At 42.3% G+C, this 72089-nt stretch overlaps 1 protein-coding gene across 1 annotated transcript; it reads right to left on the reverse strand.

Moving 5' to 3' along the window:
* Nucleotides 1-2800: 2800 nt before the first annotated feature.
* cdh2 (cadherin 2, type 1, N-cadherin (neuronal)) lies at nt 2801-58963 on the reverse strand. The gene is made up of 16 exons (XM_052087821.1): nt 58559-58963; nt 56858-56966; nt 24263-24474; nt 20717-20884; nt 19018-19173; nt 18315-18459; nt 18048-18220; nt 16573-16710; nt 16094-16279; nt 14861-15114; nt 14391-14533; nt 13383-13616; nt 12009-12242; nt 11649-11788; nt 8536-8700; nt 2801-4319 (listed from the first exon to the last, which is right to left on the reverse strand). The coding sequence occupies exons 1-16, from the start codon at nt 58619-58621 to the stop codon at nt 4113-4115; spliced, it is 2727 nt and encodes a 908-aa protein (XP_051943781.1). The 5' UTR covers nt 58622-58963; the 3' UTR covers nt 2801-4112.
* Between the last annotated feature and the right edge of the window lie 13126 nt (nt 58964-72089).

Consider the following 72089-nt stretch of genomic DNA (forward strand, 5'->3'; position numbering starts at 1 on the left):
CTCATTTTTGCATATTTTTAAGATTCACATATTTCATAAACTATCTGCATATCTTGCTTAGTCTTGGTGCATATTTATCATTTAACATTTGTATTTTTGTACAATATTTTCAGATCTTACTTGAGTATTTTCTTTTCAAATATTTTTTATCTACACACACTTGGCATATTTTGAAGCTATTTCTACATTTTTGATCGAATGAATTGCATTTTTCATTATCCACTGAAAAAAAAGTGTTGCATTTACTGAATTTTCACGACTAAAAGGCGCACTTAAAGTCTTAAATCAGGGGTGTCAAACTAATTTTTGTTGTGGCCCACATTTTAGTTACCGTTTCCCTTTGTTAAAACTGAAACCATATAAAAAACTCAATAATAATGATTTATTCAATTATTGTTTAAGTTACTGTAATGAGGGGTTTGGTCACAAGAAAATATATACAATGTGTCTCTACTTTATGAAATATGAGAATTTTGGTAAAATATTTGGTGGAGATTTTAGCAAGCATCATAGAAGTTGACATGTTTGATTTTGCTTTCGTGGGCCACATAAAATGATGTGGCGGGCCAGATGTGGCCTTGAAATTGACACCTGTCTTAAATTGTAACCAAAATGGCTGCCTAATAATGCAAGGTGCCTTGTTGATGCACCGAGTTCCAAAATCTGTGACTACTAACACTGTGCCCGTGAAACCCGAGGAGAAGCAGATTACAAAATGGATTGATGAATAGCTTTATTTTAGTTTGGTTCACTATTCATTCCAGTATTATTCATTGATTTGTGTGTTTGTTTGTTTGTTTACTTGTTTGGTCATGTGATTCCCAGCCTTTACTGATTTTAAGGTTCGATAAAAATGTCCGGAAGGACATCTGGCATAAAAACTGTGCCAACCAAATCATGTGAGCGACTCGCGATGGCAACCCCTTACAAGGGGAAGCCAAAAGAAAATCCTTTAATTGATCATGAAGTATTTGCACTTTTTCTCATTTAATATATTCGTAAGTTTTCGTCTATTATTTGCATAGTTTTGTCTACTGCATGTCATTTTTTTCGAATATTTGTGCAAGTCATTATGTCTACATGGACAATTCTCAATGTCAACGATGGTAATCCTCCTCATGTTTTGTCCTTCTAATCTCGAATAGAATACAAATGCGGCGTCCGCTCCACTTTCTCAATGTTAACCGAGTGCGCGCGATAGTGGATGTGGAGGTTTGTGCGCCTTTATGTTGTCTCGCACGCTCTCTCCTCTTCCTCCTCCTCGGGGAGGATAATCCGTACTGTGAAATTGAAGTGCGGTACAGGGATGTAAGTTATTTTCCTCACCTGCGTGTGTTTCAAAGAGGCGACCGCTCGGTGCGGCTGACCTCCTTCAAGCAATCTTGACATCCACATGATGAGAGAGCTTCATGTGGGTTATTTGTGTCTTAAAATACCTGCTGCTGCATTATCGCGATGGTACATGGCTCTTATTTTAGAGAATAGAAGCCAGGACAGTGTAGTGTTAGCATAGGTGGTCACTTTTTCAGACACGCAAAGGCCCAAACGTGTGATTTTGATCATTTCACACGGGGACGCGAACATGTAGTCCTTGCAGCCATTGCTACACGGACACACATCACCCCCGCGCCTTCCCGGGGGCCTTCATGCACATGTGCCTTACGGGCAAACCCCCGTAAGGCACCCCCACCACCACCCCCCAGCTCCAAGCCCCGTCTCCTATTTTTCTTCATTTTGAAGTCAAGTATAATCTGACCTACTGTTCTTTAAAGGGGTCACATCGATTTCACCTTGACTCAATATGGCCACAAGAACATTGTTTTGATCCTGCGGTCGGAAACAAAAAAGGGCCTTGAACATTTTTTTTTGACACAGTGAAGGAAAAGTAGCATGTTAAAAGAAGAACTATGGAGATAAAAAGAAATGGTGATAAAGCCACACTGATGGTCATCTCCAACTGCAGAGGCAGATAAAGCACTCACACTCCGTACTTGGTAGCAAGACAGATGCATGCGTCAAAAAAGATTGGACAAATTAGTACAACTGTTCATTCCTTCTGTAAGGTAAATACAGTACAAAAACTCCAAATGAATTTGTCGTGTAAATGATAGTGTCCTACTCTCGGACAAAGACAGCCGCACCACGGCCTTCAGTAGAAAAAGACACTCCAGCAAAGCGCGGTCAGGATGAAGAGGCAAAGTCAGAGAACCTGTGAATTACGCGTGAGTCACAATGTGGCCAACCTCGTATTGACAATTAAAATGATTATTTTTACAATATTTCTAAAAACTATCATAGTAAGAAATATATGTGTGTGTATATATATATATATATATATATATATATATATATATATACACACACACACACACACACACACACACAGTCAAACCTCGGTTTTCGGCCGTAATCCGTTCCAGAAGGCTGTTCGAAAACCGAATTGTTTTAATCGCTACTTTATGCACAAAGTATCTTTTATGCTAATTACGTTTGCTTTTTGTACACCAATTCATAGTAGTAGTAGTATTTGGTAGTGTCTGTGTGCATGTACTACTCTTCTACTTAGAAATGGAAATGATCTATCGTCTCTCTCACTTATTCTTTGTAGTGGATTTAATTTAAATGACAAACACAATCAACCACAAGCTGCTTGTAGCAGTCACCACAGGTCACCACGTTCACAAGCGCCAAACATATACTACAGAGAAGAAAGTATGTACTTGCGTGCAAATTCAGGTTTCTCTGTGGTGAACCGAAGCCGCTGTGTATTTGACTTGAATACAAATGAATGAGGAGGACATTTTTGAGCTCCAAAACTGGACTTTTATTTGGATAGTTTGGGTAAGAGAGAGATAATTAGTTGAGCAGAACAAAACGCTTTTCCACACAGCTCAAGTCCAAAATGTTTTCACTATTAAAGCTCAGCTTTAATAATCAGTGCCTTGCATCTCACACCCCCTCGCCCACGCCTTTTTTTTTTTGGTACAAATTCAACAGTTGTGCTGACGAGACGACAATTCTTCAAACATTTTTTTTTTTACTTTCAAATTATCTTGTCATACAAAATCTCTCAGCTTTTACACATAGACTGGCACCCTGATTTTTTCCCCTCCATCTTGGAAATAAATTTGGGGAGCACCATTTTTTTTCTTAGTACGTTTCGTCGTCATTAAAAGATAAAAACATGCACAAAAAAACAAAGGTTAATTTTTGATGTCCAAATGAATCATTTACAGTTTTTGGAACTTTTTGCACTTGTTCATATCCTACACCCAAAGAAAAGATAAAAAGAAAACAAAACATTATGTACACACATCTTTTTACAGTGAAGTAAAAGTCCAAAATATCAGATGATGACTAAGGCAAATGAAGTTGATCAGTGAACATTGATCAAAACAGTTTTTTTTGTTGTTTTTGTCTAACACTGTACTACATCACTCCAGACAAAATAAAAGAAAATAATCTGCTACAAAAGGGTGATTCATAACTCCCTTCGCTGCGACTACGCTGCATATTTTAGACAAGTCTCGCAAACTCTACAGTGCTGCTCTTCATTGTTCTTTCCATCCGGGCCGAAAGATGATCCTTCATTAAATAAGCCTTCACAAACAAATGGAAAGAAAGAAAGAAAGAAAGAAAAAGAAAGAACAAACGGGGTGATCGAAGCGTACCAGAGTGTCACATACTTAGCTTTGAATTCACTGCAAAAAAAAAAGTCAGTACCATTAAAGCCTTGAACATAAAACTAATCATTTCCATCCCAAAAGAAATGTACAAAAAGGCACATTATATCCCAGTGCTTCTGTACTGTGAAGTTCAAGTGTAACTGAGCGCAGTCAATACCCAACAACAGTCTTGAATGGTGTGCGCGTCCACCGGCCCACAAGCATTATGTACGCGGAAACTACAACAATAAGCCGGGTTGGTTGGTTGTGGTTGGGTTTTTTTTTTGTTTAGTTTTGTTTTTTTGTTTTTTGAAAAAAAAATCTCTGCATCCTTTTTTCCTTTCTTTTCTCTCACAGTCCAGTTGCAACAATTCCAAGTCCATCCACAGGGAATCTTTCCTTCATTTCGTCGTCGTGGTCTTCTTCTTTCGTGTCCTCCCTCGGGTCTTAGTCATCACTCCCGCCGTACATGTCCGCCAGTTTTCGGAAGCGAGGGCCCCAGTCGTTCAGGTAATCGTAATCCTGATCGCCCCCGCTGCTGGATGAGTTGAGTGAGCTCAGGGAACCGGCGGTGGAGCCGCTGCCCTCGTAGTCAAACACCAGCAGAGAATCGTAGGGGGGAGCGGTGGGATCGTTGTCTGCTGCCTTCAGGCCCTGCAAGAGAGGGAAACCAACGGCGCAGTTAAAACCAATCCGGATAAAGGTTGCTAAATGATGGAAATTTTGCATGGGAATGATCAGAAATCAATGGGAATAAACCAGCAAATTCCCAACACTGCTGGGTGGCGGCTCTTTACTCTTCGAATGGCAGCCATAAAAGTAGAGAGAACCTTTTGAGTGCCAGCCAATAAAGAGCATGCTGACTCCTGTTTTCAAGGCTACTGGATTGTTGCGCTACCACGGCACGCACACACGCAAAGTTTGAACTTCACCCTCTCCCTCACCCTCTCCCTCACCCCATTTATTTATATCTATCAATTTATCTATTTATTTGTTTTTTTTGGGGGGGGTGATCAGTAGAATATGGGTAAGATTTAATCCAAATCAACTATTGTGGACCTAAAAAAACAGAAAACAAATTGTCAGTAAAAAGATCTATTAGTAACTTTCACGCTCATAATATTTTATAACATTTTTTTTTATTATTAATATTTTTGCGGGTGATACCTCAAACATCTGACCAGTCCTTTACCTCTAACACCCACAATGAAAATGTACTTTAATGGCAAAACAATGTATTTGCGAATATAACAGCAGTGTAAGAAATTTACATTTGACAAACTACACAGTATTTGCGCATTATTAGGTAGTAGTATTTAGTAGCGTGCGTTTTAAATGTAAATAATTTCTGTCATCTTTCTTTTCGACATTGTTGAAGGTAGATTTAAGGTGGCGTGAACTTGGATCACTCACAAGTTGCTCGTAACGGTTGAATTTCCAGAGGTCCGCCATGTTCACAAGTGTTAGAAGGGTCAACATAAAGACTCGTATTCCTGGAACAAGATTTTGCACTTCATCCTCTGCTTGTTGGGCGGGAGATCAGGTTGCCGTCAAATTCAAGTCGTCATAAATATTGAATCAAATGTGTGGTTTGCTTTGTTTATTGGATGCTTCTGAGGTTGTTGTCTGCATCCTTCGGTCACAGCTGAGATAGGATGACAACCAAGCAAGCATCATGAATCAGCGGTTCTTCCTTTTTTGGTTCGGTTCGAGTCACACTTGAGTATTAATGAGTTTATTCTACGTTATCGTTGCGATTCTGGATTACTGTGTGCCAGAGGTCTGTTGCTGTCATTCCCTTTGCATAATAAAGGGTCAAGGTTTAGGCCCGTTGAGCCGAAAACTGACATTCAGTCATTCTTCTTTTATTATGGGGCGAGGGAGATCAGATTCTAGTCAGGCTTGAGTAGTCGTCGGGCTTCATTTTGCTATGGTCGGGATTCTGGATGAATGTGTGCTTGGGTCTGTCTGCTGCCAACTTTTAAGAGTGGTCAAGATGAAGTCGCGTTAAGCCGAGAGCCAAGAATCAGTGGCGTTCCAGTCCTCCCGAGTAGATTTATAGTTGGCATTTTCCCCAAACACACGATCGTGTCGCTTCCTTTCAACTAGTCACACTCGGGTAAATTCCAGTCTTGAGAGACCTGGAAGGTGAACTTTATCCTACAGTGAGCGCAGAGCTTAGCCGCACCCTCTTTGCTGTTCAGAAGATTTGAGAGCACATGGCAGCGATACCTTGTCATCTTTAATCTCGATAGCAATCTGGCGCTCATGAATAAATACTCACGAAAAGCACTGAGCACATCTGTGGCTTGGGCAAAAGGGAGAATGCGTTTGTCACGCACGTGCGCCTTTATCTTGCGGCAAGCATTGAAAGATGGCCCTCCACATTCCCAGAAATCATTGCGCCGTGAGAGCTCCTCACTATTGATTTTTTGAGACTCGTCCCCTCACCGAGGGTGCGCCAAAGACCTGAAGGATCAGTCACATAGGCGTTGACGTGCGCTTTGGCCACCGAGCACTTCGGATAGAAGCCAACTCCCGAATAATAAACGGATGAAAGAGTCGGACGGATGAGACGGCGCAGCCCTCACGTGACTGGGAAGGCATTGGCATTGCTTTTTCCAGAAAAGAGACAGATTGATTTAAAGTGTCGAGACAAGAAGCAATTACTTCCCACTTGTTAGACACTGTCGAGTGTTTGCTGCCGGCCTGATAATCTGGAGGGGAATATTACACCGGGATCGTTCATTACAATTACAAGCGTAATTGCTCCGCTGGTTATAGCCCATCGCTCGGTCTGCAGCCAAAAAACGCCACGGGCAGCTTTATAAGGTTAAACAATCACGCAATGCAATTTGATCCCTGCACGATCGTCCACTTGTCCTGCTCATTCGGGGGAAGATTCGATTGTGTTCATGCTCGAATAGTCAGTTTAAATTCTGCGTTATTAGAAACTTGGCATTGGCATTTATGACACTGATGTCATAAATCACCCTTCGAGGATTCTTACCTACTGGCCAATTTAGAATCAGCGGTTGTCCCTTTGGGTATAAGGTTCGAGTCAAAATTGAGTGGTCGTTGGGGTTACGTCAGATTTATGGTTCGGATTCTGGATTACTGGGTCCTTGGAATTGTTATCTGATGCCTTATTCTCTTTGAAAAACGTGTGAGGTAAAGGACTCCTCTCTGGAGAATCAGCACAACTTTAATCACGCCCATGTCATAGGTTTCATTTCGGATTAACGGATGGAATTGGGTATAATTGGGGACACAGTTTGTGGTTGTCAGTGACTTCAATGCTGTATTTTTCCTTTTAGTGACAGTACGAGCTATGGATAGCCAGACACCAGAATGCTTATCTAAAAACATAGTTGGCATCCAAAAGGCAGACACATATTCTGTTTATAATGCTGTGAATGACACGTCTTTTGGAGCCGGTGACTGTTCTTTTCATTTGACATTCTCCCTTCAAGCTCGAGTCAATGGCAGCCTCAGGCACTCTCAGTACGTATTTCATTCTCACTTCTCTTCTGACGCGTCGACTTGTGTAGGAGGAAAAAAAATAATTATGATATCTAAGTGTGTTAGCATCACGTTCGGAAGCTTTATACATGTCCGAGTGGATGTGCAAGACTCCAAAAATTTCTTCTTTTGTCTTGGAGAACAATCAGCAGAATATTCATTGATTCTGTTTGAGGTCAATTTTCCCCCGAGTCGGCATAATGCAGAGTTCTATAAACCAAATTGTTTATGATCGGAAATTTCATAAAAAATTCAGCCTTTCATTCTTTTCATTATGCACCTTGGGATTGCATATGCTGCTGCAGCAAAACAACCCATCTTGTCACGAACTGTGTGTAGTTTTTTGCTTCTTTACAAACCCACACTCAGTATGTAGGCCTACATTATTTTATTCGCTGATGCTTTTTACGCAGAGCCCAGACAAGGCAGAATACATGATACGTGCGATCAAGAGTGTCGTGTGTTAAACTTCACACCGCTCTCGGGCCATCATGAGCCATGTTGTGGTGGCCCTGCCAGAACTTGCACTATCCCTGATTTAAAACAATACTGCATGAAAGTCATCATTATATATGTAGGCTTTCCCTATGTATGAAATAGTGAATTGTGTGTGAATTTTGTCGTCCCAGTGGCCAATATTGTCCACAAGTAAGGGGCTGTGGGGAGGGGGGGGGGAATCAAAGCAGCTGATTAAAAAATTAGCCACACTCCCCATTCCCCAGCATGTAGATAATGTCATTTAAAACAATACTTACCAAAATCCATAATTACATATGTCGCCTACCCATGAATGAAGAAGAGAAGCATGTAGTCTTACTGCATGCAAATACATGAAGATAAGAATAAGAAAACCTTTATTCGTCTCACAACGGAGAAATTCCCCATTTAAAACAATACAGAACTAAATAAACCTTTCATATGAAACATTGAACTGTGTATATTAAAAAAAAAGCGGATGACAGTATATGTCGGCCATGGATAAAATAATGATGTGGATAGACTCGGTGGCCCAAATGCATGCGAGTAAATAGCAAATAATGTGTCAGTGAAAGGGGGCGATGGAAAGAGCACAGATGATTGATCAATTTAGGTGGATAGAACTCAAAATATGAAATAGTTGCAAGCAATTATTGATGTAATCACATTTATTAAGAAATTGTGCATTAGTGAACTTCGGGTGGCCCAGTGTAGTCAGTCACATGTGGCCCGGGCCAATGTTGGACCCTGATTTAAATCCTTGGCGAGCAGGATTAAATAACAGAGCAAGCGGGTCATACATTGCCCACCCCTGCGAGGCAATGGCCTCCGGGTTTTTGCAGGCACTATCTAACCTTTATTTATTTATTACCTCATTGATGAAGTCTCCGATGTCTCCGGGGTGTGGGGCGGCTGACCTCATCGGGTACTGTGGCTCGGGGTGGAGCGGTCTCTCATCGAGACGTCTGATCCCCACAGGCTTGATTACATCGGGTTCCAAAGTGTCCGGTTGCTGGAGCTGACTCAGGTCGTAGTCCTGCAGAGAAAGGAAGGACGTGTGTGATAAGACCACTGACCATCAAGCCTTGTGCAACTGTTACTAGAAAGCCGTGAAAACATCAGACATGTCATACGAATGGCGCTGCAGCCACTGGAAGTGCAGACTCTAATCAATGGCCAGACGTGACATGGTGGCTCTGCATAAGGCAAGGCTAATCCTATTAACATTACCAAGGCAACGCTAAATCATGGCCTGGGAGAGGGTGAATCGTCGGATGGTATCAGCGCAGCAGAAGATACGGCGCGCCTAATAAGCATGCGGGATGGACAGTCCCTAATCCGTCTATCTCTAATATCCCCTTTCAATATACAGGTGTCGTTTCTCAGTTCCTACACACGTACGTACTTACAGCTCCTTGCCCGCAGTGTGATGTATAAATGAAAAGTACACCTACTCTACTCCGCACACATCAGTCTCATCTCCTGTCTAACTGGATTATTCATGTGTACACTCATGCCAGTGAGCCCCGAGGCAGTGTTGGATCCAAACAGTGGTCATCATACAGGAATGTCATCCATCATCTTTGGTTCGTTCCAGGCTGACTCCAGCCACTGTACTGTTGTGTGTGTTTTTTAAGTCATACCAGAAAGGGTCACTGGAATCGAAACAAAGCAAGAAGGCCTTCATAGGAAAAGATTCATTCGCACACACAGCCACCAGTGCTAATGACCCACATTTAACATTGCATACTTTTTCGAAACTCATTTTTAGAAAAACCACGTTATTTGGGGATTTGGATTAAAAAGGAACAATTTGGAGATGCAGAGTGTGCTCTTTTTTATGACAGAATTCTATTCCAGTGACAGTGATGTAACCTAAATTTGTACAAACTTAACAGTGATAATATGTGGTAATCAAGATAAGAATCAAGGTAATTAAGATATACTAAGTGGTAAAGTCATAATTATAGTAAAATACTAATGAAAAGCCATAAATATCAAACCAACAAGTGTAACCCCAAATGTATTGTGTTTTGTGTGAATAACTCAACATTCATCCTCGTGTCGCACGTATCATAAACAGGACAGCCCTGTGTTGCATCCGATTTTTTTATTGCGGGGGCAGCCGCCAAGTACTTCTTTTTACCAACCCCATAAATCTCTGTAAAAAAAAAATCCTAGTAGGAGTTACATATCCACCTAATCAGACAATCAGTATGTATTTGTATGAAAAACACATCGAGTCGCAAAATTTAAAAAAATAAAATAAAATAAAAAAAGGAACTTTTCATTCAGAAACTTCAAAACCTCCTCATTCGGGAACACCGTTTCGTGTATCGATTCCTACGTTTTCATTCATGCATGGGGACGACAGCAACTAAGTCACGCTTTCTCTGAGTTAATACGTAGGCGACTGATCTGCTTGTTTACTCCAACAGCGTGCTGGTGTGCAACTATATAATCGGCCGTTTTCTCTGAGCTCAACCTGATCATCTGTCTGCCTGCGATAGTGACTGCATCACAGTGCGGCAGCGGCTAAAATCGTACACTGTGAGAGCACCAAATGGACTGACACTTCAATTTCCTCCCTGGTGGGAGATAGGGCGAACAGAGGTGGGTATTATACAGACCACAGCACCAGGAAAGTCGGACCCCCCCCCCCTTTTTTTTAAGACAGTATTGACTCCCTGGACAGCGCAGATGAGGCCATTTTATCCTGCTGTCCTTTGTGCCATTTTGAAGAGAAATTTGTTCGCTCTCAATAAACGACAGCTTGGACTTAATTTGCTTTTGAGCAGCATTACTTCTTTTTTTGGACACGTACTGCTCTACAAAGTGTGTGTTTTTATGTGTGGACATAAATACACGTAAGAACCTCTCTCTGTCGCTCTCTCTCTCTGCCTGCAGATGTTTTGACAGGCTTGTCGTCATATTGTTACCTTACACAGAGCTTCATTATTGGCGCACAGCAGATGCCTGTCTCCAAATGACATCAGCGCACCAATTACAAGTCTCCCAGGCTATTTTGCCATTGTGCCAAGTCAGAGCGGGGTCTCCCGCTTATTTGTGCAATATGCGAACCACTGCCGCACTTCAGCCGGTGAGAGAATAGCCTATGTGGAATAACGCCGCCTTTCCCTCACCCCCCCAAGAACTGATTCCGTTGTGCTAACAAGGGGTCATTAGGACAATTGAATTTGTGTCGCTACATGCCTGATCAGCGCGACAAGATGCAGAGACGGGACTTTATTCATGCCTCTGGCGTGTTCAGGATGCGGTGTGGGGGTGCGAGTGTTTGGGTTATAAAGTGAAAAGCAGTAACGCTGGAGAACACATCATTATTTTCAGAACCAACTAGACCGTAGTGTGTTTGTATCATTGATTCTAACTGTTCTGCCCATATGCAGAACCTTCACAGTTGAATTCTCAAATTCTCCATTTAGCGACAGACGGAAAGAGTTGTTCGTCCACCAACACGGCTTCACCTTCACCAGTGGGTCGCAATAGATGGGTTGGAGGGAGTCCCAGACTAAACCATGGGAATATTAAAATCATCTATAATTTTATTTTCAACCTGTGCCCGTTTTCTGGTCCTTTTGGGGGGAAAAATGCATTGTAATTTCCCTAATGTGGCAAGACTACCAATCAAATGGTGGAGGCAGGTGAGCAGCCAATCAAAGTACTGAGAACAAATGTGCTTCCCAACTAATAAAAAAAATAGCTGTTTATTTGAGTGACAGACTCACAATATTTGGGACAGTATTATGATGAATGGATACATAGGATGTTTTAGACCTTGGCTTGGAGACATTTTCCAGGACCCCAAAGCAGTCTCTCAGTCATCCTTTGGAGTGCGAATTTTCCATTGAAATAACTGATTGCTTGGCAAAAACAAGTGCTTTCAGGGCTTTTCAAATAATCCACAGTGTTATTGAAGGTTTTTACTTTGTGCACGTGGGTGTGTGTGAGTGGCATCATTCCTACCTGATCCTCTTCTCCACCGCCTTCCTCATCATACTTGAGAATGTTGTCTCGCACGTCATCCTCAGGATCAATGAGGAGTTGCTTAGCCTGTCGTTCTTTATCGCGGCGCTTCATCCAAACCACAAAAAGTAGCACCAGAACTGCAAAGTGCGCACACACACACAAGTAGCGTCGTATTACAAAACGGAACCGTGCTTATACTGTATTTTCATTCACGTGTAATCGGATCCTGTGTCTTAGCATTTCAGGCCGGATGTAAACTATATATTTGTTTGATAATCCTGTGCTCATCTAATCGTCATTGGGATCAGGTTTAGCTGCTCTGCTAATCTACGATGGCAGTGTTTAGGTGACACTCACTGAGGAGGATGATGATGCACAGCAGGATGGCGATGATGGCGCCCGTGCCCAGGCCGGCGGCCATGATGTGCTGCTGGTCCGTGCAGTCGCCGTTGATGTCGCACTGGCACACTTTGACCCTCAGGTGGGAGGTGTTGAACAAGGGCAGGTTTCCAGAGTCCGTGATGATGATGGGCAGGTCGTAAATGCCACTCTCGAGGAAACCGATCTTGAGGCGCAACTGAGCGTAGTCACCTGCAGAGCAACAAAGAGAAGGTAGGGCTGCTTAAAAGTGAGCTTGTTTGGGTCATGTTCATTGTTGCACACTTGTCAAACCACTACAAAAACCACATTTCCTCAAATAGTGGTTGGCCTCAAATAACCGCTTTGCCCCAATTAGTTTGGTGAGTGTGTCATCCCTCAAATTGCTTCGAGGCCACAATTGTTCAAACACTGACATTAAAGAGTTAACTGCTGAGCCCATTTTAACTGTGTTCCTTGACAAAAGGTGGAAGCTTACTGGGATCTTATTTGTTGTGCCCATTCTGCCTTGCTTCTTGTCACTAAATTTCTCCATGGGAGTCCTTTTTAAATTACACTTTAAAATATACTGGAAATAAATTGTAATACAGGACTGGAATGCTAGTGGTGTTTATTATTCCCAAATTGTGTTAAAATAGATGCCCGGCCTTCCTTCCAGCTGAGTAAGAAAAACACCCCGGCTGCTATTTGCAGATACATGCACGTATATGCTATGTATGACAAATTCCAACTTGCATTAGTATATAAAATCCAAAACAAGGATTTTCGATTTCTGGCTCACAAATCTACTGAATGACATTGGATAATGCTGCTTAAGCTTAAAACTCCTCGTTGCGATTATCCAAATGGTATTATCCAAAAAAGATACATTGTATTTCAGTACAGGCGTCTCTAGCTAAAAAGTTTTGGGGTGGTTTCTAGCAGAATGTGCTCAACATTTCATTAAGAGCCACATTCCAATCGCAGGTTGTTAATATTACCAACATTAGCAGCAATCCTCGCCTGGTACAGAATAGTCAATACTCGACAAGATAGATGCTGACATGAGACGCAGACTTTTTTTTTTCCTGAAGAGACTGAGGGCTGCAAGAAAATGGGCAGCTGCTACAAATTGATACTGTCTTGTTTAAAACATGAGTTGAGCAGGTACTGGAGATTGCTTATGACAGTCCCAATGTATGAAGTTGCAAGGTTATAAATGGCGCGCAATGAATTTGGTTACTCAGCGGCGGACTGGGCTGGACAGATTGTTTTTCATGTTGTCTCATATTTATGGTCTAAAGGAGATTTTTCATATGATTTGTTGACTGTCAAATTATGACTTCACTACTGCATTAGCATAGTCATTCCTACCACTGATCCTGGTGATGGTCCAGTTCCTCTTAACATCGACGGGCATGTTTGCCAACTCGAAGGCAAAGGGCCCAGCGTTGGGCATTAAGTCACCGTCGATCGCCGTTATGTTGATGGCGTTGGGCTCGGGTTTCTCGCATATTTCCACTTCCTGGGGGAACACCCTCGGGGCGTTGTCGTTGATGTCCGTCAGGTAGATCTGCAGCGTGCCAGTGCCAGTGGCGAAAGGCTTGCCTGCATTGCCACGAAACACACGTGCATAGACATTTATGCAAATCTTGAAAGTTGATTGCGGAAATATGCGGTGGGCAGAAAAGAAGAGGCGATTGTTGTGTTTCCAAACAGTTATCGACTCCAGTGGGATTGGCCCCATCCAAACGGCATACTGATTTAAGAAAGTAATCTCAAGTGAGGTGGCAGACAGAAAGAGTGCGGTACTAGAACATTTGGATAGTGCGAGTGTGTGCGTGCGGAGGAGGGAAGAACGCCTTCCTGACCAAGGACACAGGATGGGAATACTAAAGCAGCAAAACAGAGGCCACTGTCGCTCCTCTCAGGCTTCCTCTATGTATTCACTGTGCTAAGATGCTTCTTTACCATTCAGGCCACGCTCAAAGGAGCTAGTCATCCAGTCCTGACCCATTAATACTGAGAAACCTATTTGCTGGCAAAGTTTTAAGCCTGTTGGCCTTCGCTATGCTCTGCAGAACAGGGTACACTCGAACCGAGGTAAATCCTCTTCAGGGAAAAGTCGACTTTATCCATGCAGCTGGATGCGTTTCAGATTCTTAACACATTAGCCTTAAGGTGAATAGTGGTCAGTGTTTGTCTTTCGGGCATGCTGGACGTGTGTTGTTGTCCCACAAGTGGCTCAATTAGACATCGATCCTTGTACACGGCATCACCTTCTGACAATAGTCACTTTGAAGCATCCCGACGGAAGCAGCTAAACCATGAGAGCAGCGCATTGAAAGGAGCTGAACAATACAAATGTGCATGGTTACCTACCGTTGTCAGTGGCCAGGAATGTGGCATTGTACATGCTGTTCTTCACAAAAGGCGATTCTCGGTCCAAAACGGCCATTGTTGTGATTCTACCATTGTTTGGATCAATCCTCAGCCAGTTGGCGGGATCGGAGAGTCTTGTGTAGCTGATGAAAGACGCTCACATTCATAATCACCTCACTGAACTTCTATCAATGTTGAATAAGGCTGTTTTGTTTCGCACGTGGCGACATCCAGTCATTCGTTTTGTGGAAAAATACAAACGTGTGGAGCAACCAAGAGCCTACAGATACAAAGGTACTCCGATGAGTGAACTGAAAGGAGCTGTCAAGCTAACATCGTGTCCCTATCAATTTCACACATAGCGTAATGAATATTCACAGATGGGAGTCAAAAAGTATCACAACTGTTGCTCATCATCGGCTGCGATTTAACCAGAATACAGTAGGCGCTGCTTGTTTTTAACCTCCTACCGGATAATTTGCTGCATGAAGCGATCAGGGTCCTGCGCTGTGAAGGTGGTCAGCATGGACTCCGCCGGCTTTCCCTCTTCCAGTTTAATGAGTTTGGGGTTGGGATCAAAGTAAGGGCTCTCGTTGACGTCCAGCACTCGTATGGTGACGGTGGCGGTGGATTGACGGGGAGAGTGGATGCCTCTGGCTAGGGGCTCCTCATTTCTGGCCTCTACTGTCAGCACGTATACCCTGTGCATTTCATAGTCAATCGGCTGGGAAAACAGAGGACAGAGATAGCGAGGCATACGTCATCACATGAAATAGGTTGAGGGGGGAAGGAGGAATTAGTATTAAATGGCAGAACATGATGTGAGAGTAACAAGGCAAATTAAAGCATTTCCATTTCCCCTCCCTGAAACTCCTCCTGTGAAAGACCCACAATAGACTCAGATATTCATTCGGTGCCTTGGTGAATTAATGGAGAGCAGCAAGCCCGCCAGCTTCTTATTAATTACCTTCTTCTGTTTGAAATACAAATGAGAAGACACGACTCAAATTAATCTGGCTGATCAACAACTATTATCCGTTAGACTTGCTCCTAAATGCCACTGCGTGTTTGTATTGTTGATGGCTGCATTCATGTCTAAATAGCTACAGTACATAACAACAATAAGACATCTTGCTCTCTTCTAAAGCGGGAATTTTCAACTGGTGGCCCACGCGGTCAGCAGGACACGACTATTTTTAAACCGCTTCAAGTACATCTGATTTATTACTGTGATTGCTTTCAATTAAGCGGAGGTTCAGAGGGGATTGAGCCTTTTCCGTTGCTCTCGCTGAAAGCAAGCCCCCTCGCTGCCCATCTTAAATATTACTCCTAAAACTCTTTTTCATTCTTTGGCTTTTGGACTCACCATGAGACTTGATTTTTAGTTTGACTGTTTTTGTGTTTTCTACTGTCTTTGATTCATTTATTGTTTGTTGTATTTTTGCTCCATGGACAGCACTTGGCATACAGCGGTGCTTGTTTTAATAAAAATAAAAAAAAAGCTCTAGAAATATAGCTGAGTTGAGTTTTTGTAAAAGTGTCTTGGCTGTGAACATTTGATTCGGTACTGTCCGGCCATGTCTGCAATGTGCTTGTGTACTTGCTTTGACCAAAACGCAAAAGTCTGTCACACCATGAAACATGGGAACTATACAGCGTTTCTCTACGAATGTAATTGGTAAGGTTCGAAAAGGTAACCTTACCTTGACAACCGTCACCAGGCCCTCGTTATTGGTGGGATCAGTGGGCACAGAGAACCTGCCGGTGGGGTCGCCCCCAGTGATTTTGTAGACGGCGTTCCAGGCCTGAGTGTTGGGCTGGTCTTTGTCAGTCACCGTCAGGTTGGCCACAATCACATTCACGCGGTTTTCTTGCACCTCGCCGAAAAACTGCAGGAACAAGCGTACCATTAGTCATCAGACAAATGTTGGGTTCTTATCTTTTCGTGGTCATTTCGGTGCCCGTTGTAATCGAACAGCACAATAACATCACGTCTCACTCAAAGGACTTTTTGCGCTCGCCCATTGTTGCATGTGTGCGGGCGGGAGCGCCTCCACGCCTGACTGACTGCTTGTGCAGCTGAACATAAACTAAATAAGAGAGCGCAGTTGCCGCCGGAGCGCATCCATATCGAAACTGGGCAGAGTTGCGAATCCAGGGTAGCTGTTCACTCACTGCTTACCATGTCAGCTGTGAACTCTGGCGGATTGTCATTGATGTCGGTGACTCTGATCACGGCGGTGGCTGTGTTGGAGAGGCCGTAAATGGGGCTGCCCTCCATGTCAGTGGCCTGGACGATCAGCATGTACTGAGGCACTTTCTGCAGTGGAAAAGCATGAATGGTTTGAGAGTAGTAAAACCTATTTCCACAGGCTTAAAAATTGTAATGTACAGTCCAACATGATGCCCCTCACGTATACCCTTTTCAAAGATTTTCTGATGTTGACAGTTTAGTCAATAAGGTGACTCCTAAATTAACCCCCCCACACACCCACAAAATTCCAGCATTCCAAGATTATGTCTGGCGAGTCTCAATTTGGTGGTACCACTCAAATCAAATTAACAGTCAATTCATAATACAAATTGTGGAGGATATTTCCTGGTGCCCTTAGCAGACTAATGTGGCAGCACACATAAAAATAAAAATGCGCACAACCAAACTGTAACGCAGTTAAAATGACTTTCTTATTCCTTAGACTAATATTGATTAATTCTCCAAGGAGGTAGGGAGGGAGTTGCACCACTGCTTCACTTTACTGTACACCAGCATGAAGTTGACAGATGACTACTTCCACATTAACAGTTACTCAGGTGATGGACTAGTCACTTGGTAATGAGAATAGGGCAAATTACTTTCATGGTGGCGACTGTCGCACATAAAACGGCGGCCCCAAGGCTGAAGTGATTGAGCAGGCAAGCAAGCCGGATTGCCCTCACTAGGATTACATCAACCGACATGCGCTTTATATTTCATTTTATTTATTTTGTTCCCACAGCTCTGTGAGCCAATTAGGGGGAAAGGTGGTTGTTTACAGCATAGAGGAAGGATAAGTAAAAGACGTGTGCTTTGGAAATGAGGACAGAGAATGTGAGAGGAGGGGATTATTAAAATGATCGGTGAGGCGTGCAACATTCTTCTCGGATTAAATGGAAAAAGCCAAGGCCAGCTCGGCTTGTAATTTACATGGTAATCAGCAAATGTACTTTGGCTCATTGGCTCTATTAACAAACATGCCCAAGTTGTGATTGTCATCATACTTAACAAATACGTGGCTCATTTATGTAAAAACTGTACATTTAGAATTGAGCAAACAACGGATGGAGACTTTGGAAATAAATAACCACAACATATTTCAGCACGGATCTTGCCACGACTACGCACGCGCTCTTATGGGCTCCCACATTCTCCAATGTTGGGATACTACACCCAAAGGCAGAAAAAGTGAAATGTGGACTTTATTTAACAGTATTCTGTCAAAGTAGAAGGAGCTAATGTAATGTAATGTCAGATTGTTGTCAAGTCAGATTTTCATTACAACTGAATGTTTGGCGCGCCTTTACGATTTATCATATTATGTGCTACCATCTAGTTTTGACATTTATAACGCAACTCGTTAGTCGAAGGGAATAAAAAAGACAACAAAATAAGCAACCGACCTCTCTGTCCAAGCCTGCTGCCACAGTAATGATGCCTCCCGTTTTATTATTGATGGTGAACATATTGGAGGTGGGACTGTCTGGAGTCTGAGACAAGATCTTGTAGCGGATCATGCCATTAGAAGTTTTGGGATCGTCTTTATCGACTGCTGTTACCGTCATGACAACTGTGCCTTTTGGAGAGGAAGACAACGGTATATTTTTATGTCAAATGAAATACAGCGTGTGATTGCGATCGGCTATTTCTTTAGCTACTGTTGACGTTACCTGGCTTGGAGCCCTCAGGGACGGTGCCGTTCCAGATGGGGTGGTTGAATTCGGGCCTGTTGTCGTTCATGTCAATCACATTGATCACAATGTCAATGGGATTTTCTACTTGGTTTCCATTCAGGTCCACCGCATGAGCTCTCAGCTGAAGGAAGACAAAGTCACACTTTGAAGGGTGGTTCCCCCCCCAAAAAATCGATATCAAAATACCCCCAAAAATATCACCACGTCATTCTTCTCTTACTTTCGCTGAAATCTATTTTATTGATTTCTTGACAAACCGCTTTTTTTAGTCAATGACCATCATTCATATTTGATGAGCAGTCTGTATCAATGCAATGCAAAGTGTTGGCTATGTCGCTTATCCAATGATCTTCTCGCTAATCATACAGCCATCATTCCTTCTAATGCACATGCAAAATCACAGAATAGCCACTGCAGTCGAGAGCACTGCTTGAGAGCTCAAGATTATCTCTTAACATATTGAACACACACGGACAAAGTCTTTAAATTCTCAGACGGATAAATCCAGTTCTCTGAGCGCCACATCATGGCACAAAAGTCTTTACTGAGTCTGTCTGAGTAGACTGTTTCGGCTACACATGACCCTGGAGCATATACCAACCAGGAGGGAAAATACAACATTGCCATCGAGAGTGTACTAACAGGCAGATCATAAGGAAATCATTAGGGCTTGACTTACATGGAAATTGGGAATATGCTCTCTATCCAGCGGCTTGTTCAGCGAGAGTTCGCCAGAGATCGGATCGATGAGGAAGATGCCAGTGGGAGGTTGGTCAGCGCCAGGGCCTGTCACGCTGTATCGCAGAGATCGGTTCTTGTCGTGGTCCGAGCGGATCTGCGGGTAGAATGATTTGTTACAACAAAGGTGAAAAAATCGACTACCGTATTTTCCACACTAAAAGGCGCACTGGATTATGAGGCGCACCTTCAATGAATAGCCTATTTTGTAATTTTTTTCATATATTGGACGCACCACATTATAAGAAGCAATCTACAATGCATCCATTATTTGGAGCTATGCTCAAGGAAATGCCAACAGAACACTACACTACACCCTGATTTATATAGTGCCAATCAGATGTCAGTAAAACTTATTTAATATAAGAACCAACAGCAAGTTGTAACATTGACTCATTAACGTTGAACTCTCTTGCTGCTGCTCTATTTCCGTGTTCAACTGCGAATCTGATCGCCTTAAGTTTGAACTATGCGTTGTAAGCATGTATCTAGCAAGGAGCCATTCTGGGTTTGACATATTACCGTAATGACCACACACAAGGCGCACTGTGAGCTTTTAAGAAAATGGAAGGCTTTTAGTGTGCCTTTTAGTGCGGGAAATACGGTAATAATGTAACCAATACCTGTGGGTTTTTAAACTGATGCAAACAGCATAAAAAATCAGCTAGAAAAGTTGACTTGAAATCTCTGAATAAAAAAAATAAATAATAAAAAGGGTCGACCATTGTTGTCGATTGTGAAACTGCTCTTTTGTAATGAACGTTGACAAAACATTATAGTCCTTTTTAGCATACTCAGTCCTTGATTGTTTACTGGTTATTTCGATCTGTAAGACATTTGAATGGAAATGATCATTTTCCCTTACAATTGGTAAGTCAATCCCTCATGTCAAAAGCTGTACCCAACAACTCAATTATATATGCCAATAATGTCTGGTAGCTTTAGTGTCTTATTGACATATCATTTAAATAGGAGGAATAACATTGATTGATGGGTGGTATTGCCGATCTGTCTGGATGAGAATGGTTGCCACTTCGTTGTAAATTGAAGACCTCTGTACCGTCTTCCTGGTTCTTGCTGAGCATCTCATTTCCTCCTGACAATCCTATCCACTAAGCTCAGAAATATCTCATTTAATGTGGCTTGCGTCAATATCCCGTAATACGTAAGAAATGTGCGTAGAGGATACTCAGAAGGATCTCCTTAACTGTCCTGAGGAGTGCTTGTCCTTTGTCAGCCACCCACACCGAGCCTCAACTGCAAGACTGTTGTCAATAAAAGGCGGTTGAATGTGTCCTTCAGCCATGATAAAGGCACAAAAATATCTAAGGAACGACTGCGCTGGTGAGCACTTATAATTTCTCTCTGGCATCATACGACGGCAGTTGTACTGTGTGGCCCTTAAAACAAAATGAGGGAAGGGCGGCGGGGGTGGTGACCTTCAGCAAAGAGCCGTAAATACGAAATATTTTCTTCCAAGTCTCATGGCCATGACCTTCTGAGTGGAAGCTCTCGGCTATGGGGGGAGCTACAAGGTTGTCATATAAAGCAAAAAAGGCTTTTCACTCAAGATATGAGCGGAGTATGATTGTGTGTGTGTATGTGTGTGTGTGTGTGTGGGGGGAGGGGGTAATAGTTACCCGAACAAGCTCTTGTGGGAAAGGAGCTCGCAAGTTCTCCGCGACATTGATTGGGGGAATAACCCAGTCTCTCTTCATGCGTTTCAGCTGGCTGTCCAAGTTCCGTGATGGAAATGTTATTTCCTTCAAATCGGTGGACACGGCCGGATCCGAAGCGAGTTCCATGACCTGGAAAAAAACATTACATGATTTGCTGCATCAACTGAATTTATGTGGAAGATACAATTAGCCATTCGTATAAAACAGTAAGGATGCCGAGAACTGGTCTTATTGAGTTGCACAACAACATACAGTAGTATTTGATCAAGATTGTAACTCGGTTTATTTTAATATCAGCAACTACCCACTGAATCCGTTTCAGCATCCAAAACCCACCAATTCGTTGTAATGTCTTATCAACGCCACTCTTATGTCTAAAAACAAATAAAAGAAAATGAAGCGAGTCACAGCACCAACTGTGCGCCTGGAGCAGCATGCCTTTTAAGAAGGCGTGGCCAGGTGACTGGCATCAGGGCCATAACTGGTTAGCCTCTAGACGTGAGGTGTGGCTATGGACAGTCAAGCTATGTCCGTATGCTAACATAACTAACGTTATTTTGCCCAATACAACCCTAGCATTGAAAGAGCAGTTCAGAACATTCAGTGATAAATTAATAGACCTTAAATTTTCCTCAAAATTAAGTCTGACACAACTCCCTTGTCTCGACAATCAACATTACAACACAACTCTCCTTGACATGCTCTGGTGTCTGCATTTAATGCAGCAGCAGGATTACAACTGCAGCACAGCTTGGCTTTAAATGGCAAATCTCAGCTCATGTCCTGATAAAATGCACCCACACAGACACAACCGGCTCCCATAATAGATCTGCCATCCTCCCTCAGCTGTAATGAATGAGATTTGAAACAAAGGAGGATGGTACCTGCAAGCCAGACACTAAACACACAGATGGCTCAAATTGCCTATGCCGCTCCAGAGACATGAAGAAGGGACTGAAGTAGTGCCATGGAAAGTTACAATAACCTTGAACACAAGGCGGGAAAGAAAAACGACAACAACAAAAAAAGAAAAACCCCTTGAACTCATTATACCAAACCAAGGTAGGGGACCCTCCAGATTGTGGGCCATATATGGCCCGTGAGAGACCTTGATCCAGCCCACTGTGCAATTGTAAAAACAAATAAAACCAAAGAGAAACTCCTTAGAAATATTTACACACGACAGTATGTGGTTAAAAAAAAAAAGTTGAGCATTGTTTCCCCATCCCTGTGCTATGCGCTGCCCTGCTTTGAATGTCCAAACAGAAATGATTTACCACTTTGCCACCCTACAACGAGCCGTACCTCTTTCCGCACTCACAATAGCGCACGCTGACCACTGTCAGACAGCTTCCACTAATCATGTTTGAAATTTGATTATAGTGCTTGTGCACGCTGCATAAGTAACAATGCAAGCAGACACACAGAGAGCTGTCGTGCTTTAGAAATATCTGTTACCTTATTAAAATCGGCATGAGTGAGAGTAGCAATTATTTGCAACCTGCGTTGGGAATGATGAATGGCGTATTGGGATTGTTCACACCGGCGTCTATCTTATCTACGAAGCCCCAAACCGCACGCACGCGCACACACACAAACACACATAAACACACACAGTTCTGACAGCTTCAGAGCCTCAACAGTGAATTGTGATTTACCCTTTAAGAAAACTCCCTTGTTTCCGCTTCTGAGTGTAGCTGTGCTGTGCTGCAGAGTTCGATTGGAGGTAGACACGTTCTCATCCTAATGACGTTATTGTTAAGTTTGTCAGTGATTAAAATGTCTCTCTCAACAAATACTTACCGTGATAATAATCATAAAAAAATATATAAAAATTACATAATCACTGATATGATGAAGAAATCATTCTGCACAGGATGCAGAGGTGTAGTCTGATTTATGATGGTTAAAATGAATAAAATAATAAAAAAGCTGACAGTTTACCTGTTTGGGGAAAAGTATTTATCTTACCAACAGCAGTGACTAATAGTGTCATTAAAACCTATACCCGCAGTTGCATTTGTGTGTGGCTAATGATAGTGCTTGGAGAGGCTGGGAAATCATTACCGGCTAAAACTTAATTTAGTTAGTGACTAAGAGATGTGCCTGCTGGCCCCAAGAATAACAGAACAATTTGTTTTTATCTGCGACCACGGAAAATGAATATGCCCCTTTCCTGACATTGTCCTTGGTACACACTTTTAGTCATGACTTTGTTTACGTACCGGTACATTGGATGGATTATTGCATTGAGTGTTGTCCATTGATCGGAAAACAAATCTTTTGGGTAAAATAATCTTTTGGGATTATAAGTGTTAAAATGTCCAAACGTAAACGTCTCAAAACAATATTAAGATGCTCACCCATTGCTGTATGACTAAGCAGACACATTGTTTGTGCTAATTGATGTTTGTTGCCATTAATACTTTCAATTTCAGCTTAAATTTACCACTTTTTTTGGGGGGGGCAGACTGTGTTTTGGATGCCTCTGACTGTTGTGCATTTGAGTCAGTCTGCTTGTGCCGTTGAAGAGAAACAACTTTGAGTGAAGGTCGGCGGCGGCTACGCCAGCTTCTCACGCTATCTGCTAAAACGCTTGTCGTCACTTATGACCCAAGTTGGTGTTTTATGTTGTACATGTCATTCGTGGTTGATTTCAGATGACTTGATAAATTTCACTTAAACACAGAGATAGGCATGTCCTGGATGCAAGAACAAATGACCCCCAAATAGATTCAGCAGAATTGTATTAGAATTGATATGGTTATGAAATCCAAACAAATCTGAACTTAGCCAGCTGTTTTTCCCTTTGGCAGTTCAACACAAGAGGCCTGGGCTTTGGTTTATCGATGGTCTCGAGCATGTAGAACTGAAAGAAAACATGTCTTGTCTGTGTAGAGTCTTGCCGAGCAAGATCACATAATTCCCTGGTATTCAAGTGAAAACCTACAATCCTAGGAAGCCTTTAGAAGTTTCTTTCATTTCCTGACTACAAGAAAGACCGATATGGCATGCGCACTTCTTCAATGTGAACTTTCTCTTATCCTCGGCCAAAGACAATGTTGACATATGAGCGCTTGGACGACGTAATTAATCGCAGACGACTGCTCGTCGTGTCCAGGAGAGCTCAAACAGATGCTTGCCGTCTCGCAGAGATGGCGCAGAGGCAATAAGCTCACGATCACAAGACGCGCTCACTGAAATCTTTTTTATGAGCAGTCGTTGCGCATCTGCTCTCGCTAGACATTGACCGTGTTAAGTATATGTTTGTGCTCCAACTAAATTGACACATTAACTTTTAATTAGCAGGCATCCATCTTGTCTCATGGAACACCTGCTACAATTTGGGAAACTACAGTGCGGGTAATCAGCGCAAGTTGATTGACGCGAATTGATCAGACTGGCTTTCTAATTTTCGGGATTCACTTTTGATCACTTAAAAGAAACTTGAAAATATTTTCTTGATAAACTATGATTGAAGTTTAGTTTGAAGTTTTGCTGACTCACCTGCTGGGTGGAGGGTGTCAGTCTGGCAAGGGTTATCCACTGTTGCTGAGTCGTGTCATCAATGGCCTTGATCAGCAGCGCTGACGTCTGGGGTCCAGAGAGCTGCAGATCCCGGGCAGCGTAGACCACCCCGTTGGCTTCTATCCTGAAGTCCTCTGGGTTATTGCATTCGAAACGCACAAGACCCCCTCGGCTGCAGTCGACAAACCTCACTGCAAGGGAGAGATAAAGTTAAGAATGGGCCCAGTGGTGAAAAACAATCCTTAAAAAAGGACAAAGACAAAGGAGGTGGAAGACAGACAGCTAGACAAACACACAGAGCAACGGAAGGTCCACAAAGATTTTGTGATTCCCTCCCCCATGCTCATAAATTATTCACTTCAAGCTGCGCCCCAAAGGTATCGCTCCAAACAGGTGCGGAGGAATATCGAGTTTGAAGAGGAGGCGACTGAAATTGAACTTAAAGAGCCATTGCCGTCGGGGGTGATCCAAAAGACGAAATAGTATCACCACAATTAGGTGTGCAGATTTCATGCGGCCAACGTATGTGCTGTATAATCAGCCTTCACATGCTAGCTTTGTTGCATTCTGGAATGCCTTGGATGAATGAATCCTCCAAGGGCGCAAGTGAAGGCTTGTGATGTTTATTTCATCACAACATACACACAGATGTACAGAGGCACCAAAGACAGGTGTCTCATGGGGGCTCCAGTCCAAGCGAGGGCCTCGGTGGCGGTGTTACAACCCTGTGTTACAAGTGAGCCGCAGTACAGAATAGCAGCGTGGAAATGGATGGACAGTCTTTACTACTATATGACCCTTTTATCTCGACCGTCATCCCCAGCTAGCAACTCCCATCTTTACGGCGCACAAAATGACACAAGGGCAAAGATGGAAAATCATTCTCCAGGTTTATAGTTTGTGCAGAAGCTCTGGCTGTTGCTGCTTTGAATTATTCAAGCAGATACGGGCCTTATTTAACAAAAGCCTGCAAGGGGGCACCTCATCTTTCTTTCTGCTGGTACCTCGGGGGCCCAACAACCTCTCCAGAGAATCATTTGCACTTGGATGAAGTTCCTCTGGGCTTGAGCAGAGGATGTAGTAGATCGACTTGGGATCATAAGTTTAACCTAGAGGCCTAATTAATAGCCAGAATGTTCCACGCCCTGTTCGGAAAATAAAACCGTGATGACAGAGATGAATGTTTTCTTTATTACTGTGAGTAGCGGTATACATATTATAGTTCCCTATGACTTCAACTCCATTGATTCTGCAACTTTGGTGTACCATAGCCATAATAGTAGATTGGCAGATATGCTGCATAGCAACATCGTTTGATGATGTCAGCGGTAGTGTACAGTGTGACATAAATTACTTGTCATTTGTACTGCAACACAACAGGGCAGGAGAAAGTGGGTGTTTAACTTCACAGCCCCCGTCTTGGCATTGTAGAATTCCTTCATACGCAGTCGTCATCCTACCTCTGTCACAGCCCTGATGTTACCTCTGAAGGGGTAATGCTGATTTGAATTTGTCCCCCAATTTGTGATGTTTGTAGAGAACAGCTACATGGGAAGAAAATTGCTGGAAAAACTAGATTTTTTTTGTCCTGAAAAGAGTTCCTCTGTCCCACCTTTTGTCAAATGTATGCAGCGAATGTTTTGAGCAGCAATGTAAAAGTCTCTGCAGTGCCCCCCCCCCCCCCTGAGTTCTTTATCTGAGCTCAGCTTAAACTCCTGAACATAGTCTGAAAATTTGAACATCACATCGCAGAGAGGCTCCACATTCCAGACTCACATCACAAATTCCCAGCAAGCACAACCACTTCCAATGATAATAAATGGCAATGTCCCTTGCGTTTGTATTCATTTATCAAAGCTGAAAAATCCAATGTGTTGGCGTAGCTATTGCAATCTCTATCTGGGCACATTGGCTCCCCACACGACAAGGCCGAATGAGAGCTTGGCTGCCACGCCCCATCAGACATGTCGTCATGGGTACAACGATAAAGGATTCAGTGCGCAAAGAAATGCCGATGCAGCAGGGAGGGGACTAGGGGTTAAAAAAGGAGGGGGGTGGGTGGGACAAACGAGCCCGTCAGCAGAATGGCCTGTCCAACTAATGCCCTGCACCGGGGTCCGGAATTACCTCCGACTCAATGATCCTATTCAACGTTTGTATGACCCCCACCATCACTGAAAACCAACACAAAAACCCTGGCTAACCCCAACTACCATCGCGCCTCTCTATTGTTTGCTCCATCACGTGAAAATAAATACTCAGACCAACATAAATTGTTACAGAGCAATGCCGAGAAAATGCATTTAATTTAGTTTGTAATATGGAATGTGGACTGTGACTGCACTTTTTTTTTTTTTTGCAATCTCCCAAGTTTATGCCTGCTTGACTTTTGCAGTCCCTCTAATGTGCTGTTATTGGGACAAGCTGGAACAATCTCACGTGAGATCATGCGCTATCATTCGCTTCCAAGAAGTGAGGTCACCAACAGTTGACAATTACTCTTTGCAGACACGTATCGATCCAGGAACGAGACCCATTCCCCTCCCTAGCAAAAGTACAAAGACAAAACATACCCTAGCTGACGATCCTACTCAGTGTGTGGTGTAAAACCACCAAATTATTTACCGACGCCATACTTCAAACCAGTGTAATCTGCAATTGTTACTGTATTAAACCCTTTCACGCACCCTGTAACCTGATAAAATGATAAGATTTCCACGGTTAACCACTGTCCCTGAAAGGGTTTAGCACTTTATAACAATATTTTTGCCGAAAATGTAAATGTTTGTTATTCTTTCCAGTTGCACTTTGATAATCTCCTCAACCAACCTTTACATAATCGTCTCTGCTTTAGTGCTAACTCAACAAAATGCTTCTCTAGGACATAACACCTCAAGACCGAGATGACCTATCAGGGCGACTCGACTCAAACGGTGTTGCTGTGCTCTGCTCCAGAAAGAATCAAAACTACTTTGCGAACATTTTATGATGTATCCCCTTTTATCCAGCCAACTCAGTTCTCCACACAGTCAACTGCTTGAAGCTAAGCTTGGATCTGTAAATAAGGACATTTGCCTTTTGTCAGGCTGAAGTCCTTGAAGCCATTCTAGTAATTCACTTCAAACGTGCAAAGCATTCCATGCATTAATAGTTATGCACTGTGTTTTTTCCCCACAAAAACATTACATTAAGTGTTTATGCGCAATTCAAGTGTAACCCGTTAACAGTTCATAAAAGTTCAAAGCGACTCTACTCGGCTTTGTGTGGTTATGAGAATGGTTTTTCATGTTCAATCTGATGAGGACACCTGCTAAGAATACATCATGAAGATGTCCCCCAAAAAATGCATCCTGATACGACTTTCTCTTATCATACTCATCCACATTGCAATGCACAGCGATAAGCACCATGGCAGAATGAGTGGCTGAAAGATTTGGATGCTTCACTGATTCAGGGAAATGACCCAAAAGGATGTCATTTTCACATTGCTGTTTGGTTAGTGTTAGCAAGACTACTTTACAGCTGGATTAAAAAGACAATTGCCAAATACCGTGTTGCCTTCTTTGAGAATGCTGCTGTATATTGGTATTTGCATAGGGTACAAAGGGTGTGTGCTTTGACCAGGTGGGAAATACCACTGACGCTCTCCATTGGTCGTCTAATCCCACATAAAGTGCTAAGTACTCCAGCTAAGCAAAAGATAGCTTAACGAAACCATCCACTGTGAGCTTCTTACAGTGACATTTAGCGATAGCCCTTTATTCCCCAGGCAAAACCAGTTTATCTGCAAAAAGAGTATTCAAGTTGACAGTTTTTTTGAAACTTGGGATGACTGTGGGTCAAGCTGCAAATAACAAGCACTGGGGGGTGGTTATTTACAGATGTATGTAAAGCAAATAAAATCATTTTACAATACAGTGCAATCACAGCCAGGCATTGTGTGGATTATTGTGTCACCGGAGCCGAGAGCTGATAAGGTTAAGCTTCAACTATCAGCATATAGCAGGAAATAGCTGTGCTGAATTGAGTCTTGAGTGCATAAAACAGTTACTCGCAAGTCCGACAGGCCCTTCGCAAAGCTAGCCACAAATGCGGTAATGTAACCGCTCGACCCATGATGCCAATATGTTTAAAAAAAAAAAGCTTACCATCAACAAAACAACTCTTTTTGATGATCTTATAAGACTTTGTGATGACAGTCGTTGGAAAGTTCCTGTCTCACCTTTGCCGGGAGAGGAAAAGCAGAAACAAGACGACAGTAAGTGTGCCAAAGGGCTCCCCAGAGGTGGACCATCAGCGTGCTGAGTTTTTCTTTCTTTCTTTTTTTTTAATGGAAAACAGATTAGGTGACTTCTGCTATGATGTCAGTGGCCTCGGTTCTGCTTTTCAGCACGTGGGAAACTTGTAACCATGTTCTCTACACCCGCAATAAATACCATCTGTCATGTGCTGCTTCTCAATACAATGGCTGGGAAACCCTCGTCTTGGATAAGAAATGAGACAACTTGACAAATCAAATAAAGGTTGTGTGCTACAGATTCCTTGCTTTAGCGCTTATTTGGGTTAGGATGTAAATCACTGCGGTCCAAGAATTCCGCCCAGTTTGTCTGCACGAAGCGGTGGAGACATATTGTTTCCATTAAATTCCTGACAGAATGCATATTTGTCATCTGTGCAGTGAGCGTGCTACAACCGGCAAAGAAAAGTTCTAGAAGTGGTTTGAAAAAAATGCATTTGAAAATTTTCATCATTTAAAACCACAAATAGTTTCCTTTTTTTGCCATTGGCTATGGACATGGGGAACAGAACAATTGGTTTGAAGATTCAATGACGTTCAAAATGAACGTGATACTGGTTTTCATTCACTGATGAATCAGATTAAACTGGGAGTGTTAGAGGGAGAAAACAAAGCGCACAGTTCATTACATCTTTGATTTCCACAGACCAAAGGTTGTGCAAATGAATGTGCGGGAAGACAAGGCCATTATCCACAGAGACTGACCGCAGAGCGAAGCGCATGTTATCAATTTTGATGAAATTGTTGCATCCTACATTAGAATGTGATTAAATTCTGACAAACTGTCAAATTGCCCGCGTGAGCACTCAGCTCACCGTTCACTTAGTAGTGCAAGAAGCAGACCAGTCAGTGACTATTATAATGATTCATCCCGGTGTATCCCAAGGAGCCTTCCCGTGTGATGTGCTTCACAAATAGTAGCGCAGGGGTAATGCTAATCCTCATGTCTCGAAGCGATGTCATATGTAACCATCTTGGGGCCTCATTGATTATGCGTGTACAGTAAATGAGTTAGCGGGGTCTTATGAGATATGCACTGTAAAGTCATACCGACACGATACGAGTTAACAAATGTGACCAAATTATATACATATAAAAAGTCAATCCCGCTAAAGTGGCGCGCACAAGGAAAACACTCCATTGCTTGCACTTACCCACACAAACTCGCGTGTCCACACACAGAGAAGAACTAGCGTTGAGTATTTGAACGTAATTTTGTCATGTATATCTTTTGTCACAAGTTGATGCTGGATTTTGGAGAACAGAGCCAATGGAATTCTGCCTTTTATTTTTTCCCCCAATTTGGATACGCTAGTGCACAAACAGGAGGCATGTGCATCCTCTTGGCCCAGAAACAAAGCAGGAGACAAAAGGAGATGAGGCTGGCGGCCGTTTCAAACCGCTATTATACTGTGTGATGGCATCTGAGACTCTCAGGCATCAGACGCAATGCATTTTCTGAAATTTCCTGATTTGCACACTCTCAAATGTAGAACCACAAAATGCAAGGATCACTTATAAAATTCCTAAAAGGACAGAGCGAAACAAAGCTAATGAGTCAGGTGGTGTGTCGGACTCACACCGACCCACCATGATCCTTTTTTTATTTTTTTTAGACTCGCGTGGCACACTCACTGAAATACTTTCTCTAAAAACCTTTCATGATAACAAAACGAAGCAACCTGCACAGGCACTGCTTCTAGTGAAGGACTGGGGGGCAGGGGGTGTGGGGGCAAAAAAGTATTCAAAACAATGTGAGCAAAGAAATAGAAGCCCCTTCAAACCGAAGGATTAGGGCAGCTGCCAATACACACAATGTGTGTGTGTGTGTGTGTGCAACCACCGTAGCACGTTTAAATCAATAAGTGTCAAATTTCACTTGAAACACAATTAGCTTGCACTGGACAAAGAAAGAAAAGTGTAAAAACACAGTCCAAAAGACAAGACCTGTTGCCCTTAAAAACTTTCAAGCTTATCTGCTCCGACAGCTTGTATGCCGCTTGACTTGCACAGACCAAGCATGTGGAAAGCATACATTCTTGCATGTGAAAATGTCGTCAAATGCGTTAGGTGGAAGCATCGAGCTACAGCCACTAATCTACCGGTACTTTAACCTGCATAATCCCCCCTCCCTCGCCCAAACCATTTGGCTTCCTAAGAAATCAAAAGATTGAAGTACGAAAATGGTCGCTGGTGAAAGTCTGTCTCAAGGATGAAGACATCCTGATTTTAAATGGATGACAAAGTTGCCTGCCAACCAGAGACAAAGAAATCCATTTAAAAGCTTTTGCGAATGCTGAGGGTTGAGCTGACCTGGATGCCCCATGTTGCCATGGTAGTCAGACGACAGCGCAGTTACAACGTTGCCCCCCCCCCCCCAAGAAATAGAAATATCAGTCCCAAAATGTGTTCTGCCCCTGCCATTTGTGTATATGCTTCGATTGTTACACCATAATGAACCTTTTCTCCCTAATTAGTGATATTTTGTAACAACCTTTCGATATCACTCACATAACCGTTTAGCAGAAACAAGGCTGGCGATACAGATGAGGGCAAGAGTCCTATCGATCCACATCACTTTTTTTTGTTTTGTTTAATGAAGCAGTTCTGCCTTACAATTTGTAAAAGAGACATATCTTTCTAATAGAACTGCTCACTTTCACATGCATGAGTGCATTTTTTTATTTGTGTGTTCAAGCAATTTGGCATCATCCCACCGGCCAAATTGAAACACAGAGGCTACAAGATCTCGTCTCACATAATGCGCACAGGATTACACTGCATTGAAATGACAAAGTAGAGCGGAACCTCCGCACAATTTTGGGGGGAGAGTAAATTGGGAATGAAAACATTGACTGCACTGTTCATAAAGGGTTTGTGATGATTAACTCTTGTTTTTAAATCGCTGTATTTGACGAAACCATCATCATCGCGAAATTCCACAAAAGTAAGGGGCAGATAATTGCAGCCTTAGTGCGAAATGTACTAAGATGGGAAGGTGATTTAATCATAGGCCGCAACTAGGGCTGCGTCAAATTAAAGTGGTGCACAATTCTTTCTGCGCCTTTCCGGAGTAATGCATGTAGACAGATGAATTTGGCATGCGCAATGTCTTTAAATGTCATGTCAGAAAGGCGGGTGTAAACCGGCATACAAAGCGGTGTCAGCATCGCCCAGGCAAAATTAGAGGCAACAGAAAACGCCGTTTCTAATTGTGTTAACGTTTTGCACATGCCAACAAAAAATGATCACAACCTGTCATCTATTTATTCAGTGATCCAATATCGGAGCTTTACGTTACAGAAACTCCTTTCGACCCTCGAATTTTTTTTTTTTTATCAGAGTCATTTCAGTGGGACTGTGACAATTGATGTGGGCCTCTCCTGAAAATGCTTTCCCAAGTTTTAAAAGCAATGTTCTCACACAAGATAGGCAGACGCATCCAATTGCCATGAATGAAAGCGACCAGAACATGGCTTTTATGTGGTTGCTGGCTTTCCCAATAATTTTGACACGGTATAATTCTGTTGTGTAACTGAGTACTATAATTTTGTTATGTAATTTACTAATGTTTTTTGTCTTTCACTTCCAATTCTATTGCGTCAAGTCTCAGTTTGCATATTGTGTCAAGTCTCAGTTTGCACTTGTGGTGTGATTCCCAAATGGTGAAATCTACTTTCAAAATCAAAGGAGGTCTCCAACACTTTTGCACCCGTTATCAGCAAATTACGCGATCGGTCAGTGAGTGAACACGTAATTTAGTAGCCACTCTGTGGTCATAGCAGATCATGAGCAAAAACAACCAACATCGGTGCGCATATTGCAAACACACAATTTAGCGCAGACTCCATGGGATCTTTGTAAATTAGACTCTTATTGTTTATCATCATGAACTGGGCCTGTGCTGTTAAGTACACCGGTAAAAATGCAACGTCAGGCGTGAGCAATTAGCACTGGCATGAGTCCGACACAAGAAGCGTCCCCACTAACGTGTACTATCTGTGTTAAGGGAGCATGGCTGTGTGACTGGACTCTTACGCCCATGTAATCTGCTCGACTGAGTGGGTGCAGAGAGGGATGTGTGCAGCTGTGCTTTATTACAGACACAATGAGTCCCAGATTAGGGGAAGTGGAAGGGGGGCGGAAGAGAGAGGAGAATCAAGAAGGGGATGGGGGTGAGGGGGGGTGGAATAGGAGGGATCGGGATGGGGGGTTGGAAATGACTCCAAACACATCTGTCCTCAGTTTGTCTGAAGCTATAACATAACAATGAACCACAAGCATGACCATGTACAAATCTGTTTCCGCTTGGAAAAGACCGCCTGTAGAAATGTTTCCAGACCTTGGGATTTTTAATGTGAGGAATGACGGAATGTTGTCACCTTGCAGGGCCAGCCATGTTCATCAGGGTCACAGAACATATCAACACTGGCACACATCATACAGTGGCACAGTCCCTACACAAACATCAAAAGGTTGGGTCACGTTGTTCAGCTTCAACTTTACAGATTTATCCGTCAGTGAGACGAGGAGGCTATTATTTTTGGCTTTGCAAGTCCACCTACAGTTGTGAGGTGTGGTTCATATGAATAAATTATGTCTGGCAATAAAACATTAGCATGTCTGCGAATTAACATTGTCCTATTCATTTGGCATTCGGCTAAGTTGCACAAGTGCTGCTACGAATGGGCACGTAAACGTCTATTATTGACCACTGCTCAAGTAAGTTAGTCTTGACAGTATCATATTGTTGTTCTTTTAACAAGGTAATGATCAAAAGTATTATTTTCAAGGTGGTAAAACGACTGAATTGTGGCTTTCGGTACGATCACTGTCTGATTATGCGCTACTTTCAGGAGGGACAGCCGCAGTGTCATCAAAATGCAATAACAGCATGATACCTCGCCACGCGTTACCCTAATCAAGCCGCCGAGTGCCGAGCGAGAGATGAGAGGCAGAGGAGAAATGGGGTTCTGTGCTGGGTCAGTCCTGTCCTATCATTCTGCTTCAGTGGAAGCTCTCAGGGAAACACACATTTGTGTGAGTTCACGGTATATTACTCCAACAGAGGAAAGACTCACCAGACGGACAGTGCGCTTCTATGAGAGCTTACTGGAAAGCCATTCTATCTCCCTTTTACACGCCTTATGCACAAGGAGTGATTAAACATCAAACTCTTTCTGCATAATCCGCCACCCAACTCCTAATATGCCTTTCTGTTAGTCGTACTTTCTTGCTTCCACTGACAAACTCATTCCTGACTATTCTGAATTAATCCCAGACTAAGACGTTTGATGGCAGATGGGAAGATGTGTCTTTGTTGCAGATGCTGCTGACAAAACAGGAAATGCTCGAATGAATTTGACAAAGAGAAGAATGAGGAGCTTTGATGAATATGGAGATTCTTTCTCATTACAAGGACACTGTCCGAGTTGGACACATTTATAGTTGGCAGGCACATTAAACAAGACACTTCTTCCTTGTTGGAAACGGTTAGAGGCATTAACTTGTTCCAGGTGGTCTGATTTGCTCTTCAAACTTTGTATTACGAGAATTCAGCCTTTGCCTCTGAGCCACAGAAAACAATATAAGGTCTGTGACTAATTTTATTTCGAAATCTAATGCTAATTGCAGACCGTTATCCTCACTTGACTACAAGACAGATGCAAGATTGAGTTGGTCGAAGAGCTTCCTTCCACTAGTAAAGTACTTTGCAACGGTCTTGGTCACCATAGGATTTGTTGATTTTGTCAGGCCATTATGATTGGTTTGGATTGGTCTTGCTGGCAAACACTTTGTTTTTCTTCTTTCTACCCCCCAAATTTGCTGCTGTAGACTGTAAATTTCCCTAATGTGGGACAAATAAAGGTATCTTATTCTTAATGATGAAACAACTATGAAAGGCCACGAAGTAGCGCACACATCCTCACCAAGGCTCAACATAAAGTGCAAAAAATTCAGAGCTCTTCATTTGGGTTTGTTTGTACGTAAATTTATGACATTGACAGTTGGCAGGCTAATTCTTGGTGCCAATGCGATTCTGGGGTTGGCCGGCTCCAATGGTGTTGTGTTGACTGTTGTGGTGAATCAGTGCACCCTTACGTAGATCACCACCACAATGGATGGAAAAGTATAATTGGTTGTTGAAAATTAACTATAATGAATAAATAATGAATAAATAATTCCTAACTCAAACTACAGTCCTGTGTATGGGGGAGGTGTGGCAGCGTTGCTATGTTCATTCCAGCGCAATGGACGCATGACAGCTTAACACTTTCAAATTCAATGCCATTTAGAGCACTTGGGATGAAGGGGACAGCTAAATGGCCATAACCGTTGCTTGCTTACATCTTGCTGAACAAAGTGATATGAGCATGCTGGGCTGGATTGAGAAATGTCATGATTGCCATTATAAAACTATTTCCAGCAGTCGTAAAGTTTTACTTGTTGTAATATCTTCAGAGGTCAGGGCATGACACATCCGCTTATTAGCCAAGGCGATCCCCTCCAGGACTACACCGTCCACATACCACGATATGGACACTAAAGATGGACAGCCTTTATAACTCACATTATATGAATTCAATAATGTGCAGCCCTGCATGGTTGTTGATCGGGAGTTATAAAACAAACTTTAATATCCCAGTGTGTTGGAAGTGCTAATGATCAGTGCTGAAGGCGGGTGGGCTGTATCTCACCGTCCGTGACCAGCTCACTCAATCTGGAGTGTAATTCTGCAAACCCTATATGGGAGCGTGCGACCATAATAACGTTCACCCAGTGCCAGCAGCGAAACCCACCACCAGCACGTTCTGCTTTCTTGGTGCCACTTTTTAAGGATCATTCAACAAGGGCGTATCATCGGAGGGCAAATAATTTGTCAGAGGAGGTCATGCTTTGCAAGAAGATCCACAAAAAAGACAGCGTACAGACCGTTGAGATCACAAGACTGTCAGCCAGCTGTGTGTGTTGATGCTGCACAACCCTTTCAAGTCCACACAACATATGGTTTGAATCACATCCATCTGACTTGTGCTTAGATTTACAAAAGGAGAGGTCCTGAATTCATCAAAAAGGCACATCTATATAAAACGTACTTTGCCTTGTAGAGGTTTGAAATTAAATTATAAATCCACTCATGCTCGGACATAAGTCACCTCAACAATCTAAGTCCCGCCCCTGTTTATTCTAATAAAAACAAAGCACATTTGAATTATATTCAGCCATCAATGCCCATTTTAATCCACACAAGGAGACATTGTGGTTTACAAGACATCACAGTATTAGGTATAAACAGCTCACAGAAGCAAAGCAAGCCCCCCACCACCTGCTGCACAAGTAGACACTTATAATCACATCAAAATCCTGTCAGTGCTACGTCCTGCTGCGGGACCTGACCCTGGAAGTGTTTTTACAGGCTCAAAACACAAAAGGAGTGATCATTCATTCGTCAGAACAAGTAGGGGAAAGCAGTGAACAAATACATTGAGTGGAGACTTTGCCTTTTGGCATAAATGACACCCACAGGTTAAAACAGGGAGGAAAGCACACGATATTAAAGTAGCAGCCAGTCTCATCTAGTTCCATAGCTTTGGAGTGAAATCCAAGGTTGAAATCCCTCCTGAAATGGTCAACTGATACACGCTGATACAGTCTGGGAAAGGGCGTTGTCCATGAACCTCATCCGCGCTGCTCCATCTTATATTACACAACCCCCATCCTTTGTGCGCAGGGACAATAACATTGCTTCGGAGGGGAGGGGAATGATCTGGTTACCTTACCAACCACTACCACACTAACATATGGAAGGAAGCTCCATTACACGACAAGTCTATCTTAGATGTTTTTACCTTTGCGTTTTCAATAGTTTACGACTGTTCCTTTGGCTCAGCATAGTTGATGGAACGTGTTCCAGTGCTTTTATGACAAATATGCACTTAAAGTCAACAAAGTGCATTTGTGTGGAAATAACAGTGTCATCCTCCATGTTTTCTGCACACATTTACATAATGTAGGCGTTGAGGGGTCAAAGAGTATCCCCATCACAAATCCCTTTGAGCGAGGTGTCATATCAGGCATGAGCTGGCTGCTTTTAGCCTAGCGGCAGAACGGGAGAGAGTCTGCTCCCTTGTTGCTTGTGTTCCCACTATGCCTGTAAGCCACACCTCTACTATCAGCACCAAATTTGAAAGTAAGGCTCCTGCAACCTGAAGCAGTAGAACGCCTATCAGTTTTCAGACCACAGACAGGGGAGTTGCAAAAGAAAGAAGCAGAAGAAAAAAAATAGAACAGAACGGGGTTGGGTTGGTGGGGGAGGTGCTCTGCGAGTATCTCCTACATTGTATCCTGGTGCATGAGAAGGGGGATCAATAAGAAGGGGCTTCCTTCTTTCGGCCATCGTATTCAAAGAACCATCCATCAGAACCTAGGGTCAGAGTCGCCTCTGCAAATTGGCAAAAAACGAGACGCTTCTTCACTACAGAACACAGAGTGTAAATAAGATTTGCATTGGCTCTTGCTATGACCAGCATACAAACGAGGTTTCAGCGTTCCACTGAGAAGCATGAATTAGATTAAAGGCAATGTGGGAGTGGAAAACAATGTACGCGCACGGTGCTAACCCAAGTTTATGAACGTGTGTACAATCACAATGTGGGGCAGTTTACATGAAACTGATTTGGCTGTTGAATTCCTCAAAATAAACTTTTTTTTTTTAAACGAAAGTGTTTTGTGGACAAAGGCGTCTGAATGAAGATCACAAAAGTATAGTATACATTAATCTTTTCACCCGCCCAGCCCAAAATGAAATGTTCATGTTTTTACTTGGTGGTTGTCATCCACCTGATACCTTTATTTTATGGAAGCTCGATGATCATATAAAATATGATGGCTTCTGCTAAAACAACATAACTTAAGTCCTGTAAGCAAATTGATATTTGGTTGCAATTCAGAGCTCAAAAGGTCCAGGGCATAGAAAGGATAATGTGACAGCTGCAGATACCGGGAGGACCTGGAAGCACAAACATTTGTCTTTCTGCCTTGCTGGAATCCACATTAGGAGGTCGTCAGCCTTGCAGGAACCCCAAGATGTGCTCCCATAGCAGCTGTGCATCAAATTTTACTGCCCAAACACAGACAAGACGGGGTGTCCAGAGAGGCACGGGTGCCAGCATGCACGTATACAATGAGACACTGTATGTTGCAATGAGTGTGCCGGGACCTAAGTCAATCAAATAAGGTGATTAAGTGGTAACACGGGAAATTGGTGTGATCTTGCAAATCAGAGTGGAATGTTTGATGTTCAGCCCAATCCAGCAAGGCTCTTCTGCTCAAGTGGACCAGAGGGAAACACGCTTTTAGGATCACAGCAGCCAATGGAGAGTGTGCGATATGCCCAAGGGTTGCATTAAAAAATGGTCAGACAGATCGTGCCATGAGCTATGACAACAGATCATTCTTATGGAATTAAATTCCTTTTTTTACGGCGATACAGCTGTGGGCAAACTGTGGCGCTCTTCTGCTAAGAACATTAAAGGGCTGTTTTATGGCTCTACTCTAGCGGCGAGCAGGTCACTTTAATGAGGGACAGTGTCCAGCTCACGCTCCTCCTCGCTTAAATAGCCAATGCAGGACCCTCAACCACATTATGGACATCTGGCCCCTTCATCTACAAACATGTCCCGTAATGGCCCATTACAGAGGACAGGGCCTGGGAATGTGCTTAAATTTATAGTACGAATGAATCCAAACCCAGAATTCTGTCTATCATGGCCACATTAGATTATATGAGACAGGAGGCCCATCAGACCTAATAAGCCTTATCGTTTCCAGAGAATGACAGTTAAAGCTTTTGCGACAATACCAATGCGGCGCAGTGAATTAAACAAATGAATGTTGCCGTTGCTATTACAATTAAAGCACAGAATAACACAAAATTATGAACCTCATTAGCACTATATGCCAAGCGGGGCACAGGGAAAATCCATTCTAAATCACTTATGGATAAATGTACAGTATATTGTTTGAGCCTAATAAGCCTTACTCAGTCCTACTCATCCACAATCTTGCTGTAGAGCATTCTCGTGGGGAGGGTGAGGCAGTTGCCACTGACAACCTTTTGGCTTTTCCCAACTTGAGCCCTCTTCATTTCAGTCTTCTTTGTTTCCCTCTTTCTCCCACTTTCTTTCATTTGTGGGTATCTTGCTTTTATTACATCCCCTCCCCCATCGCGCCTCAAAACCCAAACGCGTTATCCATGTCAAATCCATTGGAGACAGCCGCAGGAAGTCAATATGGAGCCAATAGATTCTCTGCTGGGGCTATCTATGTGAAACTCCCGAGGCAAGGCTGGCAAACGCAAACTATGACGAACGGCTCAAAAACATCTGTAACACAACCACTGTTGTGTGTTGCTCTGAGCAACACTGCTGAAAAATGAATCACAATAAAATGCTTTGTTACAACCGAGATGGATGATGACTGTTCACGTTGCTATTTTGACAAAGATCAGAGGGATGCTGTTATTCATGACAATTAAAAGAAATAAACAAAACATGTGGTGAAGAATGCTTTAGTGTTTACATTTTCTTAACCTTTTTCTTTTATTGATTAGATAGACAGAGACTTTAATCATCCTGTGATGGAACTTAGATAATTACAGTAGTGATAGTCCAAATTAAGTCAAGAAAAGTAGGATCTGCGAACTAAGGGAACTAACCAATAGGGCTGAGACCATACATTGTGATTAATTGACAATTAAATAATTATCCTTATTTTTGATCATTGATGAATCGTTTGGATATCGTTTCATTTAGAATTGTGCACATACTCAAAATTTCAGCTTTTCAACAGTAAATATCCGGTTTCTGTATATGTCCGAAAGCCGACTGATAATCTTTGTGCTGAATCAAAATAAAACATTTGCTTTTACTTTGGAAAACAATGATCAACATTTTGTCCTGTGTCCCATACCAGTGTACCAGTGACTGAATCATCATAAATTCAATTTTAATAAAATAATACACGGGTGGAAATTTTATAGTGTTCTTTTAAATCCGATTAATCAGTTAATCAACAAAATAACTGACAGATTAATCAATTGTGAAAATGATCATTAGTTGCAGTCCTATGAATAATAAAGGACAACTGCAGTCCTGATTGCCACAGTAGCACCCACACAACTTGTGCAATAGGAAATATGAGTGATATGTTCCTAATTCAGGGGTAGGGAACTCTGGTTCCTCGAGATCCCATTTCCTGGCTGTTTTAAATCCCTCCCTTCTCTAACACACCTGATTCAAATGATGAGCTCATCAGCAACCTCTGTCGAGGCCTGATATGATTATGAACAATTGAATCCGGTGTGTTGGAGTAGGGAGGGATCTAAAACAGGCAAGAAATATGGCTCTTGAGGAACCCAAGTTCCCTACCCTGTCCTAATCATTAGTTTGGTCTAGCTTGCGCAGTAGCCTAAGATTAAAATCATCAAACGGCACATGAAGGCAGGCCGACAATGTGGAACCCAAGGGAGAGACGGAGATGCCACAAAAATGCAGAGCATCATGCCCTGTTTTGCAATTGCAATTAACACCTGCCAACATCCTGTCATGACCCGCAGGTGTGAGGAGAGCAATGTGTGACCTGATGAAAGACACACCGTTAGCGCAGTGCCAAGCAGCCATTTCCCCTTACTGATAGTCCATTCTTTATTTAGCATAGCCTAAGGAGGTTAACAATACCGCACACCGGCGCAGGAGCTAAAAATACAACATTACCAGGAGTGAAGTTCGCTAGCCACATATTCGCCACATCGGAATAATACAGTACACCGCCGTGTTGTATACGGCAGTCCTGTTCTCCCGAATGTAAACACATGTGAGGGACATCACAGGTGAAAACATGAATCACCAACTGTACATGTCCCACTCCTACTGCCCACCCAGTGGCAGGAAGTCTGCGGGAGACAGTGAATACTAACAATGCAGCCGACTGTCTCCCGGGCCCTCCTCCGTACAGCAGGCGCAGCGTGGAATCCTAAATGAGGGACTTTGACAGAAAACACATAGGCTTATCGGGAAGGGGGGGGGGGGGGCAAAATGGAGTGACGGATGAGCAGAAGAGGAGGCAATGAATTTAGAAGTTGAGGGAGGGGGGCTAGTTATTTTCTGTCAGCAGCAAGCCCTTCACTAACAAAGGCTCTTTTTATATTTGCCGTGAACAGAGACGGAGTCTCCCATGAATCCGGGAGGGAGGCTTCTCCTTCAACATTAATTTACTCCTCTAGTGCCTGTCCTCCCGTTATTGTTTACTGCATCAACCTAGAGGAGCTCTTAACAGTTATGTTGGTGCCATGGCTTTATTCTCAAATGTGTCGCACAGATTACCCCGAGTGATTATTCTGTAGTATAGGTTGGTGGATTTTTTTCCCCTCCCCGATCTGCTCGCAAAACAGTCAAGACCGACGATCATAACAGTTACAAAGAATGTATGTGGTTCAGAAGTGGGCCACACTAGGGATTCGGGGATCTTGACATGAACCAAAATAGGAGCCAATTAGGCAGCAACCTGAAGCTTGCTCTGTTGCCAGACACAAATAGGGGATCAACCGGTTGTATCAAGTGTTTTGTACACTGTGCCTCCCAAATCATTCACCGGAACAAAAAGGACAAAAGAATTTGCAATGGCAATGTGGTTATCGGTTTGCCTCTATTCTACTACTATCTCTTACAGGTCAGTCTTTTTACGATGAGCAGACATCTGGTTTGGAGGAGGCAACTTACAATTGTCGGTGGAGTATGTGTGCTGCGCTGTGTTGGCCACCTCAAGCATGCACCGCACACTATAAGCGCAGTAATCCCACATGGTAATTTCTTTACTTGTCATGTGTGAGGTCTCTCACGTTTTAAACATGTGGAAGATGTTTGGAATTAGGTGTGGAACCTTTCTTTAGTCATAATACATAGAGCTGGTGCTGGCCAAACCTTTGCTTTGCTCCAAGCCGCTGGCAGAAGCTCCTCATGTACCTCCCTGTCTCCTATGATTGAAAATTGTCCGCCAAGCTGTCCATTTTTTTAACAGATGAAACACACTGATGGACTGAGAACACGCCAACCAAAAGCCCAACCCCACCTTTCCAACTCAGTCCACACAGCTGCCCGTGCTCACATGCTCAGACCCTTTGGTGGTCTGGGAAAAGGCATGATGAGCAGCTAAGGAATCAACCTCTAAACTGTGCGGCTCACAAAAAAGTTGTTTAAACATGAAGTGCTCGATGAGAGGAAAAGCGCAAAAAGAGCTCTCACATTAGCATGTGTGCAGCGTCCGGACCTCCTTTATTTCAGACACAAATCAATGTTGGTGCAATTGCCGTCTCCAAGCGCACTGCAGACAGACCAATATATGAATGGCCAGATCAGAGAGTAAGCGAGAGGCTATGATGACCGTGGCCACGTTTTCAGAAGACCTCGCTCATGCGTCCAAACCCTGTAATTTGTTCGACAGCTCTGCAGCATGACAGCATGATCTGCTTGACAATTTAGCTCGATGAAGGGCAACACTATCCATGGCTCAAAAATGTAACTGAGTCATGTCTGCTGAAAGGTCTTTCATTGCAACAGACATGAAACACAACATGTAACTATAAATACATGCCGGACGAATTTAACGACAGTTTGAAATTTAATGTTAGGGACCTTAGCAAAGAACTGTAACTAAATAATAGGGCTGGAACACAATATTTACTGTATGTTGTGGTGTATTGTTCCGTTATCTTACAGTACATGATCAGTACGCACACATCCAATATTAGTACTGTTGTTGCCCAACAATACGCACTCTCACAGGAGTTGGACATTCAATGTAAAGGTTAATCTAAAAGATAGAAAGATACACTTTTTCATCAGATAGTCATACTTCGTTCGAAGTATTTGTATGTTTAACCCGTGTTTCTCAAAGTTTTTAGTCGTTCCCTTGAATATAAACTCTGATTCATCATCATTGATTCTATTTATCATCATAGGTTTTATAATTTCATCATGAAATATTGCGATAATATCAAGAATGCCGTCAAACCAGCATGGCCCCAACAATACAAACAGCACCAGTGCCACGATTCATGACGTTAGACATTCAAATAAAGCAACAGCTCTAGTTTGCATACATGTCCTGTTCAGTGCTGCACATTTTCAGTGGATTTTGTTGTACTTGGACATGCATGATCAAATATCCATTGCCGCTAAATCAAACTGTAAATCTTTCAGCAGCGACATAATGGAGTAATATGTGCTGGTGTTGCCTGTTACGGTCTCTCAACAGGGCGTAACCCTGACAAATGCAGAACAAAGCCGTGTTTGTGCCTTTTGACCTCATCTCCATTGGTCCACACATTCTCGGTGGGGGCAATGGAAGGGGTTCGCAACAGTTGTTTTTTCCGCTATTTATTCCTTAAGATGTCATTTAAAAAAAACGTGTAGGTTTATGTGGGTGTCCCCCTCTAAACAAACAATTAACTATACCCTAACAAGTTCATGTTTGGGCAAATTTTGCTTTGACCTCAAACTTTTTTTGTCAAATTGTTGTTTGGATGACAACCATGTTTGGTATTAATGAGCGCATGACTTAAGTGTATATGTTGTCTATCAGCAGCCACCCACTTCATGTCCACAGTCTCCACTTGAACACAGCAACAAATTTTCTAGTCCAAAATAGCCCCCACGCTCCTTAAGGCCCAGTTACCCCCGGACACATTCCTCCCTTTTTTGTGTGCAATACAATTTGATGAGTACCAGACATGCTGATGAGTCCTGCAAACAAATGTGCGTGCGCACACAAGCTCCCATTCTCCTTGTGCATTAGCCCTTTGCTGCATATCAACAAACACTTCAACTGCTTCCTCTAAATTAACATGGCTGAAGCAGCATAAATGGTGTGTGCGTGTGTGTGTGTGTGTTTGCGCATACGCATGCAAGTGTTTTCTTGCTCACTAATTGAGGTTATGGTAGCATCCAAAGCACAGCATGAACAAAGCAAATGTACAATATTAAAAATGTGCTTTTAAGTTTGACCTCACTGGGGACGTCCTCGAATGGCAAAACGCATTTATAGCTTCTGTCCCCCCCCCCCCCATTTTATTTTTTTATCTGAGGCTTATTTCCACTGGGGTAGGTAGTGGTGCTATTCACAAACAATGCATCAAGCAAAGATATGCTTCTCCAGAGTCAATAAAAGTGGTCAGCCAAGCTCCATAAGGGACTGCTTATGTTTATAAACGCAAGTAGTGGGACTGGAGGAAAAAAAAGAGACGGACATCATGCCATGTTGATCCAATATAAATGCATGCCTTCCTAACCCCCCCGCCAGCTTTTTACAGGCAGGGGAAGCGCAAAGGGAGGACAAGGCTGCAATAACATGAGCTCAATCTCGTCGACCCAAAGCTCGCTCTTCTGCTGCCTACATGACATTCTTTTCATGTTTCCTTTTTCTCTATATGCGTATCTGTCTGATCAGACCCCCCTCCCCTCGCCCTGTTGCATTACTTCTACAAATAGACCACAGCTTGATGTAACACCGCATAAACATCGCATTAAAATGTTGGAATTTCAAGCAATTCAATGTTAATCAAGAAAAACACTGGAATACATACTTTTGGGAAGTTAAATCTTCCATGCAATTCATATCGTGCCTCATGTATATTGATCACAATAGCCCTTTTTTACACTGACAGAAAAAGAGCATTTTCTGCTTGTTTCTGCGTGATTGCTCCATTTAAATGGGAGTGCTGAGTCAAGCCCCTAATTTTCCATGTTTTGAGATCGTTGTATCAGTTGTAACAGAAGCTGGGAAGACACCTGGGTGTAAGGACTGCTCTCAAGTTTAACACCAAAGACTGACTTCTGATTTGTTGAAAGCAACTCCCCCGACACAACAAGTATTTCTATTTGTCACACCAATGCTGTGTGAAAGTACACACAGTTGCAGCAACATAACTTGGATGAGTCCGGTAAGAAAAGTCAGAGGCAGATAAATGTGAGGCCTCTTCTGCAATTGATGTGGCAATATTTGAGTCACAGTGTGAAAGAGGCTTCAGGATGCAGTGGCCAATTTACAACATGACTATTTTTCACCAAAACGGTTCAAATGCGAGTCGAAATAGCATGTCACATTCACAGAAATGTGTTTGCAGTTATTGGCTGGCAACCAGTTCATGCTGTCCCTCGCCGACTGCCCAAAGACAGCTGGGATAGGCTCCAGCACTGCCCGCGACCCATGTGAGGATAAAGAGGATCGGAAAATGGATGGATGGATGGTGTTTGCAGCTGTTTTTGCAGCTCCCTGTGCACAGATTTACAATTATTTTTGGTTATTTAGAATTATTTTGACAATCTTGTCCAAACACCAAGAAACTAATATTCCCCTTTCGACTACCTCGTTCTTGTCTGACCATACCCTTTTGAACTCCTGCCGTATGTAATGCAGAATGAATTGAACTGTGATCAAAATGAAAGTAAAAGACAAAACAGTTAGCAAAAACTGTCGACCAAGCCTGCGCTATATAATAAGCCCAATTCATTTTCTGTGCGCGTCTAGCTCCCTCAATCACGAGGGACAGGCGTGAAAGGTCAATAACCTTGGCTCGCAGCCTTCATATGGTTAGCAACGCCATAAATGAATGGCTGAGGCCGTTATTCCAAAACTCTTTAGCTTATCTTCTACAAAGGTCACAATGCTTAGAACGCTTAGCATGAGGGTGGCAGGCTGACAATGGGGCCTATAAAAGATGGAGTATAGGCCAGCATCCACAGAGGTGACGGCATATCTTGCTGAGAAAGTGTCACAGTTGGCTGAGATTTCACAGTGCACCAATTGTAAACAGTTGTATATTCGAAGAGGAAATAGAACCGTACCCCCTTTGGGGGTGTAACATAAAACACACCTATGAAATGGTATAAATGCAAGATTACTTTTTCGTCTCTGTGAAGAAGTGATTTTCTAGCAGCGTTTTATGGTCTTGACTGCTCCACCACATTGTATCTGCTTCTTGTGTTCTTTTTCAGTGCAACATCTGTATTTTCACCACTGTAGAATGTGACAGCATATTTTATGAATGACGGGTTTCACAAAGGTAAACACGACTTAAACTGACACTGGCTGGGTTTTGTTGACATTCTGCGTCTCTTGCAATATTTGGAAATAGATTTTCAATGACCGGCTTATTTTTTTGCTTTGACATTATCTCCTTAACCTGAGCAGAACATTTTTGACATCCCAATCATACAATTAATCTTGTATTCAGTCCTTTACATTAAAAAACAATTCATCTTGTATTCAGTACATTAAAATACTTGGATTGTAACTTGATGACTCAACTGTGAGGGCCGATGTGCTAACCACTCGTCGACGGTGATATAAAAATGTGATTTTAAAAAAGTAATTAACTGTTTCATCATGATCAATGACATGGACAATCCTATATCAAATATGTTTGACAAATGATTGATCCCCCCACCCCCTTAATCTATGATACAAGAACTAAAATGAGAATTTTCCTGGCACCTCATGCATATTTTCCGATCACTCATGGTTATTTCATGTGAAAATGTACATATAGAAATGTGTTAAAATGTACAAACCTGCTTCCTGTGATTATATTTTACCCTTCAGTCAGACTATACCCCCCTCGAGCTTCATTCCTGCTGAGTCGGCAGTGGTACAGCAAATAAAGCGGCGACATGCCGCACACACTTTAATGCCTCAATAAATATCGACAGAGGCAGTGATAGTATAAACTCAGACATCGTGGGCCACCAAGCGATATGTTGCTTACTGCCGTGGTGTGCACTCAAGTTGAGACTAGAAATTGTTCCTGGTCAATCATAATATCTGTATCCTATGATGGCGGGCAGGCGCCAGTGTCAGCGAGGTCTAGCTGGTCACAGTAGATCACTTGAGACAGGCAATCTCGAGGACCGCGTATGCTCATTGAATGAGTAAGACTAGTTTTTGGGAGGCACTTCCAAATCACATTTATACTTGAGATCAAACAAAAACAGGTTGTTTCATTTAAATTGTTAAAGCCTATCTGTAAGGAACCTTATTGAGAATAGATCGCAATGCTACTTAAATCCCACATACTACGTGTGGTTGAGGAAACGAGGCATCAAAGGTCAGTATAAAGGAGTTCCATTACTCAATTAAATCACATCCATCATGGGACGGATAGGAGCAATGGGAGCTCCTCCATTTGAAAATGCGTTGTCTGGGGAAGGAAGGGCAAGGAAAGAGGATGAAAGGATGATGCATGCACAATGTCACGAGATACAAGCTAGTGAGTCATCAAGAGGCTAGTGTCTAACGAAGCACTAGTGCATTGAAATTGAAGCTTCAACACAATAGTTGGTGTGGTGTGGGTGGGGGCTGCAGGGGGGCACCGCCTCTTTGTGACCATGGTTACATTATCTGGGTCAAATCAATGTGCCCCGGCTTCAAATTTGTTTTTCTTCTTTTTTCTTTCCCTATTATTTTTTTTTTTTGGTCTGAGGCGTGATGGCGAGCCAATTTGTGTTCTCTCATAATGTGCCAATGTGAGGTTTTTGAAGTGGGACTTTGGAGTCTGGCGTCAATGGGTAAAGCTAAACACGTGTGTGTTCTATTTCTACATGCAGCCAACTGTATTATTTAAGCGTTACTTCTGTTGTAACCCATGTGAGTACTTAAAATTCTCTCTATTGGGCACACCGGAATATATGCTTCACCCAGTATGTATGCTTCAACCACTATATAAAAAAATGCATATGGGTAGAAACTGCCAACCTTACTGTAGGAATTAAAACTGCTTGTGAGCTAATCTGCCTTTTTCAACGGCCACATCAATCGCCTTGAACTTGAAGACTGCGTAAACGGCATTATGTTGCATTTTTGGCATGAGCAACTCTGAATACTGATGCAAACGCTTCAATTTGTTCCAAAAACTGGCGGAGTTAACCAGTTCCACATCCAGCTCAACAAAACAATTCATGAACAGTAAACACACTTGAAGTGCGTTACAGTGAGGCCAGGAATTGAGGAGAACCTGACGTTTCTGAGATCGTCAAAGTCTGCAAATAAGCGACGTCATTCTTTTAGCCGCAGGGCTTTCATTATAAAAAAAGTTGCCGATTATAATCTGAGCCACGCCGGAGTTGAGTTGCTGTAGGACCACTGTCCAATGTTCACTTACAAGTGATCAATTGACCCACACTATCAGAGCAGTTAGCTCAGAATTTGCTTAAACTTAACCAAAGTTGACCAGTGGAAAGGCAACCTTAAGAGTATAGTGATCGGCAGCCAGCAAATGCAATTATGTGTTAAAAAGAAAAAAAAGACAACACGTGTGTCTGACTATATTGCCTCCTGCACCAAAGATTTAATGAGACAGAGAACATAATGAACATGGGGAGTGGCTCCTTCACATGTCTGCTGATGGAAAATGTAAGGAACTTCAAGGCCCTGTACGCTCTGATTCCGTTTAACTTAATGAGGGGAAAAAAGGCACGACGGGGAGATAGAGTGGTCTAAATCGAATGTCAGTATTGCCAAAGAAGCAGCTGGGTTGACTTGCAGAAGAGAGGCTGTCTTGTAGACAGGATCTGGGAAAGAGATATGGAGTTATTTGCTTTAGCCCCCCGCCGCCCCAAAAAAAAGAAGCTCTCCCGCTGAAGAAAAATGGCTCTGAAATCTACAAATCAGTCAGAAGAAAGGCAAAGTATAATCTCAACACAGATGCATTCTCTTCTGATTGGAATATGGCATTTTCTTGTCTAAAATCGGATTTCACAAGTGAAGAATACCAAGCCTGGTTATATGGAGGCATATGTGTAAGAAAGTGAGGTCACCAGTTATTTATACATGACCTCATTGCATTTAATGTGCTTTCACTGTGTTTTCCCCTTTAAATCAAAAACCCAAGTGTGAAAAAAAATGCTCATTCAATCTTGTCATGCATGAGTCAACCTGTGGCATGGACAAATGAACAAGTAATTTCAGATTGGCTGGACCCAGGTGTGATCTCAAACCAAATAAGCCATAAATCAGCCACAACAACCCCGACGCCTCCCACTCACCTTCACGAGGAGGCTTTCAAGTCTGCCTGTGGAACCACTGGATTTGAAATTTGAATTTGATAAACACGGCCACATAGCTACATTACAATCTAAAAATCTTTTAATCCTGCTGTCACAGTGTTTCAACATGAACATAAAGGCAATATCGGCGGTGGGACGGCACTTGTGTGGATATTGAACGGCGGAAAGCCAGAATGAAGATGTGAAGTTTAATCTTGGACACTCAGATCTCCTGCCCTGTTAGCTCAAACCAAATTGTCGATTGCCGATATCGATAAATGAAAAGGACAGGCCAGTTCTACTGTTCAGAATCTTAATGCACCTATTTTGCAGGTTTTTTATGTGCGCAAGAGGAGAAAGTTCAACCAAGTAGCGTGTACAGCGTTGTATATTTATTGAAGTCAAACAGTAAAGATTTCCTTTGATTGAGGTTGTATGGGTCAAATAGCCTCGACTACTAACCTTTGGCTCGAGATGCGTCGCCACCGTTAGTGCCTTTGAATTGAACAAGCTAATTATATGCGATGGACAACCCCCCGCATTAAACAGATGACTGCCCAATGTCAGACACTGCGAGGTGCCACTAATGGAGGGCACGGCCTGTCGCTGATAACTGCGATATGAACAGAGGTGATAAGAAGTTATTGGCGCCATGTTAGCTCTCTTCAAGTACTCGTAATGGTCTTAAGGCTTGGTGTGCCTGCGCGGAGCAAAGGATTATTTTCAGACAGCCCCAAGTTAGCTAAGAACTTCCAGCCTAAAAAGGTCAGACATAAATAAATTATGCCTTATCCCGCCTTGCCACCCAGCAGGCTCAGAAACGCACCCACCAATTAGCCACAGATGGTTGCGCCAACTTTAATACGCTAACGTTCTTATTATTATTTCACTGCATCAGAGCTTGTTAAAAAAACAAATGTGCTGGCCCTGCACTCGACTCAAGCCTCCAACTCTGCTTCCTTGTTAAATTGTAGGCAAAGTGCATCAAAGGTGATTTTTCCACAGATATATTTTGCCAGGATTCAATCAACTGTCACAATTTGTGATGGTTATCTAGGCCATGGTGCTCCCAGAGAGAAGAGAAAAGATTCTGTGACGGAAGATGAAAATAAATGTATGCAGGGTGAAAACAATAAAAGGAATAAAACCTATTCAACCCAACCCGCCAGTGATGCTTTGGCTGGGAATTGGAACACTGCCTTCATTACATACATATTGATCACTGTAAACAAAGAACTGCATGCATTGATTTACTTCTGGAAAGAAAAATAGGAGAATGAAAGCGATGGAGTGGTGGTATGAGCAAAGTGCATGTAGTTAAATAAAAGGCAACGCGAGATGTCATTTGAGGGGCAGGGGGTATGGCTATGGAGTTGGTGGTGTTCTTTGTGTTCTACAATGTCAGAGAATATATAAAACACAGCAGGGCCCACACTATTTATTTTTATTTTTTTTAAAGGGTCAGATGTCTCCCAGTGATTCATAATGTTACACTTTGTTCCTTATCCGTGAATGCGAATTTGAATGTGAAAAATGTGGTTTGATGACTGAACTATGTGGTGTCCGCAAATGTATCCATAAAGCACTCCCAAACACATTCACCAACTAGTGCTGAACGCTAATACAAGGAGGTGCTCGTCAAAAAATTAGAACATCATAAAAAAGTTCTATTTATTTCAGGAATACTCTCTAAAAAGTGAAAGGTGTAACATGCATGCATTCATTCCACACAGACTTGATACATTTCAAGTTTTTGTTTCATTTTCATTTTGATGATGATATCTGAAAACGAATGAAAAACCCAAATGCACATTCTCAGAAAATAATAATACTTAAGACGACGATACAAAGAAAGGAGTTTTAGAAATGTTAGCCAAACGAAAAGTATAAACTTGAAAGATGTATGTACATGTCCAGTCCTCAATATTTAGTTGGGGCTCCTTTTGCCTGAATTACTGCAGCAATGCAATGTGACGTGGAGTCGATCAGTCTGTGGCACTGCTCAGGTGTTACGAGAGATGTTGCTCTGATGTGGCCTTCAGCTCTTCTGCATTGCTGGGTCACGCATTTCACATCTTCCTCTTCACTTTAGCCCCTAAATTTTCAATAAGGTTCAGGTCAGGCGAGTTTGTAGGCCAGTGAAGAACAAGAATACCATGGTCCTTACATCATGTACTGATAGCTTTGGCACTGTGTACAGGCGCCAAGTCCTGTTGGAAAATGAAATCTGCATCTCCATAAAAGTGGTCAGCAGCAGGAAGCATGAGGTGCTCTAAAATTTCCCTGGTAGGGCTGTGTTGACCTTGGACTTCAGGAAACACAAAGGACCAACACCAGCAGATGACATGGCACCCTAAAACGTGACTGACGGTGGCAATTTGACTCTGGACCTCAAGCAATGTAGATTTTGTGGCTCCCCTCGCTTCCCCCAGACTCTGGTTTCCAAAGGAAATGGAAAATGTGCTTTCATGAGAGAACATGACTTTGGCCCACTAGGCTGCAGTCCAGTCCTTTTTGTCTTTAGTCCAGGCTTCTGACGCTGTTTGTTGTTCATAAGTAGTTTGACACGAGGAATGCGACAGCTGGAACCCAACTCCCGCATATGATTTTCACACTATTCTAATTTTTTGAGATAGTGAATTTGTTTGTTTTTTTAAAATTAGTCTTCAGATGTAATCTAAATGAAAATGAATCAAAACAGGAAATGTATCAGTCTGTGTGGAATGAATGTATGCATTTCACTTTTTGAATAGCATAACTGAATGAAATCAACTTGTTCATGATACAGTAATACCTCGATACTTTTCGCGGTTTCAGTGCATCGCGGATTTTTTAAAAGCATTCATCAATAAAGAAATAAATAGCGAAAATGCCGCAAAATGTCACGAGAGGCAGCAAAAGTCAGCAAAACAGCGAGTCACAACGAGCAACATACGTATACAGTACTACATGTACAGTATATGTTTACTGTATTCTGTTATTTATACACTAACCTAATCTAACTTAACTTATACATCCTATATATATATATATATATATGTGTGTGTATGTATATGTACAGTATATATATTAGTATATAGCATTCAGTAATGTTAATTACAACAAACATTTACTTCTACATGCATGTATACCATTAATGTGGCCTTATAAATATTATATATACTCATACACATGTACATATACTTGTACATCCATCGGGTCCTACTTCGCGGATTTTCCTCTTTCGCGGGTGGTCTCGATCCCCATTAACCGCGATAAGTGAGGGCTCACTGTATTCTTATTTCTTGACAAGTACCTGTCTGTACTATTGTAGTGATAGCTAAAAATGAACATTAAAGACATGAATATCACAAAATCGATGATATCAATCATAAAATTTCCTCCGCTTGCAACGGCATGCCGCTCAGGTGGTTGCAAACCTCATTTTTACGTTTGTCCATAAATATACCACTTAGGCCAGCCGATCACAAGGCTCATCTCCAGCTTATCGTGGATCGACAGTGAAAGTCAAACCAAGGAAATATATCTAAGGTTGGTAGTGCTACTACATACGCATTCAAAATTGCGGGCATAAGATGTGGTCGATGCAGAATCTACATATCCATCTGATTTTATGGTTTAAAAAGAAAGAAATAAATAGATCATCCTTCATTTGGTGGTATTTTGGATTCTAAATCAAAGTGAGATCTTGTGCGGGTCCTTCAAAAAATTTCGGGTCCCCGGCGCTCCAACATGACATGACAAAAGGTGTGCATGCAGGCCACCGTCTCTCGTTCAGAACAAATTTTCAATCATAGTTTGTGTGTCTGGAGCCAAACATGAACATGCTAGTGTTGCCTAGCAAATAGGAAGATTGAGATGTATGTAAAGATTCCAATGTCCGAATGCTATATTCCAATGCTATACTCCAAGGGTAATGTTAATTAAGGTTTTCACGATAAATTGTACATGACAATCTTGTAAAAACAGCAAAGATTAGACCTCGTGAAACATTCCTAATACGCTTACGGATAGACTTTTATTTTATTTATTTTATTTTTGCAAGAGACGTGCAAGAGACTTGAGAGAGCTGGCTGAATCACTGTGGTTTGAAGTTTAGTCTCGCTGGTCTGTACTTTCAGACATCTGTTTATCTTATTTGTCTTTCATTGGGATAGTCTGTGTAGCACTGTGAACCTTACTGGTTCAGCGGAGGGGTTCAGGGTTTGAATCTCACTGCAGGGTCTCTTGTGTGAAGTTTAAATTGTCCTTACAACTACACTTTCCACTTTCTTTTGGATTGATTTTTTTTCCACTGAACCCATAATTAATTGTTATCATATCATTATCGAGGTGTTAAATTTTAGCCATAGTGCAGAGCCGGAATGGAGCTGTCAAATATCTGTTGCGTTGGTCTGACGTGTAGCATCAAGCCATGCCCGTGTGTCTAACCTTCGTCCGATCATCCGGACATGACCAGAATTGCTCTGCAGGAAAAGGGCATGACTAGCTCGATGACTACTTGGCCCGGTTTACAGGACTGGGTCGTGCTGGGTCATGTCTCACCAAACATGGGGGCCCCCTTTAAACACATCTAAGTGGCCACAGCTGTACACACGGCCGTCAGAATGATCAGGGCGCAGAGTGCAGAAATAACTCTTAAAACGGACCCAGTCGCGGCAAAATGAAGGATTTGGCGAGGTGACATTTTAGTTTATTTAAACGGTTCGCTTTGTGTAAACAATGCAAAGACACGCAATTTTACTTAATGATAGATTAACAGAAAATTCTTGAGATCTACTTGACGCAAGCACGTGTTGCTCCACGTCTCGATTTCGGACACTAATGGGACCAATTTCTTCATTAAGCTGGCCGAGTGTAAAAACCCCATCCTACGGCTCATGACACCCCTAACATAAAGTCCTTGCAGTGATGCATAATCAGGCAAGAAACACTGCTTTTTCCCGCATAAATGCTAGCGGAGGGAAAGAAAGCAGAATGTATGAAGGGATCCAAAGGACGTGTTTCAAGCACAATGAAAGCTTCTGGCCTTTCCATTAACACCGTTTTTAGGGCGGGAAACCTCTGCTGAATAATGCTCTGACTGACACACTTTCTCTGGTTTTGAGGCCCCATCTGGATAAAAACAGAACAATGCACACCCACTCTCACAAGACACCAGAATTCCACTGAGGGGCAAAACCACCCGCTGCCACAACCTACCTGGAATTGAATGCCATTTTGTTAAACACGTCGCTTAATCAGGCAACTACAAGATCAGCTATCTTTGTCTGTTGAAGGCTGTCAATAAATAACTTTGGGGTTTGGGGTCTACTCTTGACTTATCAGGCCAGAGCAAACATTCTATTCTTTACGAAGAAAGGTCAACTAGACAGAGAGCCTGTCAAGGTTTTGCATTGGCTAACAATGAGTGCTGCCTTTTTTTACCGGACTGGATAGTAGTGCTCGAAAAAGAAAAATTGTCCTTCCTGGCGTTTCTTTGCACAGCTCTGCCACCTAACTTTGAAAAAAATACATTTTTATTGAAAATCAATACAGCCTCACTTGGCCAGTTGATGGTTAAAGTCTAGAGGACGCCCCCAAGGAATGTGATTAAATCTTACAATCAACTGTGCTGGCCTGGCCGGCCACCCTCAAATCCACAGGAAGTCTTCAATTTAGTGCATACAATGCCCTGTTTACAAGTGAAGTAGCACCATTTCCACCTTTTTTACACACCCCTGGCTGTGTATTCCCTGAATCTGCCACAAAAGGACAGACTGCAATTAGACGGGACAAAAATGTTAACGGCTTACCTTTTGCTTTGTAGTTCCCGAGTGTTTTGAGTTACGTTATTGAAACCTAACACAGACTATCCATTTCAAATTAGTAAAAGAGCCAAAACAACTGGTGGGGACAAAAGAAAACTGAAAACCAATGTGTTGTAATGTGTGCTGAATGGAGAGGGAGCCCTGTTATGCCGAATACATTAGCCTTTCAATACCTTTTATTCATCAATGAAGCCCTTTCAGGTGAAAATTAACCACGCTAATGAAATGCGAGGGTACAGGACAAGCACGAGCATGCTTTACTGTAGCCTGAAACAATATCCTAAACAGCATGGCCAGGGCAAAATTGAAAAAGTTGGGCCAACTCTTCACACCGCGGGGGCTTTTTGTCTCTCCCAACCCACGGCAGGAGCCTTCCACTGGAGAATGCACTTTCATTAACATCATCCCACGCTACTGAGCTGCTCGGCTGCATTACAATGACACAGGAGTGCCCCACTCTGTCAAGGAAATCTCCAGTTCAACAAGCCAGGTTTTTTTTTGAGGGGGGGTGCATTGGAGAGGTGTGGCGGTCTAAACTAAGAGGAGCCTGATTACCCCCGGTCAGGGCTCATCCGCAAGCCGGCAGAGGCAAATCCATCACCTGCAGCATCAAACGGAAACTTGTGCACGAAGTCAGGATCAGTGAAAGCTGCAGCCACCCGCCCAAGCACTTTTCCTCCCGTCTCGTCATTTCTGCCTCTCTTCCTCCACCCTCGGAGTCACACCAACATCGGTGTGCAACTTTTCGGCACATAGTGTGAAATCCAACACAAGCGGGAATGTTTTCTGGCTCAAGTGACCTCAAGGCTGTAACCTCGCTAATGGCACATTGGTGTTATATTCCACCTTTATTACTGCTTGTAAGACCGATGTGTGGCTTCACAGTAGCTGCATCCTTGTTACGCCAGTCATAGCAGTACTGGTCATGCCTTTTTTGGAGTTCATTACGCTAGTGCAGACAAAGATTGAAGCATTTTCAAAGATGTTGATGTGAGAGTCGGCAAAAGTGATCTAATTTAAACCGCCAGCTTTATGCTATACTCCAATGGAGAGTTGGGGCCACACGAAAAAGAATAAAATAGAAAACTGCTTTTCGGAGAGTAAACGTCACACGATTAGTTGGACAAAGTTGTATTTCTCTTCGGATAACAGCCAAAAGCTGAGCGCATTCATGATGATAACGGGGAGTATTTCAGTGTTTGTGGAACCTAAAGCGTAATTTGACGAGATTAAATTAAAACAGGTACAACTTTAAGATCGTAAAATAGCCACAATACTTTTTTTTCAAACTTTCCAGTAGATTTGTTGGTTTTCCCCCTGATAAAATTGCAACATTAACCATTTTAATATGTGAATGTACAATTGCGGCATTAACTCAGTCACTCCCAAAGACGTTTTTAAATGTCTTTTCAGACTTGGTCCAGAATTGGCTGGTACTGAATGAGTCAATATGACTTTATTCTTGAAACATTACATATTTGCCCCCCCCCCCAAATATTATAACTATTCCTGTGCAAGTGTGGCTTTATTTAGGTAAAATAATGGATTTTGTCTTGTAACTACAATGACACTACTTGTGTAAATTAACACTTTTTCATTGCAATATTAAAACTGCATGTAATCTGATTTGATTTGACTTCACTTTCCTCCTTAAAATTACAATGTATCTTCACTGTATTACTTATTTGTAACATTATGCCTATTACCGCCTGTTAAATTACAATCCAACAACTGCGTTCTCATAAAAATTCTTATAATGATAGGACTCTTCAAGGATGCTACCTAAAAGTCTGATGTTTATTCCTGTATCATTACAACCTATATCTCGTAAACAAATGTATTTACTCTTGAACTCTTGAAACACAAATAGTATTATTGTAAAAAAAAAAAAAATTCTCATGACAATGCAACTTAATTCTCTTAACTTGATGACTCATTTCTTTGCACTGACATCATATTACTACACACCTAACATTTAGCGACATTAATTGCTTGACTTTAAAGTTGCATAGGTATCGAAATGCGTGCAATGAATTTTCATTATCTGCCCTCCAGGGACCCCCCCAGTGAAAGATGCAAATCGCAGAGGGTGTTAGCCACAATGTATGCTTTCACTTTTGACTAACAAGCTTCACTTTGTACACAGGCCTCTGCTCACAGCGACAAAGAAGGGGAACATGTAAGCAAATGGGGCGATATAAATGTGAACCACATGTGAGCCGGTTTATGTGGAAAATGACATGGCTCGTAGCTACTCGGGAGGTAATTTTCAAAAATGTTGGTCTTGTTCTACATCGGAATTACTATGAAACAACAGGGGAGCATAGCGATACATAGACACGGGGGGCATGGGGCGGGAGTCGACACCCACCAGTGAAAAGGGGCTGTCCCTTCTCGATGATATCTGGCAAGCCAACCTTGTATACATCTTCAGAGAAGCCAGGCCTGCAGGGTGAGATGACTCCGCACTCTGCTGCAATCTGTGGTGGGAAGGAAGAAGGTGAGGGGGTGCGACAATGAGTCATAAATCAAACCACAAAGGTGTACCCCATGCCCTCCCGAAACGTCTTGCTCATGTTCTGAATCCCCAGCACCCCCTTCTGCCCATAATCACCACCTCTCTCTCAGTTGTACAAAAGCATCTGTTGTTTTTATAGCAGGCACTGCAATTAGGATAATGAGGCCAAAAGGGTTAAGCATTAGCCAAAAAGCATGGCTGGGCAAGAACAAGCTCCATTTGTCCCAGTGGAGGGGCCTAGGCACAGGCTGGAGTTACTGCCAAGCCTCTGTGTCGGCCTTTCTGATCAACACTAACTGTGTACTTTTCAAGAACAGGAACACGGTCGCGGTGCTACATGCCAACAATCCGCTATTGTTGCCATAAAACGGGGCGGAACACCCAAGAAGCAAAAAAAACTAAAGCTGTAATGATGACCAACTGTGGATTTACTGGAATTCGGATTCACCCCCCACACTTGAAATGACTCATTGAGATAAAACTAAATATATCAAGAACTTTCGCTCTCACATTTTAAGGAGGACTGGCCTGACTACTGGCAAGAAATGAATCACGATGGGATGTGAAGCAATTTTCAGGAGAAGTCTACTACTCCCTAAACAGCCTTGATTCTGTTTCTTGTCCGCCAGATTTGACCCCGTTTCTCATAGCATGAACTCTGGGGAAGAATGCAAAACGACAGAGGGGTCCCCCGCCGGAAAAAAATGCATTGTGGGTATTTGTGCCGCTGCTTAATCAGAGGAATTTAACATCCTTGGGAATAGGGGGAGGAGCGGAGCTGGGATACTATTGAACAAAGCTGGGCAACCTTTTTCTTCCCCGTTTGTTTATTACATTTTATGAGCCTATTTGTGGGTTAAATACATTGAAATTGTACTTCGGACCATTTGAAATGATTTTGTTGGTACTCATACAGCCCACAAGCCAAAGTTTGCTCTCCTCAGAGGCAATAATAATGATTAAAAACAAATAATATAGAAGTGTTCCAGCTTCAAACAGTGTAGTATTACTGCTTTGTGCTTAATAATGTCCCCCTGCTGTGTGTGCACTCATTTCGCCCTTAAGCCTCATAAGCCACCCTGTTGCGTGTGATTTTGAGTGTGTGTAGTAGGCTACTAGTGTTTTACTACTGTTGTAGCTTATTTCTTCAACAACCAAAAAGGCTGATGAGAACGGGTCTTCGTGATGAATCAACTTCCCCGCTGTCCCTGTAGTGTAGATATTCAAACTATGAATCTCAAACTAGGTTAGCCGTGCGTAACGTCTCAACTTGAACAGGCGTATGAAACGCTAAACTTTCAATCTTTTAGAAGCAAATCATTTTACTGGAGAGCTTTCCGCTCTTCTCTGAAGTTGGAACAAACGCGAGGACGAACGATAAGCTAGCACCGACTGCACGCGCCACTGCACCGTCAGTCTCGTGTCTATTAAAATATCATTTATTATTTAATTTTAAAAAGCAAGAATGAGAAAGACTTGCTTTCACGTGCGATAAAGTGGCGACATTACGTTTAAAACACACGGTAGGACAAAAGTGTCCCACTCGGAAATTACCTGCAGCACTGCCAAGAGCGTCAGCAGAAGCAGCCCGCCGCTGCCCTCCCGTCGTCGGTACATTTCTGTTGTCTTAAATCCTCTTCGAAACCACGACCACAATCCCACACGTTGGTCGAAAAACAAAATCTGGGGGGTGAAAAGCCGATTTTTTAAGACCAACGGCTAAGCGGCGTCTTCGGCTGAAGCAGCCTCCTCCGTGGAGTGTTATCCTGGAGAAGCACTGGCTGGTACTGAGGCTGCTCGAACTCTCCTCCTCTTCTCTCTCCTTTGCTTCCTTCACTCCGACGCAACAAAAGACGAGCCACTGGTCCACTCCACTCTAAATGCGTCTCTCAGTGTCTCTCCCTGCTGGTCACACGTCGCTAAACTAGCCGAAGAGTGAGCTCCCTCAACACTAAACTGCTGTAGGAGGGGGATAAAAAAATCAAGGTTTTAAGTTTAAAAACTCAGTAATGAACAAAGAGGTTCACTGCATCAAAGAGGATTGACGAAGGCAAAATGAGTTATGACGTCGAAAGACAATGAAACGTCCAATCAGATTACTCCGTTGTAACGACAGTCCTATTCTCCTTCTAACCAATAGGGGACTGGTTACTCAGTGTCTTTGCGAATTTACAAAACATGTAGAAACATTTTTGTATGAGTTTAAACACACAAAAATTATTACCACTGAGGACTCCCATGATTTTTTCAACCCTCCCTGGGATAAAGGGCGTCTTGACTGGTACATAGCAGGGCTGAGAAGATAATTGCTCTATATATGCTATTTTAGACACCTGCCTTGGGACTATAGCTGAAAACTAGCATTTATGCTAAGTCTGTTTACTCTTGTGTTAATTAATGTGCACTGTTCCAATGAAATGAAAAAGTTAATATATAGGTATAGATAGCCAAATCGATGATCATATTACATAAAATGCTGAGGTGCTTAACAGGGGCTACACGGATTTATGATGGAGCGATAATCCCTTTTGCCCCTAGTGTTATGTCATCCCTGATAAAATAGTTACATTATTTTAAAAATGTCATTTTGAAAAAGAAGTGTGAAAATAAAAATTATAAACAACAAACATTAAATTGAAATAATCACTGGATGCCATGAATGAACTTAAATTATAATTTTATGTTTTTCAGTTTGTTTCAAAAAGAAAGACAAAATCTAAACAATTTGGTTTCTGACACTCGCTGGGGTTGTGAGTTGGAGCCCATTCCCGCTCAATTTGCACAAGAAGTGGTGTTACAATGACTTTTAAAAAAATGTTTATCTTTTTAATGGATCAATCGATGTATGCATGTTGTGTACAAAGGCATGGATGCCAACAGGTCAGCTCTGCAAACTGACAACATAGCAGTCGTCACAGCGTTACCAGCCAACGACTTAAACAAAAAAGAGGAATGTGAGATGCCATTCAATGGACAACAATGGAGGTGTTCTTTCATCTTGATGTGTGTGGCTGGGTTTTTTTTAATGTAGTATTTTTTAGTAAGAGCTCTGTTTGAAAAAAACTTGCATTCTGTTTACTGTTATCAGAAGTGACTAAAGACATACCTACATATTAGTCAGCCTTGATTGCAAAAAAAATCATTACTGTTATTACACAGATCACTGAATGAAGACATCATAGACGCTCTGACTAGTTAACTGCTTTATGCTTCATTCAAAGCATAGAGCATTATATCTGACCAATCATGAAGTTTTACTCCATAAAGGTGAAAGGGCACTTTGATTCTCTCCTCTTTCATCGAGAACTGCTTCAAAAAAACAAAGCGTATGAGGGAAAGTGGTTAAGATTGCACGATTGTCCATGTTTTTGTTATGTGTTGTTTTTATTATTTTATTTTATATTAACTATTTTGTAAAGCACTTTGTTACACCTACAGCTGCTGCTAAAGCGCTATATAAATCAGGATGTTTTACATTAGATGTTTCCCTTTGCTTTGAACTTTGAATTGTCTTTTGCTGAGGGGTTTTATTTAGAGTATGGGTCACCAATGTGGTTTCTGCTGTCACCATGTAGCCGCCAAAGACCATATGACTAACCCACCACCCTTTCTAAAAAGTAGCTTACCAGTGATGGGACATTGTGATTTCCTAGGAATGTTGTGGAAGTGATCAAGTGTCACATTGATATTTGTCCATTTCCTTCCTAACTATAGTGTAAAATCATTAATCAGATCAGTGTCTTGGCATAAATCTGTATAATTAATATATACGTATACATATAATATAATTAGAGCTCCGTTTATTTGAGCATTTTGGTTTTTTTTTCCGCTCAAATAAACACAATGATTATTATTTTTTAGCCCTGCCTGATCTACTCGGACAATGGTTTTCTCATCTGAACTTTATCTACTACAATCACAGCTTTTCCTCCTTAATTTTGAATCACATTTTGCAAGTAGCTTAATATTTTTAAAAATCAGTGTATCTTCCTTAAAATGTTAATTTAAACAATGCCTAGACCGTCAAGGAACGTGTTATGGTGCTTTTAGATGTTATTTTGTAGGGTGCATTTTAACATTCTTTGCTAATTAGCTACAAATGAATGTGATTGTTATCAGCCAATTTGCTCCTGCTTCTACATGTAGAAGAGTAGACCATACCATCTATCATGAGGAGGCGATTTTGGTCACGGCTACCTGTGCTAATTGCTCCATTAGCACAGGGAGCCGTTGGATCTTCGGGAATTCATATCTGTCAATGTTTTATGCTCATGTCTGTCTCCCTGATATTGCCCAATTAGCTCTCATTTTCTCATCTTTTGGTCACTGTGGAGTTATATTCTTTCTTCTTCAGTTTTTGCATTCTGTTCATTCACTTAAGTGTCCTTTTTTTCCATGCGCTGCTAAAATATGCAATGAATAATTCTCCTTACATTACAAGCTCATGGTTGATGAAGGTTAAGCAACTCAGTTGTGCTGCTGACACCTAATTAACTACTAAGGAATGGAATGTATAGTTTGTGACAAAAAAAGTTGTTGACTTTAACGTGTGTTTTTAACTGAGCTGAGTTTTCGTTCGCCTCTTCCTCTAGGCTAACATGTAGTTCTCCACCTTTATTGGCATATCATGCGGGAAGGAGACGGGTGCAATGCTGATCTCTTCCTCCTCCTCCTGCTCCCCCTTATAAATCAAACCATCCACCCCTGAAGGCGAATTGTAATCGTAAACAAACAGCCAGTGCAATTGCAGCCCACTTTCAGTCTCCACTTAAAGGAAGAGGAGTCCTCATTGGTGGTAACGAGTGATTTGTGCTTCCTTGCACTCATGTCATTGATTATCACGCCTGATGGTTCATGTTTTGTCGTAATTAGGGGAACGTTTTAATGCAAATGAAAACTCAGATTCAATGGACTATTTATTGGGCTGAATATTGTCACTTGTGTAATATATCTGCATGCAAAAATGATGTCAGCATTAAAATCGCCCCTCCACCTCCATACTCAGAAGTGATTATGGTTGTTTTTAGTGATGGCTTTCTGCATATCTTTGGGACGGCCAAATTTTGTGCACAGACTATTTAATTGATACAAAAGCCTGACGGCAGTAACATTTTGGTATTGTTTCCTGGCTTCTTTTGTCCTCGTCCTGCTGTTTTCAAACAGATTTTTGAACATTGAAGCAAACATGCCCAACAGATGCATTGTGGTGCGGTCGGGTGTAGGAACACGCCAAAAGAAGGTCTTAAGCCTGCATAAAGTCCCTTAGGATGACAAATGGAGTAAACTATGGATCTCTTAAGTGAAATTGACTTGCACAAATGAGGATGGACCTAGTACGACGATTGTAGTTTGCAGCGCCCATTTGAATGATTCTGACCTGGAAGATTAAGTGTTTTGGTCAGAGTTTGGAAGGGAATGGCTTAATTTTTTTTTTCTGCTAATGCAGCCGATGCACAGGTTTCTGGTTCCCGCAGGCAGCAAGGAGTAGCAAGAACCATTTTTTGTTCTTGTTTGGACGTTAAAAGCCTCCCTGGGTGTCTTGAAGGGCGCTATATATTTCTAACTTATTATGATAATTATCAAAGAAAACCAGGCGTGCATGAGAGAAAAAAAAAGGCTAAGCACCCCCTTATCTAATTCCCTCACTCTTAGTGAGCCATGGAGAGGCTTTTTATTGTGATATTTTCAGAGGTTGAAGTGGGCAGAAGTAGAGATGTCCACACATTTTTGGGTGCCGTTTGAGTGCAGTTTTTGGACATTTTAAGCGATGTATGTTCACTGATTTTCATTGTACAAATTGTGTCTAGTTCCTCCACTGACGTCGCACCGAAATATTGGGGGGGGGAAATCAGTGGGGGCGTGTCCATATTACAGAACAGAAAAAGACGAGAGTAGTTAGTTATATAACGATTTCTCCCCAAAAATACATACAATTGAAAATGCAAGCTAATTTCACTTTCTTGATCATGAGAGCGACAAATACAATACATCCTGATTTATATAGCGCGTTCACAAAAGCCGCAGCTTTAACATAGCACTTTACAAAACAGTTAACATGAAGTAAATAATAAACAAACACGGACAATCTTAACCATTTTTCCCTCATGCGCTTTGTTTTTTGAAGCCGTTCTACATGAAAAAGGAGAGAATCAAAGTGTCCTTTCACCAAGCTAGGTTTCAAAGTTTAAAAAAAAGCTGTAGCGTCCATTGACGAAAAAAATATATAGGTTCACTTCTCCTGTCCCATGTAAATCTGTTTCAGTTCCAAGCGGCGACTGTTCCGTATACGCATCCCCGCTCCATGCTGACGCTCCTCTCTCCTCATCCTCAACTTCAGCAGCCATCCATCCAGTCGCACCAACGCAGACTGTTCAACAGCGCCCACATCTCCACTGAACAAAATGGGACTGTGAAAAATGCTGCCCATTACAGGCACAAAAACGCAAGGCCTCCGGGCTGTCTGGCACTGACAGTCAAGTGGCGCCGATATTCCTCCCAATCAAAATCAGTGCTGGTACACGCGTCCTGACAAAAAGGTGCAACCACCAGGCACAGATTCTTCTCCTTTGACGACTCTCATGGCCAAAAAAATGCGAAAAGCAATCCACATCAGGTTCACACGACGTAACACACAATGTAACAAAACAAAAGACAAAAACAACAGCAACAAAAAAAAAAGCAAGGCTCTTGACAAGTACTGATGGCTGCCTACTCGGGCGCCATCTTGGAAAAAAAAATACGCCAACTTGCCCAGGTAGACACTTGCTGGTTTGTAACTTTCAAATGAGATCAATTGATATGAGGAATTGATACATACACATACACAATTGATACAACACATAGCTCTTCCATTTCCTATGTTTTTATGATTTTATGTCCTGTTTTTATATAACATCTCGTTTACAAATTTTTACATTGTATTTTCTTATTGTTTGTACAGTGTCCTTGGGTGGCATGAAAGGCGCTTTTAAATAAAATGCATTATTATTATTATGAGGAAAAAAGAAAATTGGCATCTGTCTTCTCACTGCTCTGATAGTTTGTGTTTAGTTTGTGTTGAGTTGACAAAGGTACACTACATACACAACCATTTCTCCATGGACAATTGTGAGTCTACTCCCCTAAACTGGACAGTTGTCATAGAATCAATATTGACCTGTGAAAAGTAGCACCACTGCCAGAAAATGAAAAGAAGAGTGGTCGAGAGGAAATCGAAAACCTCGGCTACCGGTTCGCACAAATTTGAATAAATTCAAAAATAACCTTTCCATCTTAATGTAAACGCAAATAGACAAACAACTTTCTTCTCGATCATCACCCTTATCCTATTACGAGGAGACATGGTTGCCATGGTGTCTGTATTTTAAGCAATTACCAAACACGATGAGATGGTGGTTCTTGTCAAAGACATTCATATTCAACGTGGAAAGCAGCAAGGAGGAGATCAAATCGAACGACCTGTTGAGAATGGATATCATATTTTGAACAAATTCTTCAATTTATGTAATCTAATCTAATTGAGAGTGTGATCAAACCGCTTCATCTCTTCGATTAATGCCGAAGGAGGCTATCTTTCAACAGCACCGCAAGGAGCGCAGGCGTCCCTCGATCCAATTTGGTGTCGGCGCATTTCACGTCGTACGGGGTCATGTTCCACGTTTCATCAAAACAATTTGGTGTAAAATTTGCAGTCAAAGGAGGCGCCAAGGTTGTTGTGCAGTTGATGGGTTATATATTCTCGTGGCCGCGCAGAGACAAGATAACGTCGTTGGAGGCAGCCGTGTGATTCATGTCGGCCGCCGTGCTGACACCGCGCTTGACTCTCATAAGCAAGGGTGCCCGAGGGTCTCGGAGGGACCTGTGGTTGAACCCCCGAGGCCGCCTGCCTTGTACTGCGGCGTGGATTTCATGCCACCGGAAGAATACACAACGAGGTCAGCAAAGCTTTTACATTCGCTTCTTCATACTGACTTTTTGTTGATGCGGGAATGTCCCGCAGGTCACACCTCTCAGGCGCATGCTGCGATGCAAATCAAAAAGCCAAATATAGATGAACTTCTCACAAAGTATGCACACATCCCCTTTTCATTTTTGCTGATTTCATGAGAAATGTGGCACTTGTAGCATTCCGTCATAGATGGATACAGCGGAGGCGCCAAGAGTCGAGGAAGGGGTTTCTGGGGAAAATGCCTTAAATGTCATACCAATCGTGACCTCGAACTGTCACGATGCATGATGTCGGCAGTCCTCGGTTGACCTCTTTTCAGTCAGCATCAAAGGATAAACTTTTACTGTGTGTTTTACTTTATCCTCTGTGCTGTTACTGCTGACATTTTGGATTCTCGCCCATAGCCCCAATCCCAAACGCTCTTAAGTCGAATGAAACCAACTTAATGTTGGACTCAGGTTTTCTGTGGCTGGTTTGGTTGCACGTGAGTCTCTCGGTTTGTGCTATTTGGCAAGGAGCATGAAGCGAAGATGTACACCACCTATCGTCTGACACTAGCGGCAGACTGGCCTGCCCTCTCACATGTGAGCGTTATATTTTAATGCTTTATATTCCATAAACAGCATTTAATTTTTTCATAGTACAGTACCATACATTAACAAGATTACAATATCAATCTCTTGGTATCTACTTTTTCTCTCGACTGGAGCCCGAATACTGTACTCCTTTGTGACGTTCTCTCTTTCTATAAACACACATATTTTGACCCCACTCAACACTCCTTTAATTACCTTGTCATTGGCAATCCCACACACGTCAAAGGTTGCTATGGAACAAATTAGAGCCAGGGAAGGAGCGGCCTATTCTTCAGAGCCATTATCAATTCCAATCTAGAGTCATTGTTATGCATTCAATAAAGCGTCTCCAAAGACCAAAGTAATACTGCGATTATTTTGCACTGGTGCCAAATCAGCCCTTTCAATCTCGTCTGCCGTTGGAACAATGGAGCCAAATAGCATTGAAAACATACAAATATTTATACTTGCAGCATGTTCGCGCAGAAGATGAAAAGTGCTGTTATCCAATGAAAACATATGTGCCAAAATGGAAACGTGTGCCTCAAAGCATCTTGGTGCCACACCCTTGGTTAAAAAAAAATAAAAAATTGTATCTGATTTGTAAGATCTTGCGACATCTCTGATGGCAACATTCAAAGTGCTCTTCTCTCTCCTGTCTGCATGAATTTAGCTGTTTGATTTTGTCGTTTTAGCAAGAGCGAATCGCAGCGCACGTATCTATCTGCATGCTGCACCCCATCACATGATGCATCTCGATTTAATAATGATTGATTGCCTGATTAGGGAAAAATCATGTTGAACTGTAGCGCAGCCCAATTGGAGGATCATTGGTTTGTGTTCGAATTAAAAATGGATATTGATTTGAAATGCCGCACAAAAATGGATGGCTCTATTTTCTATTGTCATTCACTTTTCATTGTGTTTTGCTTTTTGTCCTGAAAGGTTAGACCTTTTTGTTCTTTCACAATTTCAGCTGCAGCAAACTTAGGGCATGAAAAAACATAAAATAAAGGTCTCCTACTACCGCTAGCTTCACTGCTAATGTTACTAGTGAAAATTGTGTGTATTGTTTTGTGTTAACAGAGCTCTCAATAAGTTAGATATAAACCGCATAGCATGTTTAGTATGAATATTTATTCATGGTTAACCTTTTAAGACTTTCAATAAATGGCATTTTTCATCTGTAGGGGTGATTCTTGGGGTGCTAAAGTGTTACTTCAACAATATTTCACATGACAAAAAAATCCCAATGGAAAAAAAATTACCAAAATATAATCCCGAATGGGCAGCCCGGTGGTCCAGGGGTTTGCGCGTCGACCTCACAGTCCCCTAACACTCTAAATTATTCGGTGTGAGTGTGAGCGCGGATGGTTGTTCATCTGTGTGTGCCCTGCGATTGGCTGGCAACCGGTTCAGGGTGTCCCCCGCCTACTGCCCACTCAACAGCTGGGATAGGCTCCAGCATCCCCCACGACCCTTGTGAGGATAAAGCAGATTGGAAAATGGATGGATGGATAATCGCAAACTAAAACAAGATAAAAAATGACAAATTGATGATTAGATACGGAGAGTATTTTCTCACCGTTTGAAAAAACAAAAACAAGACACTATGATGAAGTTGAAAAATAGTGACTCGAATATATTTTTTTGCCGTTTTCTTTCCTTTATAGTGTCTTGCTTTAATTTTAAGATGATGTTTTCGTAATTCTTCCACAAAGCATCTTTGAGTCATGTCGTGGTCTTAAAATATACTAACAAATGCTAACTCAGGACCAAAGCCGTAATTACAATAAATTATTTTCATGAAAACCCCTTCTATTAATAAAACATCCATCCATTTTCTAATCCGCTTATACTCACGAGGGTCGCGTGCATGCTGGAGCCTGAACAGATTGTCAGCCAATTGCAGTGCACACAAACAACCATTCGCGCTCACAATGACACCGAGGGACAATTTAGAGTGTTCCTTTAACCTGTCATGCATGTTTTTGGAATGTTGGAGGAAATCAGAGAAAATCTACGCAGGCACGGGGAGAACATGTAAACTCCACATATGAAGGCCGGAGTCAGAATTGAACCCCGCACCTCTGCACCGTGAGGCGAGATGCGCTCACCAATCGACTACCGTGCCGCCATCTGGGGCGTTGGCCAAAGACAGCTGGGATAGGCTCCAGCACACCCGCGACTCGTGAGGCTAAGCGGATTAGAAAATGGATAGATCTTAATAAACAATGAAATGTAAAACTTAAGTAAGGTGGTAATTTAGTTTCTTTGTGAACGTTTTAGCTTTTCCTTCATAATCCCAGAAGCCTCTATTGATTTTTGCAGTTACAGTATACATAACAAATGATTCAGTCTACTTAACTAAAAAATAAAAAAATAAGGGAAGAGATTGAAATGCCCCCACATGTTTTTGCGTGCTATGCATTTGTACAGCAAAAGTGTCTGCAGATCTCTGTGCACCTGTAGTAATTGTAGCTCAAAATGTGTTGAATTTCACGATTGATCTGCGAAAAGACCAAAGTGTTCACTCAATTGTGCGCGTGGCCTTTTTCGATTTAGGAGTGCTCGACTAACAGCCTGTCGGGGCATTGGGTCATTGATGAATTTTTCGCCAACTTTTGTAGCTGATGGTCCGCTCCAGTCCGCCTTCCCATGACTTCTGCCTTAAGCATGGCCTTTTTTGTTTTTTATGAAGCACTTATGTCGCAGTATGGATGCAGTTTTTTTTAATCGAAGAAATCCATCCAGCCATTCTCCGATCCGCTTATCCTCACACGGGTTGCGGGGGGTTGTAGAGCCCATTCCAGCTGTCTTTGGGCAGTAGGTGGTGGGGGCGGGGGGGTGTCTCCCTGAACCGGTTGCCAACCAATCGCAGGGCACACAGAGACGACCAATCATCCGCGCTTACACTCACAACTAGGGATAATTTGGAGTGTTCAATCAGCCTGCCAGCCAAGCATGTTTTTGGAATGTGGGTGGAAACCGGAGTACCCAGAGAAAACCTAGGCAGGCCCGGGGAGAACATATATATTCCACACAGGGAGGTCGGAGCTGGAATTGAACCCGGTACCTCTGCACTGTCAGGTCGACGTGCTAACCAGTGGACTACCGGGCCGCTGAATTGAAGAAATAATGAATATTTTTACATGGTAGGATAATTTACATTCTTATGGAGCAATTTTTTTTATGCAAGCAGTACAGGAGTTTATTAACAATGTGTGACTAATGACTGCTGTTTGAAGCTTGTTTGCTCTCCAGGTTTGCCAGATTGTGGAGATGCGCATTTGTGCTCATTCACAGGATTAAAATTGCGATGGCCAAAGGAAATGAAATCAACCTGATTTTGTTATTAAATTATTTTGCACACCAGGCGGGGCGAAATCCCTCTTGGAATCGCTCTGTCTATTATTACTCCTTCTGATCAATTAATTTTACCTTCAGGTTTCCTGAACACAAGGGCCCAATCTGACTCAAAAAAACAAAACTATTTTCTCCATCCACGTTGTTACATACTGCCAGAAAACTTAAATTTGTGCTAGTGTGTGAACAGTCGACCCTGCAATAGATGCACAGGTGGGCCTGTGGGACGCGGCGCTAAGGACAATGCCAGTTCACTCATGGAGCTAGCTGACATGCTATCGCTCAACACTGTTGGCACGTTAGCTTTTGCCTGGCATTGATTAAAAAACAAGTCTATCTTAGTCATTTTAACGTTATCCTCATCTTGTAAATGTTTCTCCTTTCTTTTCCTGTGTGCTCCACGGCACGTCATCGAGACTCATCGTGACTGACAGACGATTGGACTCATTATCATTTCCCCGCTACCATATCAGCTACTTAGTATGACTGACCCACCCCAGCTATTCTATTTGACAATAAAGTTGTATCCAATCCAATACAATCCAATTTACACAATCAGGATTCTGTGAAAATTCTGGACAGCTGTTTTTTCCCCCCCTCCTTTATGGGCCCATAACGCCGTCTGGGCCCTGTTGCAGCACACCAGTTGCACCATTGAAATTTACGCTACTGACAAAGGGCGCTTATCCCTGCTTACAGCTTCAATTATTAATGATGAACAGACTGATTCTGAAATATCAATACCGCAATACCAGATCTTGATATGCTCTGTATTTTCGAACACAGTGGAAAGTAACCACAGCATTGAGATCTTGTCTAAACATTATGCGTCTGAGGGAATTATTTTTCCTTCCGCTTTGGAAAGTGCACAAGCGTAGCAGCATACTGTGCTGCTCACTCTTCCTGTGTTCAGTGGCACTACGGCGTAAGGAGGAATCATGTGTGGAGCTATTGGGGCTGCAGACAAGACACAGTGCTTCCTAGTTTAAAATTCAGTATGTTTTTTAAAAAATTGGCTGATGTCTTGTATTCTTTTTGATGGAATGATTTGAAATTTATTTTTTAGATTTTATTAGCCTCACTAAGAATCTTTGGGAAAAAATATATGTATCGGATCAGTGTCGCCGGTACCACCTTAAATTTTATTAAGTATCGCTTTGGTGCGGTTTATTGAGTCAGAAAAAATGAGTTAAATGCACATTATTCCATATTGCAGGACACAGAAAAGATGATTAGATACGTATATTAGGTTTTAATGTGATTACAAGATTGTCCTATTATAATTGCTGTGGCTCGACATTCCACATTGTCTGGTAGGCGTTTTTCGGTGTTTTTTTTTACTCCGCGGGAACGGCTTTATAACGGTCGTGCATAATGCTATCTTCACAGTTCATTAGCAATCTGCAGGTTAGCAAATGATTCACATTCTGCTTTCGTTGTCCTGATTTGATTTCTGTAATGTCCGAAAAGAACAAGGTAGAATAAATTACAACACAGCATTATAAATACGACATCTGAGTATAAATCAGCCATCCAAGAGACGGTCGAGTGTACCCGCTGTTTTCAAAACACTGAATGAAGTACTGGAGTACAATTTGAAATTTGACCACCCTTGTAAGGGGGAAAAAAAATTCTTGAGTCATCAAAGATGTCAGTGAGTTGATATCAGTAACACATGCCCTGCAAAAACTGCTGTCTCTCAATGGGAAGAGAGTCCCTTCTGAGGAATACGAACAGTAATCTACAGTTTGTACAAATAATGAAATAAATAATAAGCATATTAATTCTACCCCAAATGCAGTGTGTTTATTTATATATAGATATATATGGATAGCTCCGGCCTCCATGTGTGGAGTTTGCACATTCTCCCCGTGGCTACATAGGTTTTCTATGGGCACACCATATGTTTCCTCCCACATTCCAAAAACATGCATGGCAGGTTCACGGAACACTCGAAAACACTCAAAATTGTTCTAGGTGTGAGTGTGAGCCCAGATGGTTGTTCGCCTTCGTGTGCCCTGCGATTGGCTGGCGATTGGCTGGCAACCGGGTCAGGGTGTCCCCCCGCCTATTGCCTGAAGTTGGCTGGGATAGGCTCCAGCAACCCCCCCCCCCACACACACACTTGTGAGGATAAAACGGATAGGAAAATGGATGGATAGATGGATGGATTGATACATATATATCACAACTATGTTTTTATAAAGTACAATATAATACAAAGCTATTGATATCATAACATTTATTTTTCTTTTTGGGCGATGTAACGGATTGATACCATTGCCATTCATTTCTATGGTTAATGGTCACTGAATACTTCTATCTCAAGACCTGTATTTATTTTGCATGTTTGTTTTCATTTATTTCATTACCTTTTTATTGTATTATATTTTTCATATTTGTACTTGATGACTGCTGCACAGTACGTAATCTATATGACCTCTGAAAAGAGCATTTTCTGCCAATACAGCAGATGTTCGTGGCAGGTTGCTCATTTGGTTCACTCGGGAGGTGATCATGAGACATATTGCATTTTATTCCTTCACGCACACACACAAACATATACACTATTCACTATCCTACCACATGACTGTAATGTCACTCAGTCAAGTCAAGTCAAGTCAAGTCAACAGTATTTATAGAGCACTTTCAAACAGCCATCGCTGCATACAAAGTGCTGTACATGGAGCGATTTAACATATACAATAAACAGTAAGACGAATCAGTAATAAGTAATAAGTAATAAGGCGGTAGAAAGCACCAAGCAGTAAAATCAAGAGCAAATCTAAGTCATGCTGAGTCAAACGCCAAAGAATACAAGTGAGTTTTGAGGAGGGCTTTAAAGATGGGCAGCGAGGAGGCTTGCCGAATGTTCAGTGGGAGGTCATTCCAGAGAGATCGACCAGCAACAGAAAAGGCTCGATCCCCTCTGAGCCTCAGTTTAGTTCTTGGTACGTCTAGCAAAGACTGGTCCACAGACCTGAGGCGCCGGGCAGGGGTGTAGGGGCGTATGAGCTCAGAGAGGTAAGGTGGCGCGAGATTATTCAGAGATTTGAAAACAAAGAGGAGGATCTTAAAAATAATTCTAAAATGAATGGGGAGCCAGTGAAGGGATGCCAAAGTAGGAGTTATATGCTCCCTCTTACGAGTACCAGTCAAGAGGCGAGCAGCGGCATTCTGTACCAGCTGAAGGCGC

Source organism: Hippocampus zosterae, chromosome 15, assembly GCF_025434085.1.
Source record: "Hippocampus zosterae strain Florida chromosome 15, ASM2543408v3, whole genome shotgun sequence".
Taxonomy (NCBI): Eukaryota; Metazoa; Chordata; class Actinopteri; order Syngnathiformes; family Syngnathidae; genus Hippocampus; species Hippocampus zosterae.

Coding starts and splice junctions, on each gene's coding strand:
- cdh2 (XM_052087821.1), bottom strand. CDS start 58,621: ATGTACCGACGACGGGAGGGCAGCGGCGGGCTGCTTCTGCTGACGCTC. Junction 18,460..19,017: donor AGCATATTCCCAATTTCCAT/GTAAGTCAAGCC, acceptor GTCTTCCTTCAG/CTGAGAGCTCATGCGGTGGA. Junction 4,320..8,535: donor TCGGAGACTTCATCAATGAG/GTAATAAATAAA, acceptor CCTCTCTTGCAG/GGCCTGAAGGCAGCAGACAA.